The sequence below is a fragment of the Narcine bancroftii genome, chromosome 3 (assembly GCF_036971445.1).
Source record: "Narcine bancroftii isolate sNarBan1 chromosome 3, sNarBan1.hap1, whole genome shotgun sequence".
Lineage (NCBI taxonomy): Eukaryota > Metazoa > Chordata > Chondrichthyes > Torpediniformes > Narcinidae > Narcine > Narcine bancroftii.
Window position 1 is genome coordinate 243,406,772 of NC_091471.1, and position 72,089 is coordinate 243,478,860.

Genomic DNA, 72,089 nt, shown 5'->3' on the forward strand with positions numbered 1-72,089 from the left:
GGTTGTAGGTGCTGCCTGGTGTTCATGCTTGCTCGTGATGGGAGTGCATAGATTCACAGCGGCTTCCGTGGCTGGCTGAGTGGCGTGCATGGGCTGTCTTGGTTGGTCTTGTTCATTAGATTGTTTTTGGTTGGGCCTTGTCTCGTGTTTATGGGCCCTGTTTCGGAGAAATGCTCTTTCGTTTTTATGCTTTCAGTAAAATGATTCTGATTCTGACATTGTCCTTGAATATAACAATCAAGCACTTTCAAATTAATTTGACATTTCCATATATTGACAGTTATATTGAGTAAGGAATAAAAAGTTAACGCATAACACCAAAAAATACATCTAACTGATGATGGTAAAGCTTAGTAGCCTTCTCAATAATGATGGCAAGGTTACTGAAATGGAAAGATTGCAATCCGCCTACTTTACTTCGATGGCTTTCCTCCATTATGTCAGGCTTGGATTTAGAAAAAATTAGAAGTCGGACATTTGATACTACCAATTTCGAAAAAAACTTGGCGACCATTGATTCAATATTTTTGTGTGACTCAAACTAATAAACAACATTGAAGCACCTCCAGTTTGAGGGTTTTTTTTTCCTCCAAGTGCGTTGTATTTACTCAGGAAGAATCCCTTTCCTGCTTACTTTGAAATTACTCTCGGGATGGATTGACCAGCTTTCATTTTTTGGGGTTTGTTAAAAAAAATGTCATCCAGCCGCATTGTATTCTCTTTCGACTTATGATTTCTCCACTTACAATGGGTTTATCAGAACGTAACCCCATTGTGTATTGAGGAGCAGCTGTATAGCATGTTTACAAAGTTGTCCTTTTAACTTCAAATTATTGCTTATAATTTCCTTTAGAGCAAGATTTTTTCTTGCAGAATGGTTTATATTAATTCCTGGTATCGACCTAATTCCATATCTCTTGAATAATCCTGAACAATTATACCTTTGTGAAGGGCTCTATGATATTCAATGACATTAAAGTGTCTATGTAAATGAAAACTATTGCTTATTGCTCTCATAATTTTTTGGTTGCTAGGCAACAAATCAGAGCTTAGAATTAAAACTTAAAATCTTCTGCATTTCTGTGAAAAAAATTTGCATTTCAATGCCATGGTTTATTATGAAATTGAATACATTAGAACATCGGGCATTCGATTAAACAACATTGATTTCAAGGAGTATTTGGCTCCTGTCACTTTTCAAAGAAAAACAAGTTCATTTGATTATTGCTGGTCATTCTTTTCAATAAACCTGTCCCATTATAGCACAGGCTATAATGCCTCGAAGTTTGGTTAAATCAGACAAACACAGAATGATGTAAATCACAAGGGAACCTGTTGCTCATCATCCAAGTGCCAACCCTTTGATTGAGTAACCAATTAGTGCCAGTCCTCATGCTTCATCCATCCTCATGGTCTAACACACCTCCAAGTCTTGTATTTGTGGTAATATTGGTACAAGATCATACCATGCCTCCTAAGGCACATCATATTTTCCATGATTGATCAGTGGACTTGTAACGTGGATTGTGGAGAGTCATGTGGCCTCTCCATTTGGAACGTGGTGGGAAGTGGATTATGGAGGGTCACGTGACCTCTCCGTTTGGAACCTAGTTGGAAGTCACATCGCCTGCCCCTCATTGGTGCACACCTGACCATTGGCCTCTTTAATCACCCAGTGATTACCTGGACCAGACCCTCCAGCTTACTGTACTATAAAGTCCACTACGTGGAGTAGCTTTTTCTATTTTGCGCTTGGCCCTGAGATGAACCTTACTGTGGCCAACCCTGGAGGAATCATTGTTAAGGTGTACACCATATAGGGATTGGGGCTGTTGTAGATAGCACTTGTTAGACAAGGAATGGCGGGTAGCGTATTGTAGTCCTTGTTTACAATAAGTCTATGTAAATAGTTGCTAGTATCAGTAGTATTAAGTCCAATGTGACTTGTGTTTGTGAGAATATAAGCAGTTACTGGTATCAGTAATGTTAAATCCGATGTGGCTAGGCTGTACTGTGTTGTGTGATTGAGAACACTTGCGTGTTATCCCTGTTGCGATCCCCTTACATGTGTTTCAATAAAGATTATTTCTGCATTCAGCTTGTGCCCAGACCTGTTATTCTTTGAACCCACCAATCTTTTCCCTTCCAACACAAAAGATCCAAATCCAACCATTGCAAATTTATTCATTGAACCCTTGGTGCTGTCAGCAGTGAGCAAGTTCAGACAGTCTGCCAAGTATTCATGAGTAACTTTTCCACTCCTGGTGATCCAGACCCACCTCTGTCCATGGTAATCTCTCACTCACCGTATCATGAAGACTGAAGAGATACTCTAGTCATTTATTTGATTCCTGTTTCTTTCCACTCTAACAGTTTCCGCTTTCCATTGCTTGCCCATAGGACACACACCCAGAACATGTCAATGACCGCCATGGCTTTGGTGCTCCTTTGATAGTTAACTCAATATGAAACTAAGACTGTGGTGAGATTATTCACCAATGAATTTGTCTATGATCTTCCTTGCCCCTTGAACATCGAGTGGCAGTGGATAATATTACTTTGGCTTCTTGATTCATCCCTGTTAATTTCAACCGAGGCGAATAGCAATGGCACTTTGTACTATTAGTAAGTTGACATGCACCCACATGGACGTGGATGTTTAAACCTTTTCCTTGTGAATGTCGTCACCAGTGTGAATCATTCACATGGTGACTTCCCTTTAAACACACTTTGCCGAAATCTTCTTTTTTCAACTCAAGTCTATTGTCATCTAAATTGTCATCAAGTACAACCTGACGAAACCGCGTTCTCCGGTCTTCCATGCAGAACATGCAGACATACAACCAGACATAACACACACACACAATATATATGCAGGACAAATAAATAAGTAAATATTGTTTCATAAATATGAGAGACTCGGAGAGTCAGTATGAGCAGTTCCTTTGGTCGATCAGTGTTCTCACGGCCTGTGGCAAGAAGCTGATTTCAGCCTGGTGATACTGGCTCTGATCCTCCTGTATCACTTTCCTGACGGGAGCGGCTGAAAGATACTGTGTGCGGGGTGGAAGGGGGGCCTCCATGATTTTGCACGCTCTCTTCAGACAATGATTCCATCGATGGGGGAGGAGGGATCCTCTCTGCCATTCATGGTCCTGCGAAAACATTTTGTGAAAACAGCGTGCAATTAAACAAAATAAATGAGTTCATGCAAAGTTAATGAATATGCTAAAATAATAACTACTTTACAACTGTTTTTGAAAGAAATCTTGCTTGTGAAATACTTAAGATCGAAAATGACAAGCACACCCAAGGGAGTTCTCCTGTGACTATCAATACCAGGTTGGAACTGCTTATCAAAACAAACCAAGAATGCACCCAATGCTCTTTATCTATGACACAGCAAGTGATGATATAAGTTTGTTTTAAGAAAAATAACAACTTTACACAACTCTACTTTAATATAGCTCCACTTGGTTCTATATTGAAGGGCATTGGGAAATTTTTGTGTCTTGTCGAGCCATCCTACTTGCCTTTGAGAAACTTTTTAACTAATAACCATATAACAATTACAACATTGAAACAGATCAACTTGGCCCTTTTACTCCATGATTCCTAATATAACTGTTCATAAGCTGTTATTTTTTTCCAGGTCATATGATACACACCTCTGATGAGAAGAAATCGCAGCAAATAGATTCCGATTCCTTTATCATCATGTAATAGTACAGAACATGTAATAGTACACGTAATTACAAGATGAACAGAGGGACCTTGGGGTGCAAATCTATACATCCCTCAAGGTCACCACACATGTTGATAGGATAGTTAAGAAGGCCTATGGAATCTTGGGCTTCATTAATGGGGGATTGAGTTCCGGTGTAGAGAGGTCATGTCGCAACTCTACAAATCTCTGGTAAGACCACACTGTGTTCAGTTCTGGTCACATCATTATAGGAAGGATGTGGAAGCTATGGAGAGGGTACAGAGATCTACCAGGATGTTGCCTGGATAGGGAAACAAGTCTTATGAGGCAAGGTTAGCAGAGCTGGGACTTTTGTCTTTGGAACAAAGAAGGATGAGAGGAGACTTGAAAGAGGTTTACAAGAGGAGGACAGGCAACACCTGTTTCCTAGGGCAGGATCAGCAAATGCCAGAGGACATATGCACAAAGTTAAGGGAGGGAAGTTTAGGGGAGACATCAGGGGTAAGTTTTTTACACAGAGAGTTGTGGGTGCCTGAAATGCCTTGCTGGGGATGGTGGTGGAAGCTGAAACATTGAGGGCAATTAAGAAACTCTTAGACAGACACATGGAATAATATTTTTTCGGAAGGAATATGTGCGTCGGCACAACATCAAGGACCAAAAGGCCTGTACTGTGCTGTATTGTTCTATGTTTTATGATGTTGCGTTTTGCCAGCCTAAGGCAAAGAGTCGCTATTAAAGGGTGGCACGGTTGGCATAGTGGTTAGTGCAATGCCTTTACTGTGTCAGCGATCGGGACAGGGGTTTGAATCCCATGCTGTCTGTAAGGAGTTTGTATGTTCTCCCTGTATCTGCCTGGGTTTTCCCCATGGGGCTCTGGTTTCCTCCCACCGTTCACAAGGTACCAGGGATTGCAGATTAATTTAGTATAACTGGGCGACATGGGCTCATGGGCCAAAACGGATTATTACCAAGCTATTTGTCTAAATTAAATTAAAAATTAAATTAGTGTTGGCTGGCGTTCCTTACAATATTGGAGAAAGAGAAGCAATAGAGAGTTCTTTCAGAGTTAACGAGAGTCCGTGGATTTGCCCCCAGTTCCCCCGCAGCCTCTGCAGCTGCACCGACTCCTGTTTGATTCGTCGGCTGCCCGAGCTCCAGATCCAAACCTCCAATTCAATCAGAAAGCCTTCGGGAACCCTTCTTGCACTCAGCATCCTCTCGAATCCCGGCTCCGATACCTGGTTCCCACGAGCCAGTCTCCAGCAGCCCGCAGCCTGCGCAGGTATCCCCGACTGCATGTTGCCCACAACCTGAGTGGGTCGTTCAGCTGCTAAGCCCCTCCCTGGTCTGCCACCATGGTCACCAACCTGTAGAGTTCTTTAGCCACTGATCCCTTGCAGTGGTCACCGTCCATCTTTTGGAATGGAGCTCAGTCCTATTTGTGTGGAGGTAAATAAGAAATCTGCAGATGCACGAGCATTAGTTGCGTCCTGGCTTTGTGGCTGCATGAACCTGCAAGGCGGGTCCTTACGGAATGAGCCATCAGTCCTGGAGTGGATTCAACCAACAATTTTAGAGACCGTTTCTTTGATTGTTTGTAAAAATTCCTGACATTCCTTACCTGCCAATTGGACTTTTTACTTGTTAGAATAGACAGCATTGACAAATTACCTGTCAAAATACCTAGAATGAGGAGTTCTTATCTGAGCAGATTTTGAGGTAAAACTAGTAGAACTAGAGTTGGTTCATCTAAACACCTTGAGTGAAAACACATTAACACCTCTGCTCTCGAAGAAGTCTGAAGAGATTTGTCATGTTGTCGAACACGCTTCAAAACTTCAGCAGGTGCACTGAGTAAAGTAAACTAACTGGTCACCTCTGATACCTTGAAGAAGGGCGCAGGCCCGAAATGCCAGTTACGTATCTTTACCTCCTATGGATGCCGCGAGAGTTTCCCCTAGCATTTTTACCACAAATCACAGTGTTGGCAGACTTTCGTGTTTCACATCATTCAAGTGTGCAGAAACACAGAAGGTAGCAAAGCACCGGCATGTTCATCCTACTTCCTATCCAATGAAGACATCTACGTGGGGTTCTACCTCCAGAAAGTAGCCAACAACATAAAGGACCCCCCTCACCCTGGTCACAACCTCTTCTTGCTTCTACCTTTCAGAGGTTGTTACAGAGGCCTTCAGACCAATGCCTCAAGATTCAGATGAGATTAATTTAAATTTAAATTTTGACATACATACATTTAAATTAAGGCATACAGCATAGTAAACAGGCCCTTTAGGCCCATGAATCTTGTCTTGCCCAATTAACCTGCAACCCCGGTTTGTTTTTGAGTGGTGGCAGGAATTAGAGCACCCAGATGAAACCCACACAGACACTGGGGAGCACATAGAAATTTCTTATAGAGAGTGCCGGATTCGAACCCGCATCACTGGTGCTGTAACAGCATTGCGCTAACTGTTACATTACCATATCAGATTTATTGTTATGTCATAAGACTGAAATGTAATATTACATGAAATTGCCGTTAGTCTGCCATAAGGCACACAAAGACTCACCATTAATGTAATCATTGCCGAGCACCCTTTACAGTCAGAAAAAGAGAAGCGAAAGAGAGCTCCCCCAGAGTCACCGAGTGTCCCTGGGTTCACCTCCAGTGCTCCTGCAGCCTCTGCAGCCACACAAGACTCCACTTCAAACCATTGGCAGCCCAGATCCAAACCTCCAACACAATGGGCAAGCCTTCAGTGCCCAAGATCATTCAGGAGCCCTCCTTGCCCTCAGCATCCTCTCGAATACCGGTTCCAATACCTGGTCTTCATCAGCCAGTCTCCGGCATCCACAGCCTTGAGAACAGTTTCTTTCCAACAACTATCGGGCATTTTGACACACTAATCATAAACCACCTGGCACCTAAATGCATTTGGGTATTGTTTTGCACTATGTTAGCAGAATATTATTTATCTCTTTTAAATGTAATTTAATCTACACTATTGTTATTTTGTTTACAAAACACCTGTTTGGCTACAGCAAAATAATTTTGGTGCATTGCACAATGTTTGTGACAAAAGCATTAATATTAATATTTTACTTTTTTATGATGTCTTTAACAAACCAAACATTCCGCAAGTAACAGACCTGGTTACGGTCACTGATTGAATAAAAGGAATGACCATACAGCCAGAACGAATAAGCAAAAACACAGAGATGCTGGAGGAACTTAGCAGGTCTCACAGTGACGCAGCTGCCAAGAGACTTTGCTCAATCAAGGCTCGGCTTCATTTCCTTGTTTTTTCCAATGAGCCGTATGATCATGGCCGTAGGAGATGTAACTCTCGGCCAACTGTGAGCGTATCTCTACACAACACACACCTGCTGCTGCTGTGAAAGATTACTTTTCTCCTTGATTAGAAGCAAGTGCATTGCCCCTATGAATGGTGTGGCAAGTGTTCGTTGGTTCAGCACTTTAAAAAAAAATAGACCGTGTTTTCTGGATGACCAAACAACATTTTGCTTTTTGTTGTAAATGAAAGTCATCAAACCAATGAATCCACACTGCTAGATGTAATTAAAACAGCAAATGCAGGGCACACCCAGCAGGTTAGTTAATGATCCTTCAACAAAAATGCAGGAAATTGAACACAAAATATAGTCGTCACTGTGCATTGATGTACCAGTAGGGTGGAGTATCTCTACAGCCATAGCCAATAGCAAGGAACTCCATAAATGAGAAGCAGCCAATATAATACCCCTCCATTACATCATCACATTGACCTCCCACAAAAATTGACCAATTTTAATAAAATATTATACTGACCAAAGCAAAAGCTGGAAAAAAAATTTGAGAGGGTGTCAGAAGGGCTAGCAGACTGCAGATCAGGTGAAGCCAGCTCTCTAAGGGAAGCGGTCAGTATCCTCTCCCCCATCAGGAAAAGCAACATGAGCGTACTGCGGGTTTGCACGAAGCAGTTGAACACGCTCCACAAGCGGGTCAGATTTGCTGACTGCAACTTGTTTTCTTAATAAGACTTCTCCGGGCTCAGATAGCCAAGTCGGCAAGGTCGATCTAATCTTCGATCTTCATGAGAAGCAGTCAGTATAAACTTACGCATATAAACTTACGCAGTATCACACATATAAACTTAAATACAAAATTTAAAGAAGAACACATAGCAAATTATTTTGTACATGTGTAAGCACAAAAAAGAAAGAAAAGATTTTCTTAATCAGCATAAGAAACAAATAAATTAAATTAAACTATAATATCCATGTTGAACCCATATTTGGTAAGTTTACCAAAAGATGAAAAAATAACAAAAAATTACATCTAATCTACCCCTACTGTTATCTTAATGTCCTGTTACATTTATTTAATAAAATATCCCAGCATTTTTCATATTTTTGATGATTTTTGAACAAGATGGCAGTGATGGACCCAGAATGAAATGAAACTGGTGGTGCAGACCTATCTGAAGTGACTACTGACCATGGTTGCAGCAAGAAATTAGACGTTGGGAACCATGATCAACTTTTAATCAGAAGAAAGGGGACATTGGACTGCAGAGTGTCGTGCTGCCAGTGGAACGTGCCAAATGGGAGCGGATCCAAGCAGATGCTGAAGAGTTGGGATCTCACCCGATGGAGGTATGGAGCTTCAGACATGGACGAGAGGAGGAAGGCAAGCCACTGCATTGTTGGAGGTCGGTGGTTCTTTGGCTACTTGAAAGCGTTGTTGGAGGTGTCTTCAGTTGGACTGAGTGGAAGGGACGAGCGGCGGAGTCGGAGGCGGCGTCCGATGCGACGAGTGTTGCCGGGCTCGGAGGTCAGGAGAGACATGCCTAGGCCTCGTGGACTTGAGGCTGCACTGTCTGGGCCTCACAGGAAGGATGGCATCGGAGGGCTCGGGCCCCGTGAACTTCTGACTGGGCGGTAGTCGGGTTCCCTACCGCTGGTGAACTTAACATCTGTGGAGGGGTCGGTAACCCGACCTGTTGAAGGCTGCGCGAACAGATCTCACAACCCTGAGGCTCGGGGAACGTTCTTCATCTGAAACTGGCAAACATTTTATAACATCTAGCTGTAACCCGTCTCCTGGTACCATTGTCTGGTTTCTGAAAATTGACTGTATGTTGCATTGTTCTTACATTGGTCAAGGGAACATTATCTCGGTTTTAGTGCTGTCTGGTGCTAAATGCGTCAAAATAAATGATACCTGATACCTAATTTTCTGGTCCTATGCAATGGAAATTTGATTGCTTCTTTTCCATCAGCCTTCATTCCATCAAGAAAATCTACATGAGGCGGTGTCTTGATAAAGCAGCCTCCATTCTCAAAGACCTGCACCACCCAGGCCCTCTTCACTTTCGGGAAAAGAGGTCCAGGAGCCTGAAGACGAGCACAAGGACAGCTTCTTCCCCTCCGCCATCAGATTCTTGAATAATCAATGAACCAAGTCACTGCCTCACTTTTCATGTACTATTTTTGTCTTTTTAAAATTTTTAGTTGTATGTGATTTATAGGAACGATTGCGCTGGGACGCTGCCACAAAAAAACTGAATTTCATGATGATGAATTCTGATTCTGATCAAAGGGGGGGATTAAAATCACTGCTTCCACAACCTCCATACTCCAGTGGGGTGCCACAGTGTTCAGTACTTGAGCCTTGGTGGCTCTACCAGGTACACAGCTGTTCAGTGCAGAAACATGTGAAGTCATTCACTTTAATGAAGATGAGGCAAGCAGGAACAGTGCAGATACTCTGACACCCTTGGGAATTTAGTGGTGCAGATGAGATGTTTCTGGATGTTCTGTTGATTAGCAAAAAAACTTGCATTTAGATTTCAGATTTATTGCCAGAGTACATGACATCACCTACAACTCGGAGATTTTTTTTCCAGCAGGCAAGACAGAATGATCACTTATTGGTGGTGGGGAAAAAAACCATACTCAATGTACACATGTAAACAAACTGTGCAATAAAGAGAGAGAGAAAAATCAATAAACCGCGAACTTAATGAGTCCCTGATTGAGTTTGTGGTTGAGGTGTGTGATAAGTGTTCCTGAACCTGGTGGTGCGAGTCTTGTGGTATCTTTTTCCTGATGGTAGCAGTGAAACAGAACGTGTGGATCATTGACGATTGCGCCATTTCACATTTTTTCAACGTTTTATACAGTGATGTAATTTTTTTTCCAGTTTAAAGGGCCTGGTTAATTTCAGTCTCTTAAGCTGCAACCACCCAAACCTCTCCTGTTCCCAACCCTAGGCAACCTGCTGAGTCTCTCCAGTGCTTTTGTGTATTGCTTTTGTGTATTGCATGTTCCCAACCCATTGTGTTCACAAACTGACCCCAGCTCCAGCTGACTCACAATCCAAACACAAGACCCAACCATACAACCTACTCACACTTCTAACATAGCAGTGAGGCATGTGCTAAATCTTACAGATTCCACATGTTCAAAAGAACATATTGGGGATTGTAGGTCAGTTGGGTGTAATTGGCTGGCACGGGCTCAAGGGGCTGCTACCGTGCTGTCTGTTTACATTTAAAAAAAGATCAGTTTTATTGTATTCATTATGCGATGAGAAATTGGATAGCATTGAGGTGTGAAAGCAGAGAAAGAGTGTCTATACAATCATAAAGAAGATTTGCCAGTGGCTATACTTTGTGAAGAATTTGAGGAGATTGGTATGTGGGGAGCATTCTGACTGGTTGCATCTCTCATATTTTCTTGACACAGACGCTGCCATTTTCCCAGAACACACATCCTGTGTAAGAAGGTTGGAATGGGAATGAAGGTGCCATTCCTATTGTGATATTTTACCTCCTAGACCCCCTAATTCTCGGAACACCTAAAGTGAGCTGCAGGCGATCTGTGAACAACGGGCTAATGAACAGCATGCATCTTTAATCACTGCACCCCCGGTACGCTGTCTCAACTTGCATAAGGAAACAGAAATTTCGAGTTTTGGATGTTCATGTGTGTACAGCCAATACCTGGACATTGGACATTCTTCAGACGGGTTAAATCGTGCAAATTCTATCAATCTGCCTATCTATGGAGGTGCAAATGTACAGGACCAAAAGAAATATGGAGAGTGGTGAAATCAGCCAGCGCTATCACAGGCATCGACCTCCATTCCGTTGAGGACATCTACAAGAGGCAGTGTCTTGAGAAAGCAGCCTCTAACCTCCAAGACCCTCACCATTCAAGCCTTCTTCTGATACTGGGCGCAGACTGAGAGATTGCTTCACTGAGTGCCTTCGCATCAGTGACCAGTAGCCGACCAATTAAAGTCCATGCCCCACTCCCCTACTCACATATCTGTCCATGTCCTCATGTTCTATCCCACCAAGACCACCTGTAAATTGGAGGAGCAACATAATTTTCTGTCTGGGCTCTCTCTAATTGGATGGCATTAACATCGACTCCTCCAATTTCTGCTAGCCTACTTTCTGTTCTCCCTCCCTTCCCTTTCCCCTTGTCTTCTTTCCCTCAGCTCTCCACCCCAGTCCCTCTCCATTTCCAGAGCCATCCTCCCTCCCCATACTTGCTGGTGTGCCCTCCCTCCCTTATCCACCTATTACTTCCTGCTTTTGGGACTGTGCTCCTCCCCCCACCATTTTGTTTGGGCCTACATTTTGCTCTTACCCTGATGAAGGGCTCAAACCCTAAATGTTGGTTATGTATTCTCCAGTGTTGTGTTTTTACTAGCATCCAGGCCATCCCTCACTTCTACCATCATTAAGGAGGTACTGAAGATGAGCACCCAACATTACATAAAGAGCTTCATCCCCTCGGCATCAGATTTCTGAATGGAAAATGAACCCCAGACACGGGGAGAATGTACAAACTCCTTACAGACAGCGTGGGATTTGAACCCAGGTCCGGTCCCAATCGCTGGACTGTAAAGGCATTACACTAACCACTACGCCAACCGTGCCACCCTAATTGTAATATTTGTAAATCTTAATTGCACTCTTTTAATCTTAGAGGAAGGAAAATGGAAGATCAGAATATTATTTAAACGGCAAGCAATTGCAGCATGTAATAGTCCAGAAGGACTATGGAATGCTTGTGCATTAATTGCAAAAGGCTAGTTTGCACGTGGTTTCAAGAAGGCAAATGGAATATTGTCCCTCATTGCTAGAGGGATGCAATTTCGGAGCAGGGAAGTTATGCTGAAACTGTACAAGGTACTGGTGAGGCTGCATCTGGAGTACTGCATGCAGTTCTGGTCTCCTTGCTTGAGGAAGGATTTGGAGGTGGCCCAGAGGAAGTTCATCAGGTTGATTGCAGAGAGATATGGAAGAGGGTGGGGGGTTAGCCTATGAAGAGGGATTGAGTCATCTGGGACTGTACTCACTGGAATTTAGAAGAATGAGAGGGGCTCTTATATTAATGTATAAAATTATAAAAGTCATAGATAAGATGGAAGTAGATAAGTTTTTTCCATGGGTGGGGGAGACTAGAATGAGGGGATGTATCCTCAAGATCCAGGGGGGTAGATTTAGGATGGAGATGAGGAGGAATAGCTTTTCCCAGAGGGTGGTGATTCTGTGGAATTTGCTGCCCACTGAAGCAGTGAATATATTTAAGGCAAGGTTGGATAGATTTCTACATAGTAGGGGAATTAAGGGATATGGGAGGAAGACAGATAGGTGGAGATGGGCCCATCATCAGATCATTGACTGGCAGAGTAGGTTCGACGGGCTGGATGGCCGACTCCAGCTCACATTTCTTATGCTCTTATGGCCTAGGATAGATGCAGCTTGACTTGCCCAGTTTCTCCAGCCAGTTGTTGAGGATGTGGAGGACACAGTTCCAGAGCTGCTTAAATCTGAGTCGGGATTAAAATCCTCACTGTGGGTAACACTGACCTTTGGCATTCTGTACCCAAGTGGGCCACTGAGACTCAGTCCTCAAGTACATTCTTTGCTGAGATTTTCTGGACATTAGGGAAATCAAGGGACATGATGATTTGCAAACGAGGAATGAAGTGATTCATTTCTGATCTTGGTGACTGGCAGTGCAAGCTGACTTGTTTCTTATGTGCTGGACTGTCACGCCCACTTCACCATCTTATCCTCATTCCCTGCCTTTTGCTCATTGCCAACCTTGGCAACTCCTCAGTCCATTCTCTCACTGCCCCCCTCCCCCCTTCCTCCTCTCACTGCCTGCCCCCCTCCTCCTCTCACTGCCTGCCCCCCTCCTCCCTTCCTCCTCTCACTGCCTGCCCCATCCTCCCTTCCTCCTCTCACTGCCTGCCCCCCTCCTCCCTTCCTCCTCTCACTGCCTGCCCCCCTCCTCCCTTCCTCCTCTCACTGCCTGCCCCCCTCCTCCCTTCCTCCTCTCACTGCCTGCCCCCTCCTCCCTTCCTCCTCTCACTGCCTGCCCCCTCCTCCCTTCCTCCTCTCACTGTCTGCCCCCCTCCTCCCTTCCTCCTCTCACTGCCTGCCCCCAATCCTCCCTTCCTCCTCTCACTGCCTGTCCCCCCTCCCTTCCTCCTCTCACTGCCTGCCCCCATCCTCCCTTCCTCCTCTCACTGCCTGCCCCCATCCTCGCTTCCTCTTCTCACTGCCTGCCCCCATCCTCCCTTCCTCCTCTCACTGCCTGCCTGCTCTCCCCTCACTGCCTGCCTGCTCTCCCCTCACTGCCTGCCTGCTCTCCCCTCACTGCCTGCCTGCTCTCCCCTCACTGCCTGCCTGCTCTCCCCTCACTGCCTGCCTGCTCTCCCCTCACTGCCTGCCTGCCTGCTCTCCCCTCTCCCCTCTCCCCTCTCCCCTCTCCCCTCTCCCCTCTCCCCTCTCCCCTCTCCCCTCTCCCCTCTCCCCTCTCCCCTCTCCCCTCTCCCCACCCTTCCTCTCTCGCTCGCTTGCCCTCGTTCCACTTTTGGTGAAACTCGAAAGTCATGTTGAAGCCGCCTGCTCCTTTAAGAGCGGGACCCTTTGTTTTTAGCTGAGTCATTGCCCGAGCAGGAGGGCTGGATCTCGCGAGCTTTGCTCAGGTTATATATAGGAGGAACGGCCGCGATAGCGGGGCATTGATCGCTGGATCATCGTGTCGAGGGCGTGTGGCAGAGGCAGCAGGGTTTGTATTGTGCGATTGTTTTCCTCCTAGAGATTTGCATCTGCTTAATCTTTGCATTGGGAATGCGTTTGATGATAAAATTGCCCTTGTCTATAGTGTCGAGGATGCACTGTATCCAAATGTATGAGGGACAAAGAGCATCACGTGTCGTAAATCCGCCACTAATCACCAATAAATCTTAGCCGAGTTCGTTTTATTTATTCCTGACACAAGTAGGTAGGGTGATTGCATCCTGTTAGTCGAAACATGCCGCCCCTTGGTTTGCAACCACTTTAAGTGCATGTATCAAATTGTATCTATTCGATTCCGGTTTCGACACCCATCTACTTTAGCAACATTTAACGCGCTGTTGCAAACTTGTATCAGCTGGCGGGGAGTTGAAAAGTTATTTTTGGACTTCAAACGGGGGCCCAAGGGCTTCCTTTTGCCCGAAGCCTGTTTAATAAACCTCGCGAGCCGAAGTGCAGTTTGTATCATGTTGAACTTCGCTCAAGGAAGCATTAGACTTTTCCTGTTTAATTTGTGTAGCGCCGATGGTGTCTTAAAAGCATTTGCCCTTTTGTCAGTGAATGTAATACTTCCCGTTTATTCAGAGTGGCTGAAATTGTTCGATGTTGCAAATGGAGTTGATTGCAATTGCAACTCTGAAGATCTGAGTAAAGCACGGAAGATTGCAGATCGTAGTTTTTTTTATTATTTTTTCTCTTTGGCTTGGCTTCGCGGACGAAGATTTATGGAGGGGGTAAATGTCCACGTCTGCTGCAGGCTCGTTTGTGGCTGACAAGTCCGATGCGGGACAGGCAGACACGGTTGCAGCGGTTGCAAGGGAAAATTGGTTGGTTGGGGTTGGGTGTTGGGTTTTTCCTCCTTTGTCTTTTGTCAGTGAGGTGGGCTCTGCGTCTTCTTCAAAGGAGGTTGCTGCCCGCCGAACTGTGAGGCGCCAAGATGCACGGTTTGAGGCGATATCAGCCCACTGGCGGGGGTCAATGGGGCAGGCACCAAAGATTTCTTTAAGCAGTCCTTGTACCTCTTCTTTGGTGCACCTCTGTCTCGGTGGCCAGTGGAGAGCTCGCCATAGAACACGATCTTGGGAAGGCGATGGTCCTCCATTCTGGAGACGTGACCCACCCAGCGCAGTTGGGTCTTCAGCAGCGTGGATTCGTTGCTGTCGGCCTCTGCCATCTCGAGTACTTCGATGTTGGAGATGAAGTCGCTAGGAGCGTAGGTGATGCCGGTAGAGGACCCATGATTCGTGTTATAGATAGAGAATTTAGGTTAAAAAGGGCTTAAGTTAAAATGTGATAATTAATCATAAAAGGGGAAGCCAGAATAGACAGGGAGCTTACCATAAAAGTTTAGCTGGACAATGTTATAACAAACAGCGATCTTTCATGGTCACAGAGAGACATGTAGGAGCCAAAGATTGATAAAAGAGTGAAAAACAGAATTTAGTGTGTGCAGAGTTCGTAGTGTACGTAACTAACATGATAATTACAAATGCAAGTGTACTTAGAATGATTTTGCAAAAACTAACCAATTAAAACAGTGTTAAAGAGGAGGGGAAGGACAAGCAAAAAAGGTATAAAAATCAATGCAGGGCTTGACTTGGCGAGAAGCCAGTTGAGTCCAACTCTGCAGACTTGTAAATAAAGCTTGTCGTGTCACCGACTTTAAAGAGACTCATGTGTGAGAATTTGTACTTCTGACAATTCGGAGCCGAAGAGGAGTGTGGGTATGACAATGGCTCTGAATACGCTAATCTTTGTGAGGTTTTTCAGTTGGTTGTTTTTCCAGACTCTTTTGTGTAGTCTTCCAAAGGCGCTATTTTCCTTGGCAAGTCTGTTGTCTATCTCGTTGTCGATCCTTGCATCCGATGAAATGATGCAGCTGAGATAGGAAAACTGGTTGACCGTTTTGAGTTTTGTGTGCCCGATGGAGATGTGGGGGGGCTGGTAGTCATGGTGGGGAGCTGGCTGATGGAGGACCTCCGTTTTCTTCAGGCTGACTTCCAGGCCAAACATTTTGGCAGTTTCCGCAAAACAGGATGTCAAGCGCTGAAGAGCTGGCTCTGAATGAGCAACTAAAGTGGCATCGTCTGCAAAGAGTAGTTCACGGACAAGTTGTAATGTATTGCTGACGTTTCGGGCCTGAGCCCTCCTTTAAGGAATGATCTGAATAAGCAAAAAAAGAAGAAATTGCTAAATAGAGATAGTGCTGGCTGAGGGAAGTGTTCATTGGATATGATGAGGGACGAGGTGTTTTTTTTTTGGATGTAAGGAGACATAGGGGAAGATGGGGAAGAATTGAAGGGGGTGGTTGAGTGAAAGCCAGAGACGTTGAAGTTAATGCCATCTAGTTGGAGGGTGCCCAGATGGAAGATGAGATGTTGTTCTTTCAATTTGCTGGTGGTCTCAGTCTGGCAGTGCATGAGGACTGTGGACACACATGTCAGCAAGGGAATGGGGTGGGGAATTGAAATGGGTGGCCACTGGGAAATCCTCGCTGAAGTGGCGGACAGAGTCGAGGAATATCTGAATGTCAGAAATTCAGAATGTGAATTTAATATTGTATCTAGGGATGTCTGTGCCTACCTTGCAGAACTTGCCTGGTTAACAAAGGCACATTGTTCTTGTCAGCATTCTAGGGATTTTTGTTGTTGACTTTTGCCGACAAGGAAATTGAGCTTTTTTTGATGGTTCCTTTGCTGCAGGGGTAACTCTCCCTTTTCGGGTCATGTTACATGACAATTGCTCAATTGAAGTCAGGTTGATGTGTCAGTGACACTTCGTGTTCTTGTGTCTGTCCAGCAATTGTTTTTATTGACTTTGGTAGCTAGCATACATTTCAAACTTGTAGTAATACTAATTGGTTAATAATTGAACTTGAATCAAACTCTACAGGATTTAAATGTTGGCCAACTCTCTCCAGTATCTCATCGTAAATGTGTTTTTAAATTGAATGTGGACATGTTTAAATATTCGGTAACTGCCTTTCCCCATTTTTCAGTCTCCAGATTTATCATGGTACTAAACAAATTCTGCATTATTATTGTTGGGTAGAAGAATATTAAAATTTATAAACAATTGAATTTTATATATTAACATCTACTGCCTTTAACAAGTTTGTAAATGAGAATTGACCTCCATGTATGCTGTTCCAGTTCTGTACATTTGGATTAACAGGTATGTCATGTTCTATCATCCTTTGTGTGGACAAAGGTACATGCTAAATATTAAAAACACATGCTCAGCAGGTCTTGCAGTGTCTACAGGAGGTAAAGATGCATAACTGGGGTGGCCTTTCAGAGTAGCAGCAATTGGGACCAGGGTTCAAATCCTGCACTGTCTGTGAGGAGTTTGTTCTCCCAGTGTCTGCATGGGTTTTCCCTGGGGCTCTGGTTTCCTCCCACTGTTCAAAACCTCATAGGCTGAAATGATCTGTTTACTGTGCTATATATCTAAGTTTAAATTTAAAATTTAACTGATATTTCAGGCCTGAGCCCTCCAAGGTGTTCTTTTTAAAAAAAGCCTGAATTAAATATTGGGGAGAAGAAAGGGCAGGGGAGGAGCACAGACCAACAACCAAAAGGTGTTGATTGGATAGGGATAGGAGGAAAGGTGAGAATTGATTGGGGGGGGGGGGAAGAGGGAGAGGAGGGAGACGGTATGGCTCGATGTTGAGCTGGGGGAAAGGAGATGGGGAAGAAAGAAAAGGACAGATGGGGCATGCTAAGAGAAATGGGAGAAGCTGCTGTTAATGACATTTGGTTGTCATGTAACATGCCCAGATGGAATGATGTGCTGTGATCTCAGTCTGGCAGTGCACGAGACCATGGACTGGCATGTTTGCAAGGGAATGGGATGGGGATTGAAATGGCTGCCCACTGGGAGATCCACACCACTGTGGCCAGCCTCTTCGATGTAGAGGAGACCACAGCAAGAGCAGACCTTTGTTTTGTTACATATTGGCTTGATGCATGTTCTCCGGTTACAATCACTGCAGATGCTGGTGATATTTTGCCTTCTGTCTCCTGTCCTTCAGCTCCCCACCCCCTTCCTCTCCATTCAGACAGCTACCCCCTCCCCTATCTTGTCCCAACATTTTTCTCGTCTGCCCTCCCACCCATGACCTCTTGCCTGTTGGTCTGTGCTCCTCCCCTGCCCTTTCTTTCCTTTTCCTCAGCTTTTTATTGCTGATGCCTGCCTGCTTTTATGTAGATAATGTCTTTACCTCCAATGGATGATGTAAGACTGAGTTCCTCCAGCATTTACTGTGTTTTCACTGCACTCACAGCTTTTGTGTTTCACTACATGCTAAATATTGCCTTGATGAATTTTCTCTGGTTAAAATCGCTGCAAATGCAACTTGAAAAATGCTGCTGATATTTTGCCTTTGTGATAAATAGTCGCCCAATTTTAGATTGGAGTGTGCGAAATTATTTCTGGTTGGAATGGGCTTTGGAATATTATTCCATTTACTGTACACACTAGTGTATGTCAGAAAATGTCCAAAAGCTGATTAAACCAGACAGTGATGGTTTTAATTTACTTCTTGAGCAGAAACTGGTCAAGATGGCAGCCGGAAATGCTAAAATTGGACACCCTGCTCCTGACTTCACAGCCAAGGCAGTAATGCCCAATGGAGAATTCAAAGATTTGACTCTGTCCCATTACAAAGGTAAGGAGGTTTAAGAATTTCCCTGCTTTTTACAGTCTCCTTGCCAAATCTGGCGCTGTCCCCTGAGGAGTTTGCACATTCTTCCCATTCCTGCATGGGTTTACTCCAGGTGCTCTGGTTCCCTTCCACTCATCTAAACATACTGGGGTTGTCGGTTAATTGGGTAGCATGGGCCAGAAAGTGCCTGTTACCATGCGAGATGTCTAATTTTTTTTTAAAAAGTGGTTCCACATCTCAGTCAAAAGGTTGAGTTTATACTCCTGAAATTGGGGTCAAACAATGATCGCATGTTACACTCCAAGCTATGAGTATTGAGCAAGATGACACTTAAAATGGGGCCCTTCAGTTCATAAAATGCTTTTCCCATTTTTAATTGACCTTTTCAGTTGGAGATATTAAAAAAAAACCCCATTTAATCCAGAAATCTGACTCAGACTGCTTATATAGAATAAATCCTGGCTATAGGACTGAATTATCAAGGTTTGTTGGCCCAAAAACCTCTGCTAGGGATTGAACAGTTTGGTGATTTGCTGTTTATTCTCAATTGTTGTATACAAGAGGAGACCATAAACCTGTAATTCATAGGGGGAATACAAAGAAAGGAAGGATAGTTCTGAATTGCACTAATGGCTGAAAGGGAGGGGGTGTAGAGACACAATTTCCTTGGGGAAATCTACAAAGTTACCATGCAAGTAGCTCTTGCCTGAAGTTTTGGGCCTTCCCTTCTGGCCAAAAACAACCATCTTGTTGGGATCTGGTGTAATTCTGATGATATGGTTTTAATTTAGACATGCTGCATGGTAACAGGCTTTCTGTCCCACAACCCAGTGTTGCCCAATTAACCTACAAACCTGTACGTTTTAAGGGTGGGAGGAAATTGGAGCACCTGGAGGAAGCCCACGTGGACACAGGGAGAACTACCAACTCATTACAGACTGTGCCAGTTTCAAACCCGGGTTTGCTGATGTTGTAATAGTGTCCCATTCACTCCTACACTAAATGTTGTACTTATTGACAAACGTGCTTGAGTGATCTCCTACCTCCTTCTCCTTTGTTTACCGCCTATTGCTGACTTGATGTTCCCTCTCCACCAGCTGAGTTTCTCCAGCACTTGTGGGTTTCATCTCTCCTCTCCTCTACCTGGCTCCTGTCTGTTGTTCACCCCTCAGCCAATCCATTGGCCCCTCGTGATCCTCCCTTCTCTTTACACTGGCCACCTTCCTTTGCTGCATTCAGTTGACCCGAAGCTTCATGTTCCTGCCGAGCGATCCACTTGGGTTCCTCCAGCAGTTTTTGAAGAAGAAACTGGACCGCCTGGAGGAAACCAACGCACACAGGCAAATGTACAAACACCTTGCAGACAGAACTGGATTCAAACCAGAGTCTGACACTTGAAATGGCATTGCTGCCCAATCTCTGCAGCATTTTCTGTTGTTATTCGATTAAGCAAATCCACTTTAGTTTATAGTTTTCTGCTTAATAGGAGGACATTTCCCTCAGTGATTCCTATTTCAAAGGAGGTGAGTATTCAAACCCAATCTAAAAAGCATTAGGCAAGTCCAAAAAACACAGATTAATTGCCAGACAGCATTTAAAGTAAAGGCATTTTTTCTGTTAAACACTGAAATCTGATTTATCTCCACCATTTATATAAAAAAAAAACCCTGAGTATCCACATAACACTGTAGACCACTGAATTATTTTAGCTAAGTTTCAGATTTATTGTTAGAGTATATGCATGATATCACATACAACCCTAAGATTCTTTTTTGCGGACTAGGCAGAATTGCCACTTATTGGTAGTGCAAAACTAAAACTCTGCAATGTTCACATGTAGACAAATAAGGAAATTTAAACATACTGCAAATTTAAAAAAAAAGATCAATAAGAAGTCCTTAAATGAGTCCTTGTTTGAGTTTGTGGTTGAGGAGTCCAATGGTGGAGGGGGAGCAGCATCATCTTGAGCCCAGGTGCGAGTCTTGTGGTGGTACCTGAACCTCTTTCCTGATGGCAGCAGCGAGAACAGTGTGTGAGCCGGGTGACGTGAATCCTTGATGATTCCTGCTGCCCTCCGAGGGCAGCGTTCTCTGTAGATGTTCTCGATGGTGGGGAGAGTTTTGCCTATAATGTTCTGAGCTGCATCCACTACCTTTTGGAGGGCTTTACGCTCAGGGGTATTGGTGTCCCCATACCAGACCGTGATGCAGCCTGTCAGCAAACTTCCCACCACAGAAATTTGCCAGGGCTTCTGACGCAATACCAAACCTCTGTAAATTCTTGAGGCTTTCTTCACAAGGCCATTAATAACAAAGGACGATGAAAGCTCTGCTTTTACTTTGTACTGTACACACAGATGCGCATAGAGTTGGCTATCTATTATAAGGACATGATATTTTGGGTATGCAAAGGGAAATGGGGATCAGTAGGTAAGGGGTGATCATGCTAAGATGGCTCCAGTCTGATTGCTGATGCGATGACTGGACTGTTCATACCACAGCTGCCACCACTTTGGAGTTAAAACACAATAATTGGAGACATTTGGAAGATGCATCATCTCGAGCCCAGGTAGAACTCCATAAAGATCAACAATGAAGATGCAGGGTGCTGGAGGTTAAAATTGGGTATCAAATACAAGACACCCTGTTCAAATTTAAATTCAAGCTTCTAATTTGTCAATGCTGAATGACTAGTGATGATGGACAGAGTTGAAGCCCATTACAACTTCTGTAGCTATTATTTTATTATCTTCAGAAATTTGTTTCTTTTGTAGTCGAGAAAAGCCTACATCTCTTGTGCTTCATTGTATATGCAGCTTTATATCTGACTTCCTGTTTTCTATATTGAAGGAGCAAATCTCCACAAAGAGCTTCAAAACAGCTTGTTTAATGAATGGCCATCATGAAATTTACACTTTCATTTTGGCATGTTCAGGTTAAATTACAAAAAACAATTAAAATATTTTGCTAGCTTACCAAGATTTGGATAACGTCAAGCCTGGTTATTTCACTAATAACTGCAAGCGCCTAACGTGGTGATGGCCAATGGCTGCCGCCAATGAATGAACTCGTGATACGATTCAATGAACTCGTCACGTGCATTTGTTGGGTGTGCTTTTTCAAGCTAATTACTTGTAATAGTGGAGTTTTTTTTAAAATGTAATTGTCACTAAGTAAAATTCTAGTACAAATAAAATTATTGAAAATACCAAATTGTACTAAAACTGCTGAAATTTGCAATTAAATAAAAATTCTTAATACAGGACACTTGAGGCATCCTGAATGTCCATACAGGGCAGGATGAAATAATTAAATACAGAATATGCCCTGTATATATGGGAAGTCTGGGGGCAAACTTTGGCATTTCTTCTCCCAACTCAAACTTGTACTGGATTTACTTGTTGCACTCCAATTTTAAAATGGTGTCTGAAACGGAGTAGCGGGATTGTGTTTAAACAATAACTGCCTCTTCTTGACTCTAGGAAAGTATGTTGTGGTGTTCTTCTATCCCCTGGATTTCACCTTTGTCTGTCCAACTGAGATCATTGCATTCAGTGACCGAGCAGAAGAGTTTCGTAAGATCAATTGTGAAATTATTGGTGCCTCCACAGATTCCCATTTCAGTCACTTAGCCTGGTAAGAATTCTTCCCTTTTCTAGATTCCTTTATTGTCATGTAATTTACACAAAATCATCATTAGGCTATCTTGCAGTAGGAGAGAAAAAGAAACCAGGGTCCCTTCAGAAACTCCGTCCGTGGATTTGCCTCCAGTGCTCCCGCACCCTCTGCAGCTCCTGGACAATCCATCGGCCACCCAAGCTCCAGGTCAACACAATCTCGGAGCCTGATGTTTTGCGTTTCAAGCTGGAGCCTGACTGTTTGTAATGTTGATCGATATAAACATAGTGGGCTGTATGAAAAGCTGGAAGTTGATTAGTGGACCAGTGATGCACCATCAATAACTTCCAAGACCTGAAGTTGGAGAGAAACTTTTATTCATAACCGAATGGAGGCACGTTCATGCTTTGTGACTATCCTGGACTGAGGAGGGGGCTGTGGCACAGTTGCTTTTATTCAGGGGTCAGTGGGGGAAGCCTCAGGCACAGTCAGCAAGGGGCATGTCTACATCCATGTTTACCACAAGCAGTTCCATCTCCTCCCCAAGAATTTCCAGTTACACTCTTGTATAGCGATGCTCCCTATGCTTGGAAGATGAATGTTTTTTTGTTTTGCTGTTTCCCAAAACCACACCAAGAGCATGTTTCTGTTCTGCGTCAAACTGGATGCTCAGTAATATGACGTGGGGAGTGCAGGTGGCTCCTTCCTCCCTGTCCTGGTGATCCTGGTTCAATCCTGACCTGGCAGTGGAGTTTGTGAAATTCCTGGGAATGCATGGGATTCTTCCAGCTGCTCCAGTATCCTTCCACAGCTCCAAAGATGTGCAGGTTGGCAGTACAAGGCGAGATGGAACCTCAGAAATGTCACCCCAATACTGGGGTCGTCTTGTACACCAGGTATAAAATCTGAGCTTTGACAGTGAAATCTCAGCACTCCCCAGCAGCAAGTATACAATGCAAACCTTGACAGCGAAGTCTAGGTCCACTGCCTAGTCTGACTGCCATTAGTTCTTTACAGGCTTTAAATGGCTTGTTACAGGAGCTGACGGTGATTTTTTTATTCCCAAAATATGCTAATACTTAAACCTTTACTGGGTAATTTATTTTTAAAATAGTGTGGCAGCATCACTGCACTGGTCAGTGGCAAGTGCCAGACTTGGGGTAGTCTTATACAATGAATATAACTTAAAACCTACATTGTAAGTGCAAATTCTGTACGCTGACATATACGCAATTGATCTGTAAATTGCCCCTAATTTGCAAATCTGCTGGGGAATTGATGACAATGTTGGGAGAATAAAATTGGCAACATTGGTGCTGTGCTGGGTGACTGAAGGTCAGCATGCACCCCAGGTGGAAGGGATCAGTTTCTGTATCTGATGAGTTTGCTTTTAAATTGAGGCGATTAACCGATGCAAAATGCAATCTATTGGAGGGACTCAGCTGGACCCAGCAGCATTAGTGGGTGAAAAAACATGGTCACTATTTTGAATTCGCCATCCTGTTCCCTTGCTGACATGCCCATCCATGCTCTCGTGCACTGCCGGATTGAGACCACCTGCAAATTGCAGGAACAACACCTCATCTTCTGACTGGACACCCCCCAACTGGATGGTATTAATATTGACTCTTTGTCCCGTTCTCTCCCCCCCCCCCATCCCACTTTGCTGTTAGCCCCATCTTTCCCAAGATTTATTTCATCAAACTGTTTTTCTTTCCCTTTTTCCGGTCTCCTTCCCTTTGATGTGCTTCCACAGAGCCCCAAACAATCCCCGCCCCCCCCCAGTGAATTCTCACTTTTTTTTTTCTCGTGTCCCATCTGCATCCAGCCTTTTATCTGTTGGTCTGTTCTCCTTCCCTTGCCCATTCTTCCATCCCCAGGCATTTGCCTGCTTTTTACTTGTACCTTGAAGGGCTCAGGCCTGAAATGTTAGTTGTACATCTTTACCTTCCATGGATGCTGCGAGACCTGCTGAGTTCCTACAGCATTTCAGTGGTCAGAACCCTTGATTTTGGTGTAGTGGTTAGCGCAATGCCTTTACAGTGCCAGTGATTGGGACTGGGGTTTGAATCCTGTGCTGTCTCTAAGGAGTTTGTACTTTCTCTGCGTGTCTGAATGGATTTTCCTCGGGGGCTCTGGTTTCCTCCCACACTTCTAAAGGATCCGGGGTGTAGTTAATTGGGCAGCATGGATTGTGGGCCGAAATGGCCTGTTACCGTGCTTTACGTCTGTTACGTCTGCCAGTCTGTTGCTCCCGATTTGGAATCTGCAATCCCTTGCGTGTAACTGCAAGTGAAAGTGCACCTAATGAATGACTCTGCAGGTTTAACTAGTTCCATCAAACTTTATGAAGGTCATGGCTTTCTCATTCCAGGAAGGTTGCTTGGGGGGTGGGGTTGGGTTGGTTAAATGACATCCCCCGTTTCCCAGACGTTCAAATATCATTGTCATCGAAGCTGTGCTTTTCAATTTTAGGATTAACACTCCTCGAAAGCAAGGTGGTCTTGGTCACATGAAAGTTCCACTGGTTGCTGACCTAACTCATTCCATCTCCAAAGACTATGGAATTCTCAAGGAAGATGAAGGCATTTCTTACAGGTCCGTGCAAATGAAGCTTTGTACCTTAACTGCACCCTTTCTGTATGAATTGATTTAGCAACGTGAAAGTTTCCGACTGAACCTAAATATTTGGCCACCTTTGCACGCGACTTCTCTGTTCGATTTCCTATTTCCCTACCACACGGTGTCATTTGGCCCATGTTTATGCCATCTTCTTTAACCTACGTTACCCTCAAGTTTATTTATCTAATTGTAGCAATACCATCTGATGAAAGTGTTCTTGCTCCATGGACCACAGAACAATGCAAGGACATAATATAGTATAGATACAATAGAAATACATGTCTTGTATACATATAATAAAAATAAATATTAGTAAATAATAGAGTCGAGCAGAGATGTTTTAGGAGCTCAGCACTCGTTCAACATTCTCACTGCTCGTGGGAAGAAGCTGTTTCTCAGCCTGGCGGTTCTTGCACTAATGCTTGGACAGGTTTAGCTAGAAGATGCTGTTTGTGAGGTGGTAAGGGGTTCTAACTGATTTTATGAGCTCTTTAAACAAGGATCCTGGTAAATTGCAAGGGGGGGTGGTGAGGGTGAAAGAGACCCCAGTGATTTCCCCTCTGCCAGTTTTATGGTCCTGTGGATTGACTGCAGATCTGGTGTTCGACAGCAACCGTACCACACTGCGTTACAGCTAGCTAGGGGGTTTGAAAGAATAATGGCCAGCAGCCTTGCTTGGCTGCATGTTGGGGAAAACCAGGTTGACACCAATCATGCATCCATGTGCCTTAATGCCATTTATACTTGCCATATAAACTGTCCAGATTCCACCACTTGCTGACAATTGGACACAGGTTGGTGGCCAACTCAACCTAGAAGTCCACCTCTGTGACACAGGGCAATGGGAATGCTGAGGAAATTTGTGGTCAGAGACTATGCAAACGGCACAAGTCTGGATTACACCCAGAAGGCTGGTGCTGTGCGGCAGTAGCTCTGCTACCTGTACCACTGCTCTATCAGTGTGGAATTGGGTTTGTGTTCAGCCAGGTATCAGCTTGTTTGCTTCTTGTTCAGCTAACTTGCATTTTAATCCACTGATGCTTGATCATTTTGTACTTCAGAGGCCTCTTTATCATTGATGACAAGGGAATCCTGCGTCAAATCACGGTCAATGACCTGCCAGTTGGCCGATCGGTGGATGAGACTCTCAGGCTGGTTCAAGCCTTCCAATTTACTGACCAACATGGGGAAGGTAATATGATGCTGCTGGTAGTCATTGATGACTAGATACAACATTTCGGTTTATTGTCAGAATGTGTGACATCGGGTACAACCCTGAGATTCATTTTCATGCAGGCGAGGCAGAATTGCCATTTGTGTAACCTTGATTAGTCAACGAAATGAGAGAATTATTGCGACTATGTAAAGTGATATTATAGGGATTAGCAATGATTAATCCTTCTGACTTGCCAGACAACACTCCAAAAAATGGGCCCTTCTGCCCATCTAGTCTGTGCTGAACTATTCCCCCCAGCTCCATTGATCTGAACCATATCCCTCCCATGTATCTACCCAAATGTTTCTCAAATGTCAAAATTTAGCCCACAATTGCCACTTCATCTGGCAGCTCATTCCATGCTCTCACCACTCATGTTCCCTTTAAACATTGCACCTTAACCCAATGGTTCTCAACCTTTTCCCCTCTCATACCACCTGAAGTCATCCCTCACTAACCACAGAGCATCTATGGTATAGGATGCCATTGGGTGCCCTGTGGTTGGTATGTGAGTTTTTTCAAAAAATGAGAACCACTGCCTTAACTCGTGTACTTTAGTTCCTCTCTCATAACCTCTGAGAAAGTCTATTTGCATTTATCAATCTTATCACTCTCATAATTGGGTATTCCTCCATAAAATATCCTTTCATCCTTCTAAGCTTCAGGAAATAAAGTCCTAACCTGTTTAACTTTTCCATGTAACTTGCTTCTTCAGGTCCTGGAAACATTTGTCAAACTTCCCTGCATTCTTTCAGTCTTAATGATCCATTAAATTCAGGAGTTGGGATTTTATGGTGAGGTTGTGCAAGACATTGATGAGGCCAAACTTGGTGTATTGTGTGCAGTTCTGGATGCCGAATTGCAGGAAGGATATCTGTTAGATTGAAAGAGTGCTGAGAAGATTTAATAGGACTTCAGGACTTTATTTCCTGGAGTGGAGAAGAATGAGGAGAGATTTGATAGGTTTACAAAATTGAGGGGAATAGACAGTAAATATGAGTAGGCTCTTTCCACTTAGATTAGGAGAGGAACATACAAAAGGACTGCTTTAGGATGAAAGGGGAAAAGTTTAGGGAATTTCTTCACTCAGAGAGGTGGGAGTGTGGAACAAGCTGCCATCTGACGTGGTAAATGCGGGGTCACTAAGTTTTAAGAATAAATTGGATAGAGACATGGATGGGAGAGGTTGGAGTACTAGCTGAATGATGTTTCAGCACAGACTAGAAGGGCCAAATGGCCTGTTTTCTGTGCTGTAATGTTCTGCGGTTCTACCTTTCCTGTACCCAGGTAACCAGAACTGCACACAATACTCCAAATTTGGCCTCTGGTGTCTTGTTCAACTTTACCGTGACATCACAACTCCTGCACTCAATACTTTGATTTTGAAGGCCAAAAAAAATCACTTTATAACCCGATCTACTTTTGACACTACTTTCAGGGAATTGTGTATCTGTATTCCCAGATCCATCTTCTCTTCTACATTTGAGTGTAAAAGAATGAGGGGAGATTAGATAGAGGTATTTAAACATTTTTGAGGGGGATAAACAGAATAAATATAGATAGGCTTTTTCCGTTGAGGTTGGGTGAGATTCAAACGAGAGGACATGGTTTAAGGGGGAAAGATGAAGGGAAACTCAGTACAGTGGTGGGAGTGTGGAATGAACTTGAAGTGTTAGATGCAGGCCCGATTGTAACATTTTGGGGAAATCTGGACAGGAACATGGATGGGAGAGGTATGGAGACTATGGACTGAGTGCAGGTTAGTGGAACTAAACAAGATAAAGTGGTTTGGCACAGACTAGAGGGACAGAAGTGCCCTGTTTCTCTGCTGTAATTGTTCTATGGTTTTACTACACTCCTCAGTGCCTTGCTATATAAACTAGCCATTCTCAACTTGCTCAAAGTTTATTGACCCCCTTTCCCTGTGAAGTTTTGGTTGGTTTCTTCTGTTCTCTCCTATGGACTGCATAAAAACATTTAGGATTTCAGTTTGTGGCCCCTCCCTAAATGTGTTTGTGGTCCCTGTTGAGAATGGCTGGCGCACACAGTTCTTGGACAACCCTTGCATGTCCAGATACAACCTGCATTTTGTCATTTCTTTGTCGGTCATAGTTTGCTCATCAACGTCATCTCTTGGCCATCCTTTGCTACCCAAGCATTGACCTTGAACCTACTTCAACTAGGTGCTTGTGCTTGTAACTGTTCAGAATTCCCTTTTTTATTTAGTGTGTAATAGAGATCCACAGGGCTTTAAAGCAGCCATTCTCAACCTCTTCAGCCGTGAAACCCCTGCCCCCCCCACCCCCCCCCCCCAAGACTAAGGTTAATGAGCCCCTTCATGAAGCAGTAAAGTTTGGTTTCTTCTGTACTTCTACCCACTTTATTTAAAAAATATATTTGTTGCACAGTAGGACCTCCCATTGAGAATGGCTGCTCCAAAGTCCCAGGAGCTCCTGGAAATGCAAGCCCGGATGTCAGCTGGCCCACAGTTTATTTAAAAAAAATTGCCGTGAGACCTTGTCTAAGACTAACATCCACACTCTCTCTCTTAGTTTGCCCAGCAGGCTGGAAACCTGGCAGTGACACCATCAAACCTGATGTGCAAAACAGCAAAAAGTTCTTCGAGAAACAGGCCTTGGCCTAGAACAGAGCATTGAATGTTCTATTTTTAATGTAAAGATTTTTGTCGGACTGGTTTGGTACAGTAAAATCCTTATCTGGAATTCAAGCAACTGGCCAAAAAACATTCATGGAAGTAAGTTTTTAAAAAAACACAGCATTTTAAAATGATGCCACCTAGTGGTTAGTATGTTAATCCATGCACTCAAGCATCTGGCCAATTTGCTTATCTGGCATTACCCAACATTAAAGATGCCAGATATCGGGTTTTTTTTTTACTGTATTTGTTCACATCTGTGCTGCAAGTAGCAAGTCCCAGTCCAACTTTTATTTTTTTTTTACTGTACAAGAATAAAATGGCATGGAAAGAATTGACTTGTTTTGCTTTGAAAGCTAAATTTAGCTGGAATTTGCTGCCTGAAAGATATTTAGTAAAATTATTTGAGTGTCTGCTTTGGTCATTCATCAAACAGATTAATGGTGTTGCCTTGGATAGCTGTAATTGTAAGCATTAGTACATTGACATTTTTAACTTTGCTTTAGATTTGTGATTTTTTTTTTAAACTTGTGCCAACAATAATTGACTTGCACTTTTCTGAGACTGATCAATGTCAACTTTTCAATGATTAGATGATATTGAGTAGACACTTCAGCAGTCTGTCTATTCCTTGCTCTGCAACTTTGGTACAAATGTTTGCTGGTTCCCCTGTTAGTGCTGGATATAACACACTGCCCATTGCAAGATAAAGGAATGGAAGCAGGCCATTTGACCCATTGATTCTGCTCCACCATGAGTTAAAACTATTCTTGCATCTAGTTCTTATTTCTGGTCTTTTTCCCATATCTCTTGATACCCTGAGTAATTAGATACTTATCAGCCATCTCCTTAAACTCTCCCAATGACCAGGCCTCCACAGCTGTGTGTGGCAATGAATTCCACAAATCCTTCACCCTTTGGCTAAATAAATTTTTCCTCATCTGTTTCAAATGTGTACTCTCTAATTCTAAGACTGTTCCCTCTTGTCCTGGACTCAACTACCAAGGAAAACATTCACATCTACTCTGTCCAAATCCTTTGTTTGAGATTCTTCTACACTCCAATGAATACAGTCTAAGAGCTGATAAACTCTCCTCGTATGTTAGCCCTTGCATTTCAGGAATCCGCCTCACAAATCTTAGAAGGAATGTATTGATGTTGGAGACAATTCAAAGATAAGGGGCCCAAAACTGAACACTCCTCCAAATGAGGCCTTACCCATAAAGCCCCATCAACCCCTCCTTACTCTTGTATGACATTCCTCTCGAAATGAATACCAACATAGCCGATCCAACCTGGAGGTTAACCTTTAGGGCACACATGTCAAACTCTAGCCCGCGGTATAATTATATTTGGCCCGCAAGATAATTTCAAAAATGTATTAGAGGTGGCCTGCCCTGCAGCGAGAGCCGATGCTGTTTTTTGGTAATGTCACCCCAACCATCCTCCCCCTTCATTGCACATCCTTCCCTATTGTAACACGAGAAATTGTAACATGAGAAGTCTGTCGATGTCATCAGCCGGCAAGCCAGTTGGAAGGCTCCCCGCACAACCAGTCACTTCTCCCACCTGTCGAATGGTGCGGCGGATTGGCGAGCGCCTGTGATTTCCTGTCGGTGTGACGGGCATGGCAGGCTGCGCACGGCCCCCGGGCAGTGCGAGCCCCGCGCGACTGGCACCGGACAGCCCTTCCACAGCACGAGCGCACTTCTCCCGGTCGCCACGGCCTTCAGCGCTTGCATCCGCGCAGACCCCAGGGACGGCTGGTTCGGCCCTGCACGTGAAGAGAGAGATGGTGGCTGTCCGCAAAGGCTGATCGGCAGCGCGCTGGGCCTGATTGGGTGGGTAAGCAGGGGTGGGCAGAGGGTGTAGGTGAGGATTAATGTGCAGGGGAAGTTATGGTGGTGCGAGGGGCAGTTAGAGGGAGGGATGAGTAGAAGGAGGGGTGGATAGGGAAGAGGTAAAAGGGGAGGGGCAGGGCGAGTAGGGGAGGGGTGATTAGAGGGTGAGAGACGGGTAGAGGGAGGAACAGGTTGAGGGGAGAGGCAGTAGAGGGGCATGTATAGGATGGGGTGGGTAGAGGCAGAGCGAGTGGAGTGAGGGGTGAGTAGAGGGGTAAAGGACTGGTCAGGTAGAGGGATGGTGGGTCGAGGGTGAATAGAGACCTAGAGCCTGAGGAGTGAGCAGGAAATGCTGAGTCCTGATGCAGGCCAAAATGGACACAGCCTGTGAATGCTGACTACATCTCCACAGGGACCAAATATGTTTCCCTCAGGTCAGGCAAAGGGTGAACTTGAGCTACCTACTCCTGACCTGTAACATTATCCTCCTAAAGTTATATCCTAAAGTTTAACATTACATATGTTGAAAGAAGAGAAAACATGCAGATGTTGTTGAAAATTTTCAATAAATATTTAGTTTGGCCCTCGACTTAGTCCAAGTTTTTAATTTTGGCCCTCCGTGAATTTGAGTTTGACACCTCTGCTTTAGGGTATCCTGCACGAGGACCCCCCAAGACCCTTTGCACTTTTGAATTTTCTCCGTATCTGAATAATTGCCTGTTTATTTCTTCTGCCCATATGCTGCAGCCCTGTTTTGTGTAAAACATACAAGTCTACAGATGCCGTGATTGCTGTCAAAGCACACAAGCAGGAGGAACTCAGTGGGCCTGCAGTGTCGATAGGTAAAAATGTATAAGCAATGTTATCAAGGTCTACATTGGAGAGACTGGGCACAGAGTCTGAGATTGCTTTGGGTACCTCAGCTCTATCTCCTGCCTTAGCATGGATCTCCCAGTGGCTATCCACTTCAATTCCCCATCCCATTGTCTTGCTGACATGTCTGCCCGTTGCCAGACTAAGACCATCTGAAAATCAAAGGAACAATACCTCCTCTGCCTGGGCATCCTCCAACTGGGTGGCATTAACATGAACTTCTCTGGCTTTTGTTTAAGCTTCTTTCCCCACCTTTGAGTCTCTCCTTTTCTCTTTCTCCTCACTCAAAGACAAAATCAGTTCTCACCATCTTGTCCAATTAAACATCTTTTGTTAGTCTGGACTCCCAACCTTTGTATTTTTTCTTATTCTTTGCTTAATTCCTCAGGCTTGAAACCTGGGTAATTTTTCTTTACCTCCTTTGGATACTGAGTTCCTCCTACCTCTCTGTGGGTAACTGTTCTAGTATTTCCCTTGCAAAGGTAGTACTTTCTGAAATGATGATCCTGAGCTTGGTCTCATTTGATACAGACAGCAGCATTTCTTCCCTGAAGGTGAGCTAGCAGTTTGCAGTCTCACTTTTGATAAGTTTCAGATGCTCATAGACCACCTGCCCTCCCTCAAAGTCAACAAACCTGAAATCCAACCACTGCTCACCCAGTTTATCAAGTGGTTGGATTTCAGGTTTGTGCAACAGTCGGGGCATCATCTAAAGTGAGATGTTGCTGGTTTGTCATCACTGGACCATCAGCGAGGGGTCTACAAAATTTGATGGGCATGAATAGGATGGATAGTCAGCATTTTTTTTTCTAGGGCAAGAATGGCATACACCAGAGGACATCTGTACAAGGTGAGAATTTTTTTGGAGTAGTGGGAGCCTGGAATGCATTGCCAGGGGTGGTGGAGACTGGTGCAAAAGGGACATTTAAGACCGGCACGTGAAAGTCAGTCTGCACTGTAATAAAACAAACAGCAGAACCATTTAGGCCTTGATACACTAGCAGGAGTGAGGGGCACAAAGAAAGTTCAGTAACTCGTTCTCGACACTGAGCTCCAGTCAAAGCATAGTGTTCACCTCACTTTTATACATCTTTGGGCAGGGGTTTGTGTGAGACCCTACAAGTTTCACACACTAGTTTTTACACATTCCCTTGTGGTGTCTGCAGGTGGCTGGGAAATGTCAGGGTGTCCTTGCTCTTAGTGTATTTACATTATTTGTAGTGTTTGTTGCTAGCTCATTACAGCATGGAAAGTCCTGTTAGAAGGCAATTATGTTCCAACCATGTAACAAGGCAACTACTGCATTTTCTCACCTAACTCATTAACCCTTTGTTAAGCATATTTGTTAAACTTACTCTTTCACACGTGGATTAAAAATAGAGGGTTATGGGTAGTGAAGTAGGAAAAGTTTTTTTTGATTAGGTCCGAATAGGTTAGCTCAACAAGGGCCAAAGGTTCTATGCTGTGTGGTGATGGTCTGTCAGTGGTTCTCAAACTTTTCACTCGCATACCATTTAAGTAATCCCTAGACCATCGGTGCTCTGTGATTAATAAGGGATTGCTTAAGGTGGTATGTGAATGAGAAGTTTGAGAACCACTGCTCTAGACCCAATTGTGATTGAAATATTTTGCATGAAAAAAATTGTCATTGGCCCATTTCCTTTGGAGTTATGAGACCGTGCACATAACGAGTCCATTAGGGACGATTAAAACAGTAGTTTTCAAACTTTTTCTTTCCACTCACATACCATGGTAAGCAATCCCTTACTAATCACAGAGCATCGATGGCATAGGGAAAGTATGTGAGTGGAAAGGAAAAAGTTTGAGAACCACTGGCCTATGTAACATCAAGGTCTTTCTAAAGGAATGCAGTGATTCAAGGTGACAGCTTGCTATTATCTCAAAAGAAATCAGAAATACATTGGCCTTGTTGGCAATTCACATCCCATCCCTAAAAATTGAAATCAACTTTTATTTTTCCTCCCTCTGCCCTGGGGGTTCACCCAGTTGATTGCAGAGATCAGGCAGTTAGCCAATGCTGGTTCTAAGCAGAGGCTCCATGGCATCTGGTGCTATATGTCCTCTGATTAGCAGGAGATTGAGGTGGTATGTGAAGGAGGTTGGAGAAAAATTGGGAATCACTGGCCTACAAGAAAAGATTGTCATCTGGGACTGGCCGGAATTTAGAAGAATGAGAGAGGATCTTGTGGAAACAACAAAATTATGAAAGGCAATGATAAGATTGAGGTGGGGTGACCAGAGTGAGGGGACATATCTTCAAGATTCAGGAAAGTAGATTTAAGACAGAGATGATGAGGAACGGCTCTTCCCAGAAGGTGGTAAATCTGGAATCTTGAAGCAGTGAAGGCAATCACAATAAGTAAGGTTGGATAGACTTTTCACAAAGTAGTGGGATATTGGGGAAAAAGGCATGTTGGTGGAGATGAGCTCATCATCAGATCACCTGTGATCTCATTGAATGGTGGGGTGGGCTTGACAGGTGGGGTGGCCAACTCTTCTACTTGTGTGCCCTCCCTGAAATGTCTGCATAATTTTCCAAGAGCCAAGTCACACTAAATGATCACTGATTTGTCAAGAGTTTCCTGCAAGAGTTGGCGGCTGTTTTGCTGCATTAAGCGTTTTAGATGTGTTGCCATGGCTATAGTCCTTGCGCAATAGTTTCCCATACGGGGGAAAAAAAGTTTTCAAACTGCCACTTTTTAAAAAAAAGTAGATAAAACTCTTTGCCCACAAGTGAAAACATTGCAATGTTGAGGATCTTGCTCCTCTCCTTCCTAACACCCAAATTGACTTGATGCTGGAGCCTAAAGATGAGGACTCAGCGGAGCAAGGGCAGCTGCTTCTCTGCTGCCATCAGATTCCTGCAATTGTTATTACTTTAGTTTTTATAGTAATGTTGTAAGATGGTTACAAAATGTACATTTACACTATGACAATGAATTCTGGTTTTACTCTTGATTGGTTAACCTTCCCATCCCTGGAATTAGCTTGGTGAATTGAATCTAATACCATATCTCTGGCTAAAACTGGGTGCAGCTTTCCAGATGTAACATTCCAAACATCCCATACAGCTAACAAAACCTCCCTACTCTTAAGCTTTTGTAATAAAGGCCGACGCCCTGTTAACTATTTGTAAGACCTGCCTGTGCGTTGTACATTGGAAGTCTGAAATCTCAGAATTTCACTCATTTGCAGTCTCCACTTAGAATAATGGCCTTGTTAATTCCAAGCTGCATGATTTTCCACTTCCCCATATTACACCAGATTTCAGGGTTTTACTCCATCCTGTTGCAAAAATTGCAATGTCCTAATCACATTACCTTCCACTTAGTTCTGAGTCATCTGTAAATTTGGAAACCTTGCATTCCGTTCCCTCCTCTGAGGCTATTAGTCTAGATAGTAAACAACTGAGGACGACGACTCGATCGCCGAGGTATTCCATCCCTCCTGCCTGATGAGGGCCTATTTATTTCAACTGTTTTCACTGTCATGGCTAGTTTCAAATCACATGAATTCACTTCCTCCATTTTCTTGTGCTCTCAATTTAGGCACCAATTTGTTTATGTAGCACCTTATCAAATGCTGAGTGTACAAATATAACTTGTCGAAACAGTGTTCAAAAACACATCCAGACATAATACATGTACAGACAAATGAATATACTGTGCATATTAAAAAAAATAAGTATTGTTTAATACATTGGTTCTCAACCTTTTCCTTTCCACTCACATCTTTCTTTCTTTGGCTTGGCTTCGCGGACGAAGATTTATGGAGGGGGTAAAAAGTCCACGTCAGCTGCAGGCTCGTTTGTGGCTGACAAGTCCGATGCGGGACAGGCAGACGCGGTTGCAGGGGAAAATTGGTTGGTTGGGGTTGGGTGTTGGGTTTTTCCTCCTTTGTCTTTTGTCAGTGAGGTGGGCTCTGCGGTCTTCTTCAAAGGAGGTTGCTGCCTGCCAAACTGTGATGCGCCAAGATGCACGGTTTGAGGCGTTATCAGCCCACTGGCGGTGGTCAATGTGGCAGGCACCAAGAGATTTCTTTAGGCAGTCCTTGTACCTTTTCTTTGGTGCACCTCTGTCACGGTGGCCAGTGGAGAGCTCGCCATATAACACGATCTTGGGAAGGCGATGGTCCTCCATTCTGGAGACGTGACCCATCCAGCGTAGCTGGATCTTCAGCAGCGTGGACTCGATGCTGTCGACCTCTGCCATCTCGAGTACTTCGACGTTAGGGGTGTAAGCGCTCCAATGGATGTTGAGGATGGAGCGGAGACAATGCTGGTGGAAGCGTTCTAGGAGCCGTAGGTGGTGCCGGTAGAGGACCCATGATTCGGAGCCGAACAGGAGTGTGGGTATGACAACGGCTCTGTATACGCTTATCTTTGTGAGGTTTTTCAGTTGGTTGTTTTTCCAGACTCTTTTGTGCAGTCTTCCAAAGGCGCTATTTGCCTTGGCGAGTCTGTTGTCTATCTCATTGTCGATCCTTGCATCCACTCACATACCACTTTAAGTAATCCCTAAGCCATAGGTGCTCTGTGATTAGTAAGCGATTGTTTAAGTTGGGATGTGGGTGGAAAGAAAAGGTTTGAAAACCACTAATCGTCCCTCATGTGCACGTTTTCAGAACTCCAAAGGAAATGGGCCAATGACAACTTTTCTCAAGCAAAATATTTCAATCACAATTGGGTGATTCTCAAACTTCCCACTCACCTACCACCTTAATCCCTTACACAGAGCACCGATGGCATAGGGATTACTTAAAGTGGTAGGTGAGTGGAAAAAAAAAAGTTGAGAACCACTGGTTTAATAAATAGAGTTTTGGAGCATTTGTATGAGTAGTTCATCAGTCATTCAGCATCACTTGTGGGAAGAAGGTGTTCTTCAGCCTGGTGGTTCTGGCTCTGACACTCCTGTATCTCTTTCCTGACGGGAGTAATTGAAAGATGCTGTGTGTGAGGTGGCAGGGATCCTCAATAATTTTGCTAGCTCTCTTTAAGCAATGATCCTGGTAGATCACATTGATGGGGAGAGGGTTGTGGTGAGAGGAAAAAACCCCAGTGATCCTCTCTGTCGCTCTTATGGTCCTATGGATTGATCTCTGATCCAATGCTCTACAGCAACCGTACCACACTGACACAGCTGGCCAGGACGTTGTTGATAAAAAGTTGACAGGATAGTGGCCGGTAGCCTTACCCTTCTCAGATTTCTCTGGAAGTGCAGTCACTTTTGCGCCTTCCTGATAAGTCAGGAGATGTGTGTCCAGGATAGGTAGACTTGCGAGGACCTCGATGCTCGCTCCTCTCTCTAGCTATTAATGTGTAGTAGGAGGTGGTCATCCTTGGTCCTCCTGAAGTCCACAATCTGCTCCTTTGTCTTGCCCACGTTGAGACTCCAGTTGTAAAACAATAGAAATAAAAATTTGAATTGGGTCTCCTCTGTCACATCCTTAAAGATTTCCTGCAAATTTATTAAACACTAAAACCATGTTGATGAGGTTTGATGATATTCAAATTTCCTAAATAGTTTTGACTCTAGCATTGTGTCCACAATGGGTGTTAACCGATGTAAAGTTCCCCACCTTGTGCCTTCCTTATTAAACAAGGGAATTTTCCAATCTCTGGGAACTTTAAAACTCCAACCAATGGATCCTCTATATCTGGAGTTACTTCCTTTAAAACCCTTGGGTGCAGATGGCGACAAATCCTGATGATGATTCCAGGAAATATGTTCGTTTCTTACTTTGTCCCTTGTGATTGGGATTTTTACAAGAGCGCAGTATGAAAGAAAAAGTTCTTATTTGAAATTTTGACCATCTATCACATTAAGAATATTTACAATGTCCTCCATGACGAAGACATGGAAATAATTGATTAATTGTATCTGTCATTTAGAAACATAAGGACAGTGCAGAAACAGGCCCTTCTAGTCTGTGCCTTGTCCCACTGACCTGCGCTTGGAACCTATCCCTCCGTACCGCTCCCATCCTTTTACCTGTCCAAATTTTTTTTCTTAAATCACAAAATTGAGTCTGCATTCACCAATTCAGCTGGCAGCTCATTCCACACTCGTCTCTCTGCGTGAAGGAGTATCCCCAAAATTTCCCTTAAACTTTTCCCCTTTCTCCCTTAACCCATGTTGTCATCTAACCTCAGGGTGCTTTCATTCCTGTTAGTGAAGCGGGAGCCCCATGCGTATAACAGAATCACACGCAGCCGCAGCATTTTAGCAAGCACGTTACCAGAGCGGATAGCATCCAACGATGTCCCAGTCCTCCAGCTACAAGCCAGACACCAGCAATTAGGAAAAGCGCACGAATAAGAGCCTGCGCTTTTTATGGCATCCGACACCCGAGGATGGAAAGTGACGTTACTACCACCTCCCAGAAGGCTCAGCGTGAAACACGCAGAGGGAACTATAAAAGCTGTGGTTAAGAACAATAAAGGCACTGATTCCTGACTCTACTGTCTCCAGTGTAATTTATTGCCACTTGCCTAAGGTAGTGCCATCAGATAGGCCGCTACATTATTAATCCATCAGCCTTGTTCTCTCGTGATGCCAGATCTACCTTAGTTTTTGCTTTCATTTTTATATATCCATGGACACTAGCTGTTTTGATACTATGCACACATTTTCTCTCAAAATCATTGTCTTTCCTCCCGAGGTTTTCAGTCTTTTTCCGCTAGATCCTGAAAGCGTCCTGCGGCCTACACCACCATCAGCCTCACCACTTTGTATGGCTCAACATTATCCTTGAGCTTTGTTATCACAGGTTATGCCTCTTACTGATGGAATCCTCCTTTCAAACTGGGATAAGTGCCTGCTGTCCATATGAACCAAGGTTTGAATATCTGCTATACTTTATCTGCTGACCTGTCTTGAAGTTTAATATCCCAGTCCACCATAGATAATACTGGACAATTTCCTTTTAAAAGTTTAGCTTCCTGGGGGAAAAAAATGAGGTTATGATAGGCAACTTCCAGCTGATTGCATAAAGATAATTTCAGATTTTCTGCATCAAGTGGAAAGTTGGCGAAATGTTAACTTTGATTGAATTTAGCAGGTTTAATCGCATTATGATGCTGACACATTGCGTTAGTTCAACTGACCTAAAAATGGTTTCCCACTGATTTTCATTTGTACTCGGCATCTGATGCCTCTCGTGCCAGCATCCAACAATGATGCCCTGATCCTGCTTTTCCGTGGTCGCAATGTCCTGGTGAGACCTTTCACCGTGTTCGTCACTGACTGCGCCAAGATCAGCAGGGAAGACGTCCAAGTGCGAATGCAGAAAATGATATGTTGCACTTTGTGGTTTTGTACGCTTGGAAGTGGATTTAAAATACAACAGGAAATCACAAAAATAGGCTATATCCAAAAAGTGAAATCTGATAGGAAAGTTTTAAAACCACAAATTTCATGACCTGTTCATGACAATAAATTTTGATTCTAATTCCATCATTAAGCCTATAATCTAGGGGCTTGGATGTACTATCCAGTGACAGATTCTCAGATTTGTCACTGTCCTACATATTTTATTAATTAAATGTAGCAGCAGGGACTCTGTCCAAACAATTGTTTGGTTCACTAATAAACATTGGGAAAGAAAAGGAAATGTCCGTTATGCTCCAATTTACTCTTTACCCTTTCTTTCCCATGGATGCTGGGTTTCTCCAGTGCGTTTTTGTATTGCACCCTTTTACTTCATGAGGCTCCAATCCCTCCAGGAGACTGCAGATGCTGGAATTTGAAGGTAGATGCAACCTGCTGGAAGAACTCAGCATCAGTGGGCTGACGTTCCGAGCCAAAGGCTCTGGGGAGATGAGGTCGCCAGTGTTGAGCAATTCTACCAGGGGCTACAATTGCATTGATATTACATTTATAGTCGTACTGCCTCTTACCACCAGAGGGCGACAAGGCAGCGTTAATCATCTGACAATGGTACTGCAACACAACTCCATTCATCCAGAATAGAAATATTTGGAAATCCCGATGATCCAGCCACTGTCTCATCAAGAATGATTCCAGTGCTCTCTTTCCACTCACTAGGTCGGCTAAATCCCCACAGAACAGAAACAGGCCCTTTGGCCCTTCTTCTCTGTGCCAAACCATTATTCTACCTTAATGAAGGGCTCGAGCCCGAAACATTGGTTATGATTCTTTATTTTTGCTATATAAAGTACACCGTTTGAACTGGTGAGTTTCTCCCGCATTACGCTTTTATATTATACTACCTTGACCCACTGACCTGGACCATATCCCTCCATACCCCTCCCTTCCATGTACTTGTCCAAATTTTTCTTAAATGTCAAAATTGAGCCTGCATTAACCAATTCAGCTGGTGGCTTGTTCCACACTCCCACCACTTTCTAGATGAAAAGGTGCCCCCTTGTTTTCCCTTCAAACTTTTCCCCTTTCACTCCTAAACCATGCCCTCTAGTTTTTATCTCTCTGAACTCAGTGGAAAAGGCCTGCTTGTATTTACTTTGTCTACACCCATTATCCTTAATTCCTTCACTGTAAAATTCATTAAAACACAGCTTAATATCTAAGCATTAATTGAGGTCACATCCAATAGTTCAGAAAATTCACCTCCAGCAAAGTCCCCAGAATTTTACTATGCAAAACATTTAGCACATCTCCTTTAAATTTTCCCCTTCGACTTAAACACATGTCCTCTTGTCTAGTCTGCTCCTTGATCCGGGCAGCCAATGGGATTGAACTGAGTCTCTGCAGCTACGGAGGCTCCGTGAATGCTGGAGGTGAATCCATGGGCACGCAGTGTCTCGGAAGGGAAGCTTTTTGCTTCTCTTTCTCTCTTATAGTAATGGGCAACACTAATGGCGCCTCTTCGTTTATCTGACGACAGGCAGAAGGCAATTTCGTGTAATATCACATGCAAGAGGAATGGTGGTCGACCCCAAGCTTTGCTACAAGGACCTCTGCAAGCGCGACAGGAAAGCCTTAAAAATCAACATCGAGTTCTGGACGGGGGAGTGGGTGGGGGGTTACAGCAGACGAGCACAATGAATGGCGAGGTACTCTTCATCAACGCCTAGAGTGATCTTGAGTCGATTTGAGGAGTGGAGAGCTAAGCAAAGAGCACAGCGGGCAACAATTCAACGATGCCCTATATTTGCAGCAACTGTGGCAGAGCCCGCCATTCTGGGTCGGCCTCCAGAGCCACAGTCGATACTGCTAAACAAACCAGCGACTACCAGAGGCGCAGTAACCTGTGGTCAATCACGACAGATAGAGGCTAAGAGAGAGAGAGAGAGCCATTACATGACAATAAAAGGAATCTTACTTCTTATCAAGGTAGGCATTGAAATGTTATGAAAGGCCAGGGCCATCATCAATCAAAAACCAGATAGATGATCTTTGGGCAAGAGATTTTAACACACCCTCTGAAGAAGGAGAAAAAGCTTGAGGAGGGTGAAATTGCAGAGCTTTGGTGTGTGAAAAGGCCAATTTACCATTCAGACAATTTGTACAGCACTCTCAGTGTTAATGTAGTCTTGCGGCTGATGAGCCTTTTATTCGTGTAATCAACCTTTGGAATATTAAAGAGTTAATGAAAATGATGAAATGATATATTAGATGCAGCCAGTTAATATCACTACAGAAATGAAACTAGTTTTAACTCAGCCCAGTCTTGTTCACACTACTGACCCACGACTGCAACACCTGATCCAGTTCCAACAGACTCATCAGGCCACAATGATGAATCGCTCTACAGAGAAGAGATGGAAAGTCTCGTGATTTGTGGTGAGAGTCTCAATGTGGACAAGTCGAAGGAGATGATGGTGGACTTTAGGAGGACCGGGAACGACCACCCTCCACTACTCATAACTCGGTAGTGGAGCGCACTTAAGTTCCTTGGAGTCCACTTAAGTGACCTATCCTGGACACACCACATCTCCTCACTTGTCAGGAGGGCACAACAGCGACTGCACTTCCTGAGAAGACTGAAACAGGCAAGGCTACTGGCCACCATTACGCCAACCTTCTACAGGAGCTCTCTCTTGAGAGCATTCTGGCCAGCTGCATCGCACTGCGGTACGGCTGCTGCGGAGAAATGGATTGGAGATCAATCCACAGAGTGGCAGAGAGGATCACTGGGGTCTCTCACTCCCACCATCGATGTGATCAACCAGGATCATTGTCTGAAGTTGGGGGGGAGTGTGTGAAATCGTTGAGGACCCCTTCCCCCCACACACAGCATCTTTCAGCTGCTCCCATTGGGAAGGAGATACAAGAGTATCTCTTGTACCATCACCAGGTGAGAAACAGCTTCTTCCCACAGGCAGTGAGAATGCTGAATGAACTGCTCATACAAACCTGAAATTCTACTATTTATTAAAGAATATTTATCTGTTTTGTATATGTATATTTGTCCTGCATATGTATCACCTGTCTGGCGGTGTGCTTGCTGTGTGCTCCCACCTAGGACCGGAGAACGCTGTTTCATTGGGTTGTACGAGCAATCGGATGATATATGAATTTGAACTGTATTGGTCCCATTTTTAAAAAGAAAATCCAACTTTCTTTTAACTCCCCCCAGTTCTACCACTTGCCAATTAACTGACCAACCTGCATGTCTTTGGGAAGTGGGAGAAAACCAGAGCAGCTGGGGGAAGTGGTGATGTGTTTACTCTACGCAGAAAGCACCATGAGTCAGGACTGAAGCTCAGTCCTTGGGATCTGCATCCAATGACCTGCATCCAATGACCTTTCTGGTGATGTGCGCCAAACCACAAATGCTCCCTGTCAAAAATATCTGCTGTTTTCCGGCGTTGCTCTATTTCTAATGGGCTTCTCTTTATTTCTTCAATCATAGCCCTCAAGGAACTGAGCACCACTTCAAAGATGGCTTCCATTTCCCCCCACTCCCCGCTTGACGGAAGTTAATTGCTGCCTCTCCCCCCTCCCCCCCCCCCCCACCCAAACCAAGTGGAGCTGCTCTCTCTGGCCTCAGCCAAATGTGGGCAAGGTTTGAGCAGCCGTGCTCAACTTTTACTTTGGGCTCAGACTCCACCCAAAGTTGATGGGTCCCCTTCCCTGTGAAGCAGTCATTTAGTTGGTTTTCTTCTGTAGTTCTACCGACTAGATAAAACATTAATAAAAATTATAATATCCGTCCCCTTTAAATGTGCCCCCATTGAGAAGGGCTGAGGTAGAGAACTGAGAGTTCTTAAGATTGGATCGGGTAGAAACTGGCTGTGGTGTGAATGTGTTTCAATTTCCTCTTTGAACTGATCACTGCTCTATGAAAATGAACTCTTTCATCCTTAATAAGCCACCAACATTTGTGCTGATGAACAGCACAGGATCCTGAGATTGGACAGCTCCCTATAACTTACTGAATGATGCTTTGCCAGAGCTTGTGCTGAGGATGGAGTACGCAGCAGCTCTGGCCTTGTGGGAGGAATGACACTGAGTCACGAGACTCTGATTTTACTGCGCAGGTTATTATTTTTTATTTTTTTATTTTTAGAAAGAAGCGTGACGAGCCCAGACGACCCCAAAACCCAGCAGCAATAGCATTGCTTATGACCAAGACAAAGGGTCACTTAAACAAAAGTTGCTTTTAATTATCTTTAAACATGAAAACAGAATCACACTTTAACTTATCATTAATAACTTAACCCCCTTCTAATCCTAAGCACACAAGTGTGTAAGTTCAGAAAGGTTCTTTGATTCACAGTCCAATCTCACTTCTCCGCTCCTCCATGTTCACTGGTTGTAGGCATTTCTTAGACTGTGCACAGAATTTAACAGTTATGAAGTTCACCAGGTTTTGGTGCTTGAAACGTAAATGGTTACCGCTCAGGAAAGTTCTTGTCAGTTTTCAGAGAGAGAGATTTGATGTTCTCTGGACACCCACAACTGATTCCTTGTAACCAGCCACTTCAGTGTCTTGCCAAAGAAACTTGCCCCTCAGGGTCCTCCAGATGATAACCTCTTTCTTTCAGGTCACCACAGAGTTCCTTTTTATTTCTCTTATTTCAAATGAAACATTAGGCAGCCAGTCCTCTCCTCTTGCATGGACCACAAAGGCTTTGACCAGGCTGAACTAAGCACTCACATCCTGTCTTCCAAATGGGGTTTTCCACAAGCTTGTCCTGTTCCAGTCCCAGTTGCTGCTGCTGAACTGTAAAACTGTAGAACTGATCTCTGTCTCTGTCTCTCTCTCTCTCTCTCTCAGAGAGAAAAAGCCTGTTTTTCTCTCTCTGCTTGCAAAATCACATGACCCTCTTAGAACAGCAAGTTCCACTCCAGACAGTCTGTGGCTCTGATGAGTTCTTTCATCTGTTGCCTTTTTTGTAAACAACAATCTATTAGTGAAGTCTCTTTGGCATTCTCCAAAGCCTTTGCAAAGTCTCTTGGCACCAGACTGTCTAGCATGAGCAGAGCTCCATTATTTTAAATTAGATCTGCTTTAAAGTGTTTGTATGTGACCTACACTAAAAAACCTGCCCCAATTGATCTCCCAAAAACATATCTGTAATCTGTAACAGAAGATAAAATTTAGTTTTGAGTTCAACTTTCCTTTTATATAAATCAGGATCCTTGACTTGAGCATATTGTAAATCACTATGTGTAATCTGATTAATTAATTCTAATCTTTCTTTATTAGTTCTTCTTTATATTAACTGTGTAAGAAATAATTTGCCCTCTCAGATATTCTTTCATAGTATCCCATACAATCAAATTTGAAGTAGTTGGCGAAGAATTTGTAGCGAAAAATATTGTATTTGTTCTTCCATAAAGTTCAAAAAGTCATCGTCTGAGAGTAAAGTAGAATTAAAACTCCAATGCCTTTTGGTAAATTCAAAGATAACTGGAGCACAATCAGATATCACTATTCTGTGGTGACCCACTTACTAGCGAGAGACCAAAATGGAGGACGTGCTGTGGAAAACTGCAGGAAATTGACCTGCATCCAACACTGGTTTTTAATCCGGGTGGATGACATCACCGATGACATTACTTCCTGTCCATGTGAGAGAAGCAGTGATGTATATAAACCCAGCATGCAAGCCTGGAGGTATCAGTCCTGCATTGCGTTTACATCAGCTTCCCCGCGTATACATCAACTCAACAATGTGCACACTGCCGTCTATAGTAGCTTAGTATAGAATACTTCATTACAATTCCTTGATATTCACATGATTTGGTAAACAGAATCAATTGATTATCTATTAAAAATAATCAATCCTAGAGTAGGAAGGACGCACATTTGAAAAAAAAGGAATATTTTCTATTATTAGGGTATTAAAAATGCCATACATCTGAAATACCAAAATTTGTTTTAAAAAAACAGCTGCTGATGTACTTAGAACAGCAGGTCTAGAGGAAGAATGATCAAGAATAGTATTTAGTAAAAAGCTCCCTCCCAAAATCAGTGAGTATATCAGGTGGGGGTGAAAATATTTCTTCAAAACTTCTCAGCTCAACAGTGTCAACATTAGCCAACATTTTATTATATAATTTACCTGTAAGAATAATCTAACAACCTTCTTATTTGAAAAAAAAAGTGTTATGATGTACAAATGGAATATTTTGATTGATTACAATAGAAATTAATATAGATTTTAACATCAGAAGAGGAATGAAAGCATTGTCCTCTCCATTTGGATTAATTTTAATTTAGACATACATATAGCATGGTGACAGGCCATTCTGGCCCACAACCCAAGCTGCCCAATTAATCTACAACCCGCTACGTATTGAAGGTTGGGAGGAAACTGCAGGCATTGGGAGAATGTACAAACTCCTTACAGACAGCGTGGGATTCGAACCCCAACCACTGGCGTTGTAATAGCGTTGTGGGATGTTGTGAACTGTCTTGGTCAGATATGTCCTGGCTACACCTCAGCACTTGATGACCATAAATGGTCACATTGGTCTTGAGGCCAAATGAGCTGAAGGAGATTGCTGATCCGGCAGGAAGAAGTGGATTGCCCCAAATCTTACGTATGAGTTTGGGAAAAAATTAGATTGTTGTGGGCTACATTTCCAAAGGTAAGCTCGAGATTGTGGGCAGAAGCACCTGTACTGTGCTCTACAGTGGCACAGTTGGTATAAAGGTTAGCGCATCGTCTTTGCAGCGGCAGCGATCGGGACCTGGGGTTCGGATCCTGCACTGTCTGTAAAGAGTTTGTATGCTCTCCCCATGTCTATGTGGATTTTCCCTGGGGGCTCCGGTTTGCCCGCCCCCCCCACTCTTCAAAATGTACCGGGGGTGTAGGCTAGTTGGGTCTAAATTAATTTGAATTTATTTTTGAAAATTTAATTTAGAGATACAACACGGTGACAGGTCCTTCTGGCCCATGCCGCTCAATTAGTCCCATGTGACTAATTACCCTACTAACCCCGTGTGTCTTGGGAACGGGGAAGGAAACCAGTGCTCCTAAAGGGAACCAGCACAAACACGGGAAAAACATGCAAAATCCTTATGGACAGAGGCAGATTCAACCCCGTAACAGCTTGGAGATGTTCTATGCCGGGAGATACTTCCACTTTTGACTTGGCTCCAATTGAGCCCATGTGTGTGGAGAGCTTTTCTGAATGTCCACCTCTGGGTCGTGTTGCAGCCTGTGACAGGAGACTGTGGTGTAATCGAACCAGTTACTCCAAGTTATTCTAAGAGCCACCTCTAAAGAAGTGAATATCACTGCTGACCACCAAGATTTGGCACACCAGCAAAGAGCAGCAGAAGAGAGATGGAGGCGTCTGGGGCTGTACTTGTTGGTAATTAGAAGAATGAGGGGGGAGGGATTTAATAGAAACATAGAGAATTATGAGTGGCATAGATAATATGAGTAATTCCTATTGGTGAGGTAGACCAGAACAAGGGGACATCACCTCAAGATTCAGGGTACGGTACATTTCCCCATATCCAAAACACTTGGGACTGGACGTTTTTCTGGTTAACGGAACAATGGCTTTAAGCAGCTCAATGCAATACTTGTACCAGTGGTTAAACAACAACAAACAATAACAGCAGGCTATTCGAGCATTAAATAATGTTTAATACATACCAAAAAACAACTTGATCTCTGCTTACAAAAGAAGATAAATGCAGCAACAAATGCTAGAAATTCTCCTCAATGGCTTATTCAAATATTACCTCATTAACAATGGTTTTTGTCTTAGATTTTATAAACTGACATGATTTCTTCTTCTGTTATGAATGCACGCTGCTCTAGTGAATCAATAAGCCCATCAACATGTTGTCTGGTGGCACTGTTTCAGCATTGTCAACTAATTAATCTTCATGCAGAGCAATTTCAGCTATTTCACCATTAGTCAGTGAATGAACAACTGGAGCCTCACTATCGATGTTAAAAATTTCACCATCCTCTTCTTCCAGTTTACTGGCGGACTCTGAGCGCGTATCTTTTGCGTATGTAAGGAGGTCACATGACATTTTTTTCCCAAGTTGGGTCCTAATGTTTTTTCAACTTGTGGCGTCATGTCAGCACCACAAAAAAAAAGTTTGGTTTTTGGATCTTTTCTGTACTCAGAACTTCAGATACCAGGAAAAGTACTGCAGTAGATTTAGGATGGAGATGAGGAGGAACTGCTTTTCCCAGAGGGTGGTGAATCTGTGGAATTTGCTGCTCATGGAGACGACCTCAGTCAATATATTTAAGACAAGGCTGGATAGATTTTTACAAAGTAGGAGAATTAAGGGATATGGGGAAAGGCAGGAGATGAGTCAATCATCAGATCAGCCCTGATCTGAATGGCAACGCAGGCTCAACGGGCCGGATGGCCGACTCCTGCTCCTATTTCTTATGTTCTAAGCAACTCCAGTCCACTGTTGTTCTGGGCAGTGCTGGGTCAAACCTCATCCTCCAGTAACTTCCTTTTAAGAACTCATAGATGATCCTCTGCCAATTCTGTCACCTCTTACATAATCCCACCACCAGACACATCTTCCCTTCTCCCCTCCTTGCCTTCCACTGGGTCTTCTCCCCCTGAAACTTCCTTGTCCACTCCTCCCTTCCCACCAATGACTTCCTTGGCCCCTGTGACCGTGCTCCACTTGTGCACGCACCTCCTCCCTCACCACCATTCAGGACCCCAAGTGAAGCCAGGGGGTCATCGACTGCTTCCGGTTCTCCCCATTGTGACCTTCTCTATATAGGAGAGACCAAATGCAGATCACTTTGTTGATCCCCCCCCCCCCAACTCTGTCCACCACAAATAGCGTGGATCTCCCAGCGGTCGCCAATTTCAATTCCCTGCCCAATGCCCTTGGTGGGACGTCTGTCCAGGATCTCACGGACGGGCAGACTGAGACCACCTGCCAAATCAGAGGAACAAGAGCTCATCTTCTATCTGGGCACCCACCAACCGGATGGCATTCCCATCGATCTCAATGAGCCCATCTTTCCCTCCTCCCCATCAATTCTCACCTGTCCTATCCACAGCCAAAGGCCCTGTACTCCTTCCCCTGCCAATTTTCTCATTCTCTCCCCCCCTCAAGTCTTTCAGGCACCTGCTGACTTTTAACATACCTTGGAGAAAAGGGCTCCAGCTCGAAACGTTTTATATATATATATATATATATATATATATATACCTCCTATGGGCACTGCAAGACCTGTTGAGTTCCTGCAGCATTTCTAGAACTCCCAAGCATGAACTAGTGGACGAGATATACAGGAACCAATAACCCTGGTGGGAGAATGTCCAACCTCCGTGAAATAGTGTTACAGGGAGGATAGTGTTAACACGAGGCACAATTCTGCCCGGTTTAGATGAACGGGGCGTCTACACCCTTGCTGTCACCGCTCCTCCTCGCATTGTCGTGTCGGGGGGAGGGGGGTGGGTTGGGCAGGAAGGAGGAGGGGGTGTGGAAACGGAATCGATTAACTCATTGAAACGCCTCCCCCACAATCACTTTTGACGCACACAAGGACACATGGAGGCTGCAACCTTCAGATCAGACGCGCTGGCAACAAGGCTCTCGCGTCAATGCACACGCCAACCTGGGTAAAGGCGCAGTGGGAGGGGAGGTGGTGTAAAGGCTGCGGCAGGAGGAGGGGAGGGGAGGGGGGAATCACGGTTCCACTCCAACCTGCGCTAAGGGGTGACTCATGACTGTTCATAGCGTTCGGGCTCAGGAGGGAGGGGATGGACAACACTGCATTTGATCAGTACACCATTCCTGGAATCCCCTGGCGTAATTTTAATCCCCTCAAATGCCAGAGTTAAATTATTTAATGTTAATGGTCTTAGATATTGCAGCCCAGTGTTGTTTTAACATGTGTTTTTTTTTATGTGGCCAAATTATTAAAAAGTGGAGGCTCTTTGTTCACAGGGACCATCAGCCCAAGAGTTCAGTTCCCTGGGACAAATGGACCTTCGTGGTAGACTGTCACCTCTCTCAATGCAACTAGGAGACATTCCCTCTGCATCCGCCAGGTATGCCCTCTCTCCGTGTCTCTCAGGGGGCCACCAAGGTTAAGTAGAGCTTGGCACCCAAAGGTGTTAAATTTTAAATTTAGACGTGCAGCGCGGTAACAGGTCCATTTTGGACCGTGCCATCCAATTTACACCCCATTATCCTACTCCCCCGGTACGTTTGGAAGGGTGGTAGGAAACCAGAGGCTTCTCCCTGGAGAAAGCCCATGCAGACACTGTCCTTACAGACAGTGCCGGATCTGAACTCCTGTCTGTCACGATTACTGGTGCAGGATTCGAACCCCTGTCTGTCCCAATTGCTGGTGCGGGATTCAAACTCATGTCTGTCCTGATTGCTGGAGCAGGATTTGAAACCCTGTCTGTCCCACTACGCCAACAGTGGGGATACTAATGGAGGATGTATGTAACAATGTTCATTGATGGAAATGTATGGATATGACACTAAGGATATGAAAGGAATTTGAATGGTTTTCCTTTTGGTAAATAATTTATTGTGAATATACTTTATTTCTGGAAAAAATAATTATAATAACTTTTAATAAGTATTTAATCGTGAGCTGATCCATTTCCCCACAGCCCCACTGCCTTTTCTCTGTTATCTTTGATGCCTTGGCTAATCAAGAACCTCCCAATCTTTGCCTTAAATACACCCAATGACCTGACCTCCACAACTGCCTGTGGCAACAAATTCCTCAGATTTACCTCCCTCTGGCTAGAGAAATTCCTCCACATCTCTGTTCTTTCTCCCCATAACCTTTGATTCCCTGGCTCATTGGATGATCGGTTGATCAGTCTCTGCCTTAAATGCACCCAATGTCCTGGCCTCCGCAACTGCCTGTGGCAAGAAATTCCACAGATTTACCTCCCACGGGCTTAAAAAAATTCCCTCCGTATTTTCTTTTCTACGCAGGCGCCTCTATGGCTTGACTTGCCTGGATAGCAGGCAGGACAAATTCAACTCAATTCCACCTGATGAATTTTAAATGTTAAGACAAGCCTTGACTTGTAATGCACACAGCTCAAATGGCATCTGCTCAGCATTTACTTTTGGTGTCTAAGCCCCATGTGATACTAATGTTGGGATGCCACATCTTTGAACTGTGAATCATAATATATTTCATTTTCATTGTCTCTGTACTGACACAAATGTATAAATCAGTTTGATAAAATGGTGCCTTTGGCGCAACCGATCATCCAATGAGCCATGGAATCAAAGGTTATGGGGAGAAAGAACAGAGATGTGGAGGAAGAACAGAGATGTGGAGGAATTTCTCTAGCCAGAGGGAGGTAAATCTGAGGAATTTGTTGCCACAGGCAGTTGTGGAGGCCAGGTCATTGGGTGTATTTAAGGCAAAGATTGGGAGGTTCTTGATTAGCCAAAGCATCAAAGATAACAGGGAAAAGGCAGTGGGGCTGAGTGGGGAAATGGATCAGCTCACGATTAAATAGTTATTAATCCTCACCACCAAGGGCTTTCAGGAGGAGGGTGTAAGACGCTGCAGTGCCCAGCTCATTCCAAGATTTCCGTGTTGGGGATTTTGTCCTGCCACCTGATGTGGAGGAGTCTGTGGAGACAGCTCAGGTGAAAGTGGTTGAGCTGTTTGGCATATCTGCTGTAGACAGTCCATGTCTCACTGGCATAAAGGAGGGTGGTAAGGATCACTGCAGAGTAGACCTTCAGCTTGGTGGTAAGGCAGACTCGATGGGCTGAACAGCCTATTTCTGCTCCTATTGCATAACAGGTAAAGCTCAGATATATTGTTACAGAAAACATTCAGTTAAGGCAATGTTTTTGCATAGTTTCATGTGGTTAAAGTGAACAAAGTAAAAAAAATAGAATTCACAATTAAAATGTTTAAGAACAACATCAAAATAATGTTGTAGTGTTCGTGCTATGGAGTGAATAACAGGACCGGCAGTTGACAGGTTCGTTCCAAAACTCACTGCTTTATTGTTTGCTCACTGAGCGTATTAAAGGTGCTCCCTGTTCCCGCTGCTGGGAACCGGAAGTTGCATCGCAACTGGCAGCTCTTTATACTTCGCAAGTGCGGGCCCTTTCCTTGCGGGGAAGATGCCCAGCACCATCTTGGTGCAGGCTGCTCCGACCGTGCGCACGTTACAATCGGAGCCAGGTCGTCTTAACACCAAAAGTGTTGGTCGCCACAATATTAACGTTAAACTTTATCGTTACGAGTTACCTGTAATATTTCTTAGATTATATGAATACTGACAACAAAATAGTTTTGTAAAAGCTTTCTACATTGAGAATTACAACATTATTAGTAACAAGAGGATGCTTTTGATTTTTTTTTTGCCTTCTTTTCCTTTAATTACTACTTCATTCTCAAAAAAGTTATTGATGTCGGTTCATGAATACTAATGACCATAAGATTGCAGTTAAAACACCAGAAAATTTGACGAAAGCGTCAACTATAAAAACACCAGCAGCAACGAAAACAACAGCGCATGCTGGCGGCGTGAACAGACAAAGTCACGTGATTCGAAGTGTCGTTGTCATTGGGGAATAACGACACCTCTGACCAGAGCCCATTGGAAAACTCAAAAAGTAAATAAGCATCAACTTTTAGCCGCGTAGGTCTATAGATACATTGAAAGCTGGGCTTACAAGAAATGTTTTTGTTGTTATAACTAACTGCAAGGATATTTTTATTAAAAAAAATGCATTTCTGCTGAAACACTGCACAAAATAGATGGTCATTTTGGTGTCACCTTTTCTGATGGTGTCACCCGGTGCGGTCCACGCCCACCCCAGTGACACCAGTCCTCAAACGAAAGGGTTAGGCTATATGGACATTATGGACTGGGGGCATGCTCAAACAAAAGAAAGTATAAATTCTGGATGGTTGACATTTATTGCAGCCTTTGGTTTAAAAAAAAATTTTCCAAGTAGATCTTCAGGGTTTTTTTTCAGTGGTTAATACAGAAAATTCCAAACCCTCGCTACACAAACCAGGTGATGAGGACAGATTTTTATGCTCACAATATATTCTGGTGACTTGGAATCAAACTATTTGTTTTGTGCCGCAGTTTAATTGGCATGGGCAGAAGCTGCTTGAGTACTATTTTTCATTTGCAGGATGACAGCTCTAAATTCCTCAGGAAGGTTAAAAACAGAATGAAATGAGTGGCTTTTTTTTTAAACCAAAGATTTCTTTCTGTTTGCTGCATGGGTGACGTGGTTACCATGACGATTGATGTGGGAGGTCTGACGTGCGCCACGTGAAGTTTTATCTGTAAATGATGGATCCTTTGAAATGGAGTTTTGTTTCTGTTTCTTGCCATAAATTTGTGTTTCATTGAAAAGTTATTGCAGACAAACTAGTGTCTAGGTTTGAAATTAGCTCAATCAAATATGGGCAAGCACTTGAGTCTCAACAGAGAGATTCAGATTTATTGTTAGACATCAAATACAACACCAAGATTCCTTTCTCCTGTGGGTGCAGCAGAATTACCACTTATTGATTGTGTAAAAGATAAACTGTGCACAGTGTAATCCGTGTAAACTGTAAGCAGATAATGAATGTAAACAAACTGACTGTGTAGTACAGAGAGAACAAAGAAGATCAATAAAGTGCACAAGTAAGGGTCCTTAAATTAGTCCCCGATTGAGTTTGTTGTTGAGGAGTCTGGTGATGGAGGGGGAACAGCTGTTCCTGAACCTGGTGGTGTGAGACTTGTGCCATTTACACCTCTTTCCTAATGGAAGCAGCGAGAACAGAATGTGAGCTGGGTGGGGTGAATCCTCGATAATTGCAGCTGCTCTCTGAGGGCAGTGCTCTCTGTGGATGTTCTCCATATTGGGGAGGGGACACCAATACCCCTGAGCATAAAGCCCTCCAAAAGGTAGTGGACACAGCCCAGGACATCACAGGCAAAACCCTCCCTGCTATTGAGTTGTTGTTGTTCATCCTTCGTTGTCGAAGATGACCATGACTTCAAAATCAAACGGGAGATTTATGGCTGTGGGTCCGGAAGTGACTGGTGAGTCCAGTTCGGGTCCTGAAGGCTCGCCCACATGTGGGACACAAGTGGGTGAGTGCTGTCATGGCAGTGGATGCTGCTCGGGCCTTGCGCACAGCACGCTTTCGTTGTGCCTTGGTGATGAGCCTGACTTCAGCTGCACAGGCTCCTGTGGTGACCTTGCTCCGATGAGCTGGATGGTCAAGGGTGAGTGTCTCCCACGTGTTGATGTTGACACCCAGGCCTTTGAAGGACGCTTTGAGGCAGTCTTTGTAACGTTTCTTCTGCCCCCCCCACCGACTGAACGCTTGTCCTGACACAATTCTCAGTACAGCATCTGCTTAGACAATCGGCTGTCTGGCATTCTGACCATATGTCCAGCCCACCTGGTTTGGGCTTTCAGGAGGAGGGTGTAAGACGCTGCAGAGCCCAGCTCATTCCAAGATTTCCGTGTTGGGGACTTTGTCCTGCCACCTGATGTGGAGGAGTCTGCGGAGACAGCTCAGGTGAAAGAGGTTGAGCTGTTTGGCATATCTGCTGTAGACAGTCCATGTCTTACTGGCATAAAGGAGGGTGATAAGGATCACTGCAGAGTAGACCTTCAGCTTGGTGGTAAGGCTGAGTCCTCTCCGCTCCCAGACGTTCTCGCGGAGTCTCCCAAAGGTGGCACTGTCTTTGGCTATCCTGTTGTTGACCTCAGCATCTAAGTTCACTGCGCAAGAACATATGCTGCCCGGGTAGGTGAAGTTGTCGACTCCGTGGAGATTCTGGCCCTATTGAGTACACTGCAGGGAACACTGCCATTGTAGAGCAGTAGCAATCATCGAAGACCCTCTGTTCTCGCTTCCGCCATCAGGAAAGAGGTCTAGGTGGCACAAGACTTGCACCATCAGGTTCCCTCCACCATCAGACTCCTCAACGACAAACTTAATCAGGGACTCATTTAAGGAATTACTTTTGTACTTCGTTGTTTTTCTTTGTTTTTTTCTCTCTGGATTGCACAGTTGTTTACATTCGATATCCATTTACAGTTCTTTGTTTGTTTACATGCTTTACACTGTGTACACTTTTTTTGCACTACCAATTTGTTATAATTCTTGTGTGCCCATTGGAAGAAGGAATCTCAGGGTTGTATGTGATGTCATGTACGTACTCTGACAATAATCTGAAATTGAAACCCCGTGCAGGTCCCAAGGAGAACATACAAACTCCTTACACACAGGATTTGAACCCAGGTTGCTGGCACTGTAGCAACATTGTGCTAACCTCTTCACTGACTGTGCTGCCCATTGTGAATATGGACCGAGAAATGAATTTGCCTGGAATAGAATTCAATATTGGGTCTAAAGCAGTGGTTCTCAACCTTTATCGTTCCACTCACATACCACTTTAAGTAATCCCTGTGCCATAGGTGTTCTGTGATTAGTAAGGGATTGCTTCAGGTGGGATGTGGATGGAAAGAAAATGTTTGAAAACCACTGTTTTAATTGTACCCGATTGACTTGTTATGTGCACGGTCTCAGAACTCCAGAAGGCAATGGGCCAGTGACAATTTTTTTCAAGCCAAATATTTCAGTCACAATTGGGTCTGGAGCAGTGGTTCTCAACCTTCCCTTCCCACTCACACACCACCTTAAGCAATCCCTTACTAATCACAGAGCACCAGTAGCATAGTGGTATGTGATTGGAAAGATAAAGGCTGAGAACCACTTGTCTAAAGGGTGCAATATTCGTGGACAGATAATTAAGTGTTAGATCTCCCACCTTTCTTACACCATTACTGTGTCAGGTATAGGTCATAGATCTCCCACCTTTCTTACACCATTACTGTGTCAGGTACAGGTCATAGATCTCCCACCTTTCTTACACCATTACTGTGTCAGGTACAGGTCATAGATCTCCCACCTTTCTTACACCATTACTGTGTCAGGTACAGGTCATAGATCTCCCACCTTTCTTACACCATTACTGTGTCAGGTACAGGTCATAGATCTCCCACCTTTCTTACACCATTACTGTGTCAGGTACAGGTCATAGATCTCCCACCTTTCTTACACCATTACTGTGTCAGGTACAGGTCATAGATCTCCCACCTTTCTTACACCATTACTGTGTCAGGTACAGGTCATAGATCTCCCACCTTTCTTACACCATTACTGTGTCAGGTACAGGTCATAGATCTCCCACCTTTCTTACACCATTACTGTGTCAGGTACAGGTCATAGATCTCCCACCTTTCTTACACCATTACTGTGTCAGGTACAGGTCATAGATCTCCCACCTTTCTTACACCATTACTGTGTCAGGTACAGGTCATAGATCTCCCACCTTTCTTACACCATTACTGTGTCAGGTACAGGTCATAGATCTCCCACCTTTCTTACACCATTACTGTGTCAGGTACAGGTCATAGATCTCCCACCTTTCTTACACCATTACTGTGTCAGGTACAGGTCATAGATCTCCCACCTTTCTTACACCTCTTTCCATTGTGACTGTAAGCAGTGGAATATCTGGCCATTCACTGCTTCTTTTCCCACCATTCAGGGATACAAACAGGGGCTCACTATTGAGTGTAGTGCATTCTATGTTCACAATGTAGTCCCTCTTACAATGGAGAAAACCAATACAGATTGAGTGGTCAATTTGAAGAGCACCTGGAGTCAGTCTGCAGGGGCAACTGGAGTCAGTCTGCAGGGACGATGCTGAACTTCCCACTCCTGCCTATTAGTCAGTGCCTCCTCTATGGTCTCTAATAATGAGCGTCTTGCTGAGTGTTCTCTGCATTTTCTGGTTCTAGTGGAAGGTGTGCTGTCCGACTGCGCCATGGTCTGGTATGGAGTCACCAATACCCCTGAGCTTCCTTAAAGCCCTGCAAAATGTAATGGACACAGCCCAGGACATCACAGATAATACCCTCCCCATCATTGAGAACATCTACGAGGAACGCTGCCGTCCTTGCCATCAGCAAGGTGCCCCACCACCCCCGGCACCCGCTCTGTTCTCGTTGGCTGCCATCAGGAAAGAGGTGTAGGGGCCCCACCAGGTTCAGGAACAGCTGCTCCCCCTCCACCGTCAGACCCCTCAACCACAAACTCAACCAGGGGCTCATTGAAGGACTCGTACTTGTGCACTTTAGCGATTTTAAAAAAAAATCACTCTGTATTGCACATTTTGTTAATGTTTATTTGTTTAAATACTTTTTTTTTGCACTGCCACTAAGTGGCCCACAGGAAAAAAGATGTCATGGATGTACTCTGACAATAATCTGAAATCTTCTCCTTCCATAGAACTTCACTGGCCTCATGGCCCCCTGTGTTATTTGACTGGCATAGTCTTAAACTTTGAAATCTCCAATCTATCTCTTCCTGCTTACTATCTCTTTAAGATACTCCTTAAAATGTGCCACCTTGAGATTTTGGGTTCTATTACCTAGTTTGGGCTCCATGCATTTGTTAGGATGCACACCTGGTGAAGGTGCTAAATAAAGGAGTTCCTTGGAGACCACTTCACTGGTGAACTATTTTGGATATACAACCTGTCTTCCCTTTTAGGAAGGCACAATGGCAATTGCACTGCCTGAGAAGACTGAAACGGGCAAGGCTCTGGACATCATCTCATCAACCTCCTCCAGGAGTTCTCTCAAGAGTATCCTGGCTGGCTGCATCACAGTGTGGTACAGCTGCAGCATAAAAATGGACCAGATGTCAATCCACGGGACCCCAAGCGTGGCAGAGAGGATCACTGGGGTCTCCCACACCCCTCCCCCCCATCCCATGGACGTGATCTACTGGGATCACTGTCTGGAGAAGGCCCACAAAATCATTGAGGACCTCTTCTACCCTCCACACATCTCTCAGCTGCCCCCACCAGGAAAGAGATACATGAGAATCAAAGCCAGCAGCATCAGGCTGAGGAACAGCTTCTTCCCACAGGCAGTGAGAACGCTGAATGAACTGCTCGTACAAACCCTCTGAGACTATACTATTAAAGAATTTTTATTTTTATGCATGTATATTTGTCCTGCATTTGTATCGCTTGTCAGTATGTGTGTTTTGTCTGATTGTGTCTGCGTGTTTTGCATTGAGGACCGGAGAGCTCTATTTCGTTGGGTTGTACTTGTGCAATCAGATGATAATAAACTTGACTTGATATAAATACAAACAAAACAGCCAAAACCTGGCATCGTGTAAGAGCTGAAGTAACCAGATCTTCTTGTTAAATTCCCAGCTTGAATTTTTGCAATTAATTTGTGCATGATTATGCAACAGATAATCCCTTACATTTAATTTATTTTTCAGTTATAATTTTTTCTAAAAAATTCTTTTAATTTAATTTTAATTTAAGCAAACAGCACGGTTACAGGCCTGTCCTGCCCATGAGACTGCGCTGCCAAAATAGAATGAATCTATTGAACCCACATATCTTTGGAACAAGGGAGGTGTTACGAGCCCAGAAGACCCCAAACCCCAGCAGCAATAGATATTCACTAAGACAAATGGTTATTTTTCAAAAGTTGCTTTAAAGTATCTTTAAACATGGAAGCAGGATCAAACTCTAACTTATCATTAACTTAACTAACCTAACTCAGCCCCCTTCTAATTCTAAGGACACATGTGTTGTGTGTGTAAGTTCAGAAAATTCTTTGATTCACAGTCCAATCTCACTTCTCTTTCCTCTAAGTTCACTGGTTGCAGGCACTTCTTATACTGTGGACAGAATTTAACATTTTTGAAGTTCACCAGGGTTTGGTGCTTGAAAGGTAAATGGCTATCACTCAGGAGGGTTCTTGTTGATTTTCAGAGAGAGATTCATTGTACGCTGACACCCACAACTGATTCCTTTTTTAATCAGCCACTTCAGTGTCTTGCCAAAAAGCTTTCCCCCTCAGGGTTCTCAAGATGATAACCTCTTTCAGGTCATCAAAGAGTGCCTTTTTGTTTCTCTTATTCCAAGTGAAACATTAGGCAGCCAATCCTCTCTTGCATGAACCACAAAGGCTTTGACCAGGCTGAACTAAGCACTCACAACCCGTCTTCCAAAATGGGGTTTTCCACAAGCTTGCCAGCTTGTCCTGTTCCAGTCCCAGTTGCTGCTGCTGACTGTAGAACAGATCTCTGTCTGTCTGTCTGTCTGTCTCTCTCTCTCAGAGAAAAAGCCCGTTTGACTCTCTCTGCTTATAAAACCACATGACCCTCTTAGAACAGCAAGTTCCCCTCCAGACAATCTGCGGAGACAAGCTCTTTCATGTGTTGCCTTTTTGTAAACAACAATCCATTAGTGAAATCCCTTAGGCACTCTCCAAAGCTCTTGCAAAGACTGTTGGCCCCGACAGAGCTCCAGTATTTTAAATAAGATCTGTTTTAAAGTGTTTGTATGTGATCTACACTAAAAGATCTTTCCCAATTTATCTCCCAAAAACATATCTATATGTCATAGAGGAAACCAGAGCACCTGGGTGAAATCCATGCAGACTCCTTATAGACATTTGGACTCTGGACATTGGCGGCATAATAGGGTTGTGCTAACCACCATACTAACTTGTGCCATTCATTGAAAATTTATTTAGATAATAACAGGCCTTTTGGTCCATGAGCCCGTGACACCCAATTAACCTACAACCCCCAGTATGCATTGAAGGGTGGGAGGAAACTAGAGCATCTGGAGGCAACCCACGCAGACTCGAGGGAACATATAAACCCTTGACAGTCAGCGCGGGATTTGAATCTCGATCCTGATCGCTGCCACTCTAACAGTGTTGCACTAAGTGCTACACCATCCATGCCGCTCGCTGGCAAGTGTTTTTTTAAGTTAGTCCATGTAGTTTAGTTGTTAGATGTAGAATGAAGTTGCTGACAAAGGGAGTGTTGACTAGTTTGCAAAGCAAGCAAATAATAATGTGAAGCATTTAAGCAATGCAAAAAAACATACTCTCACCAGATAAAAGTACAGGGAATTTTTATGACCACACTTTTATTTTTGCAGTCAAAATACATAGTAAATGTTTACTTGCAAACAAAAATTGCCAGGAAGCTGAAACCATCAGACATTAACGTTTTTGCAGCCAGCTTCCTCCAGCACTTCCTGATACCTTTACAGACATGATTAGATCAGCTCCTGATACCCAGTGGACTTTTACTGTAAAGCCACCCATCTTCAGCAAGTTCTCAGTATCATTCAGAAAGATCGAGTATCTGATATATGTGTGTTGAATGATCGTGAAAGTTATTATTGTTCTCAAACTTTTAATTCAAGATCAAGGGAGTAAATAGTTGTTAGGATTACTCAGACTGAAAGTATATTTTTATCTATTGCAAAAGTATGGTTAATGTCAAGCAGACATTGAAATGACCTTTACTGAGATTTTAATGTACTATAGAATCTGGGGGATCCTTACTGACCCTTTGGATCATGGTTGCATCGCAGTGACCCCCTATGGGATCTGGTAGGTCCTTGATGATCTTCGAATCTTGATGGCATTACGTTGACACAATGGTTTGGTATGACACCAGAAACCCTAGTGGAAAGTGGGCTGACCGGCTGCATCATGGTCTGTTATGGGGACACCAATACCCCTGAGCGGAAAGCCTTGCAAAAGGGAGTGGACATCACAGGCAAAACTCTCCCCACCATCAAGAACATCTCAGGGAACGCTGCCGTTGGAGGGCAGCAGCAATCACCAAGGATCCACATCACCCAGCACGTGCTCTTTTCTCGCTGCTGCCATTAGGAAAGAGGTCTAGGGGCCACAAGACATGTGCCACCAGGTTCAGGAACAGCTGCTACCCCTCCACCACAAACTCAACCAGGGACTCATTTAAAGATTCTTACTTGTGCACTTTGTTGATTTTTTTAAACTTTCTCTGTATTGTTTACATTTCTTCATTTGTTTACACATATACACACCTCCTTGATTAGAGATTTTTGCACAGCCAGTAAGTAGTAATTCTGCCTGTCAAGCAGGAAAAAGAATCTTAGGGCTGTATAAGATGTCTGACAATAAATCTGAACTTTGAACACTATGGCACCACATGAAATCTCAGACCATCTGAGCCCAATGAACCAGTGGAACCTTGTAGGGTACCAGTGACCCTATGAACCAAGGTGGTTTCTCATGGTCACCTGCATCAATGACCCATTGGAACTTGGTAAAAGCTCAGTAATACTAATTGTCTTGGTAGGATCTCCATATGGTTGTATATTCCCTAAAACCTAGTAGGCTTTGGTGGGATCTCAAAACCCACAGGTGCTATCTCTATAATAATATAGATCCTTATAGATATTCAGTGACCCTTTGGCTATTGAAGTTAACTAACTGATTCTATAAGGTGACTTCTCTGATTCATGGATGCCAGTTACAACATGGGTCTCTGAGATGTGTTAAAGACCCCATGTCTTCTGCTGGGATGTGCACGATTCCATTGATTTGTGCGGAGTTGTGTCCTCCTGTGCTATTGTGACCATTGTGGTAGTAGGGGAACTGGAATCTATCAAAGCCGGCCGACTATAGTTGGACACTGATGCAAGAGGCATCAGATGCTGAGTACAAACAAAAAACAGCGTCAAAACATTTTTAGATCAGTTGAACTAATGCAACGTCAGCATCATTACGCGATTAAACATGCTAAATTCAATTAAAACCAATTTAATGTTTCTCCAGCGTCCTATGTGATACGGCAAATCTGAAATTATCTTTTGTGTTCAGCTTGAGGTTATCTATCACAATCCCCAACTTTTTTTCAGGAAGCAAACTTTTTTTTAAAAAAATGGTTGCCCAGTGTAATTTATAACGTTTTCTCATCACTTTAATGGTGTTGGTATTGTGTTTGTATTCCATGTATTGGGTGTGTTTCTGTACTGAAAACTAATCTGCAGGAAGCAACATATAACTTTCAAGCATCCCGAAAGTCTCAATAGCATCTGCAGTGCTTCTGAAGGGCAGTTGTATGTAGCAAATGAAGGAATGAGGACATTGGTGAGGCCCAATTTGGAGTATTGTGTGCAGTTTTGGTCACCAAATGACAGGAAAGAGATTAATAAGATAGTTGTGGGGCCTGTTCATAGAATATTATCATGATCGGCAGATTTAAGTAATTTGGATCCTCTGGCATCCATTCTGAAGGTCGCTGTTCCATCCATATCTTTTTCTTTGCTGTAAAGTAACCTTGATTGGGGGAGGAGTGGATACATTAGAATTAGTTTTAGTTTTCTCTTTTTTTTCTTCTATTTTATTTATAGATGCCATACAATCAATCACATTACATACTCTTCATTCACAGTTTGTCATACAAATTGGAAAAGAAAAAGAGAAGAAAAAAAGCCCCCCCTCCCCCAACCCACCCAATCCCCCCAAAGATGCTAAGGGGAAAAAAAAGGACCTAAACCCCTTCCCTAAAAAAACCTTGAAAAGAAAGAAGGGAATGGATATTTTAAAAATTATAAAGATTACATAAACCAACATGTTATAATATATCTACATACGTAAATCTGATGTTTTAAATCAGTTCTATGAATGGAATTATTATATTGATTGTATTGGATGCTTTATCTTACTTTAGAGAATTGATTTAACAAAGAATTTAAATTGGATGATGAAAGAGATATGAGATTCTTAATTGCTATATGATTAATTAGGATTAATATTAGATATGTTGAAATGTAATATTTAGAATTGATTTAAAACAAAATTTACATATTTCGATATGCTTTAGCTTTTTCTTTTTGTTCCTTTTTTTTAGTTTAATTTATATATTTGGGTTTATTATGCTTGACCCAGATTATAATATTAATTAGATATATATTGTTCTGTGTGTTGATCAATGTAAGTCAAAGGGTTTCTAGCAAGGATTTTTTTTTTAAGAAACTATGGCATATTAATGATTTTGGATGTTTGTTTGTTTCTTGTGTGAATTATATCCATATTAATTGTGACATACACTTGATAGGATATTGTAGTGGCTGCTAATGGCAGAGCGCTACTGAAATGAAGCCCTTCCACACAACATGAGAGTGGACCAGTAACTGACTTCATCTGAATCTCTCGCGCTGCTTTTTAGGGGATGCCCCACTTGCTGCCTGGGGCGCGCTGGGGAGTGACATCAGTGCGTTGCGGAGTCACTGCCTGCCCAGCGACATGCGACCAGGAAGTGGCGACATCTCCCAGGCGGTGAGTGTCACCAAACGCGGGCTTCTCCTGAGAAGGGAAAGGGGGCCCACGCCATCTTGTACCAACCGACTGGGGCGGCGATTCGGCCCACCTAATGTGCAGTCGCTCGGCCCGCTACAATATGCCTTTTTTTTAATATTAATAGACTCTGTATGTAGGATTTATATATTAAACTAAATAAAATATTGTAAAAGATCAAAAGATAGAAAGAGCACAGAGAAGGTTTACTAGGATGTTGCCCGGACGTCAGGAAATGAGTTACAGGGAAAAGTTAAACAGATTAGGACTTTATTCCCTGCTGCGTAGAAGAATGAGGGGAGATCTGATAGAGGTATTTAAAATTAAGACAGGGATAGACAGAGTAAATGTGGATCGGCCTTTCCCACTGAGGGCAGGTGAGGTACAAACCAGAGGACATGGGTTAAAAGTGAAATGGGAACATGAGGGGGAAACTTCTTCCCAAACAGAGAGCGGTGGGGAGTGTGGAACGAGCTGCCAGCCGAGGTGGCTCAATTTTAACATTGAAGAGGAATTTGGATGGGAGAGGTAGGGAGTGGGACTAGGCAAAATAAAATGGTTCAGCACGGACTAGAAGGGCTGAAGGGATCGCTTCTGCGGTTCTTATCAAATTGTACATAGCTGGCTCTCAGTTCCAACACTGCAGGACGTTATTTTAGATTTTAAAAAACCAAAAAAAAAGGTGATTCCTTGTTGTGGCACAGGTATACCATTCAATTCATGATACCAGCGACTGTTTTGTCAACCTTTGCAAAAGGAAATTTCAGATTTTTTTTTCATGTGTTTGCAAAATCAGATCATATCTCATGACCGTGTCATTTATCTCTGGCGTAATCGCAGCAGTAATTCACTTCTCTTTTTGCAACCAAAACACAGGAAAAAGGCTGGTGAAATCGTCAAATCTGGAAACCTTCTCCAGTCTCCTGTCACGGATTTTTTTTAACCTCCAATCGTGGGGGGAGAATGATGCCTTTCAGGTTATACAGTGACTTTTTCCTCTTGTACCTGAACACATCAAAATCTACCGGCGCTGGGTTTCCACTTCAACGTGGCCGCTGTACTCGTGAAGTTCGATACTTTATTAAACGTGGGCTTTCGTCACAAGCTCTTAGAACTGGAGGAATGATGGAGCAAAGGGAGCTGCAACGACGCATTTATTGGCGTTGTCCTGCTGGGAAGTGAGATGTTTTGCAGTCAGACCTTTCAAGAGAAAGTTATTTTCAGCCCCTATTTCGTATTTTCTTTAACGCGTCGCTTTATAAAAATAGATCAGATTTGCAAATTGGAGATTTTCTCTCTCTCTCTCTCTCTCCCCCTTCGCTACGTGTTTTGAATGCCAGCCTGGAAACTCCAGCTGCTTCGCATCAACACGTAGGCGGGGGTTCCCGGAAAAACCAGCCGCTCTGACGTCAGGCCATTCCGCTATGCCCATATATGGACTAGGCTTCCGCCCGACGACGCGGAAAGCCCCGGTCACTGGCTTTGGCGTCAGCGCCGACACTCCCTGCAACAACAGATGTAACTTTTTTTTTAAACACAGTTTAAAGGTAGGGCCGGAAGCGAGTGTCAGTCAGTCTTTTTTGTACCGTCATCATATTTGGGCACGTCTAACTCGAAACATGCATGTCAGCATTAATTTCCAATTGTGAGGAAATATAGTCAAACATTTGAGACGCGTGGGAATATAATTCAAGCTAAAATGTTGAACAGAACGATATTTGCTCTCTTCGTTTCTCCAAAGCCCAGTTAATAACGACTCGTTTAAGCCCTCTTTTGTACTGTTGAGCAGTTTGTTTCGATTCAGATTTCAGATTTATTGTCAGAGTCCATACATGACATCACATACAACCCTGACCCTTTTTCCTGTGGGCCAGGCAGAATTGCCACTTGTTGGTCGTGTAAAAATAATTATACGCAGTGTATAGATGTAAACAAATAAAGAAGGAAGCAGAAAATGACTAAACAAACTGTGCAATACAGAGAGAAGACAAATCCATAAAGTGCACGAGTCCTTAAATGAGCACCTGATCGAATTTGTGGTCGAGGAGTCTGATGGTGGAGGGGGAGCAGCTGTTCCTGAACCTGGTGGGTGCGAGTCTTGTGGCGCCTCGACCTCTTTCCTGATGGCAGCAGCGAGAACAGAGCGCGTGCTGGGCGGTGGGGGTCCTTGATGATCGCTGCTGCCCTCCGGCGGCAGTGTCCCCTGTAGAAGTTCTCGACGGTGGGGAGGGTTTTGCCTGTGATGTCTTGGGCAGTGTCCACAACCTTTTGGAGGGCTTTACACTGAGGGATATTGGTGTCCCCGAACCAGCCGTGATGAAGCTGGTCAACACACAAATAAAGAATTTCTCCTCAGATGCCACCATCTGCATCTCCTTAGACCACACATGTCAAACTCAGGCCCGCGGGCCAAATTTGGCCCATGATATAATTATATTTGGCCCGCAAGATCATATCAAATATGTATTAGAGCTGGCCCACTGGCCGCCGCGCCAATATAGCGCATGCACTGCGAATACTACAAATCCCAGAATGCTTTGCAAATGCATTGGCGCCGGCCCGTCAGCCCGCTAATCACCCCCACCTCCTCTCTTTACTTTCATTACCATCTGCGACCTGTCGCCTAACTCACATGTAATAAACCCCTTGTGAAAAATGGCCAAACGAAAGACAGAAAACTGGACCTTTCAAGACAGGTGGGAGGCATACTCTGACCCCAGAGTTTGATGAACTTGCATCTAAGAAGAGATGCCAAGTATTTGGTTTAGACCCAGGTGCATCAGAGTAAATCACAGTGTAGCAAGCTAAGCTTGGATTAATATTTTCTTTGGTTAACTTTGGACTGTACATAGTTGAAAGATTGGATTTTCATCGAAGCAAGTTGTTATTTTTTTTGACTTGTTGGCTTGTGAAAAAAAAATACATTTAAAAGGAGCTTAAAGGCTATAGAGAAATATTTATTGAATATTTTATTTCTCATTTGTTAATGCTTCTTCTGGAAAGAGTTTAACCAAAACTATTATTAAACATTTATTTTAATAAGAAAAAGTTTAACATTACATATGTTGAAAGAAGAGAAAACATGCAGATGTTGTTGAAAATTTTCAATAAATATTTAGTTTGGCCCACGACTTAGTTCAAGTTTTCAATTTTGGCCCTCTGTGAATTTGAGTTTGACACCCCTGCCTTAGACTCTCTGCTTGCCTCACAGCAGACAAAAGTTAAAATATCTCATGTATGTTACATTTTTAATATATTATGTGATAATACAACAAACCTTGAACTTTAGTCTTTGCACATCATCTCCCAGCCCCTGTCGCTATCTCCACCTTTCCCTCCCCAACTTAATTTTATCTGTTTTATTAACCCCCACCTCACTTGCATCCATTCAGCACTTGCCCAGCCCCTGCCTCTACCCCCCCCCCCACCTCTTTGTACTAACAATCTCCACACCCTCAGTGCTAACTTTTTTAGGTGCAGGAGCTCACTTGAAGCAGTGATGAGGAGGTGCCAGAGCTGCCCAATGAGGCACTGGAGCCGACCCCCTGAATTGCAGGGGTGGTTCTGTGGTGAGCTCAGGCAGCACTGAACACCATACCAGACCATGATGCAGCCGGTCAGCACTGAATCCCGGTCCCCATACCAGACCATGATGCAGCCGGTCAGCGCTGAATCCCGGTCCCCGTACCAGACCATGATGCAGCAGGTCAGCACTGAATCCCAGTCCCCGTACCAGACCATGATGCAGCTGGTCAGCACTGAATCCCGGTCCCCATACCAGACCATGATGCAGCAGGTCAGCACTGAATCCTGGACCCCATTCCAGACCATGATGCAGCCGGTCAGCGCTGAATCCCGGTCCCCATACCAGACCATGATGCAGCAGGTCAGCACTGAATCCCAGTCCCCGTACCAGACCATGATGCAGCCGGTCAGCATTGAATCCCGGTCCCCATACCAGACCATGATGCAGCAGGTCAGCACTGAATCCCGGTCCCCATACCAGACCATGATGCAGCAGGTCAGCACTGAATCCCAGTCCCCGTACCAGACCATGATGCAGCCGGTCAGCATTGAATCCCAGTCCCCGTACCAGACCATGATGCAGCCGGTCAGCATTGAATCCCGGTCCCCATACCAGACCATGATGCAGCAGGTCAGCACTGAATCCCAGTCCCCATACCAAACCATGATGCAGCAGGTCAGCACTGAATCCCAGTCCCCATACCAGACCATGATGCAGCTGGTCAGCACTGAATCCCGGTCCCCATACCAGACCATGATGCAGCTGGTCAGCACTGAATCCCGGTCCCCATACCAGACCATGATGCAGCCGGTCAGCATTGAATCCCGGTCCCCATACCAGACCATGATGCAGCAGGTCAGCACTGAATCCCAGTCCCCATACCAAACCATGATGCAGCAGGTCAGCACTGAATCCCAGTCCCCATACCAAACCATGATGCAGCAGGTCAGCACTGAATCCCAGTCCCCATACCAGACCATGATGCAGCTGGTCAGCACTGAATCCCGGTCCCCATACCAGACCATGATGCAGCCGGTCAGCGCTGAATCCCGGTCCCCATACCAGACCATGATGCAGCAGGTCAGCACTGAATCCCAGTCCCCGTACCAGACCATGATGCAGCTGGTCAGCACTGAATCCCGGTCCCCATACCAGACCATGATGCAGCAGGTCAGCACTGAATCCTGGTCCCCATACCAGACCATGATGCAGCCGGTCAGCGCTGAATCCCGGTCCCCATACCAGACCATGATGCAGCAGGTCAGCACTGAATCCCAGTCCCCGTACCAGACCATGATGCAGCCAGTCAGCATTGAATCCCGGTCCCCATACCAGACCATGATGCAGCAGGTCAGCACTGAATCCCGGTCCCCATACCAGACCATGATGCAGCAGGTCAGCACTGAATCCTGGTCCCCATACCAGACCATGATGCAGCCGGTCAGCGCTGAATCCCGGTCCCCATACCAGACCATGATGCAGCAGGTCAGCACTGAATCCTGGTCCCCATACCAGACCATGATGCAGCAGGTCAGCACTGAATCCCGGTCCCCATACCAGACCATGATGCAGCAGGTCAGCACTGAATCCCAGTCCCCGTACCAGACCATGATGCAGCCGGTCAGCACTGAATCCCAGTCCCCATACCAGACCATGATGCAGCAGGTCAGCACTGAATCCCAGTCCCCATACCAAACCATGATGCAGCAGGTCAGCACTGAATCCCAGTCCCCATACCAGACCATGATGCAGCTGGTCAGCACTGAATCCCGGTCCCCATACCAGACCATGATGCAGCCGGTCAGCATTGAATCCCGGTCCCCATACCAGACCATGATGCAGCAGGTCAGCACTGAATCCCAGTCCCCATACCAGACCATGATGCAGCTGGTCAGCACTGAATCCCAGTCCCCATACCAGACCATGATGCAGCTGGTCAGCACTGAATCCCGGTCCCCATACCAGACCATGATGCAGCAGGTCAGCACTGAATCCCAGTCCCCATACCAGACCATGATGCAGCAGGTCAGCACTGAATCCCAGTCCCCATACCAGACCATGATGCAGCTGGTCAGCACTGAATCCCGGTCCCCATACCAGACCATGATGCAGCAGGTCAGCGCTGAATCCCGGTCCCCATACCAGACCATGATGCAGCAGGTCAGCACTGAATCCCAGTCCCCGTACCAGACCATGATGCAGCCGGTCAGCATTGAATCCCGGTCCCCATACCAGACCATGATGCAGCAGGTCAGCGCTGAATCCCGGTCCCCATACCAGACCATGATGCAGCAGGTCAGCACTGAATCCCAGTCCCCGTACCAGACCATGATGCAGCCGGTCAGCATTGAATCCCGGTCCCCATACCAGACCATGATGCAGCAGGTCAGCACTGAATCCCAGTCCCCATACCAAACCATGATGCAGCAGGTCAGCACTGAATCCCAGTCCCCATACCAAACCATGATGCAGCAGGTCAGCACTGAATCCCAGTCCCCATACCAGACCATGATGCAGCTGGTCAGCACTGAATCCCGGTCCCCATACCAGACCATGATGCAGCCGGTCAGCGCTGATTCCCGGTCCCCATACCAGACCATGATGCAGCAGGTCAGCACTGAATCCCAGTCCCCGTACCAGACCATGATGCAGCTGGTCAGCACTGAATCCCAGTCCCCATACCAGACCATGATGCAGCTGGTCAGCACTGAATCCCAGTCCCCATACCAGACCATGATGCAGCTGGTCAGCACTGAATCCCAGTCCCCATACCAGACCATGATGCAGCCGGTCAGCACTGAATCCCAGTCCCCATACCAGACCATGATGCAGCCGGTCAGCACTGAATCCCAGTCCCCGTACCAGACCATGATGCAGCCGGTCAGCGCTGATTCCCGGTCCCCATACCAGACCATGATGCAGCAGGTCAGCACTGAATCCCAGTCCCCGTACCAGACCATGATGCAGCCGGTCAGCATTGAATCCTGGTCCCCATACCAGACCATGATGCAGCCGGTCAGCGCTGATTCCCGGTCCCCATACCAGACCATGATGCAGCAGGTCAGCACTGAATCCCAGTCCCCGTACCAGACCATGATGCAGCCGGTCAGCATTGAATCCCGGTCCCCATACCAGACCATGATGCAGCAGGTCAGCACTGAATCCCAGTCCCCGTACCAGACCATGATGCAGCCGGTCAGCACTGAATCCCGGTCCCCATACCAGACCATGATGCAGCCGGTCAGCGCTGATTCCCGGTCCCCATACCAGACCATGATGCAGCAGGTCAGCACTGAATCCTGGTCCCCATACCAGACCATGATGCAGCCGGTCAGCGCTGAATCCCGGTCCCCATACCAGACCATGATGCAGCAGGTCAGCACTGAATCCCAGTCCCCGTACCAGACCATGATGCAGCCGGTCAGCATTGAATCCCGGTCCCCATACCAGACCATGATGCAGCAGGTCAGCACTGAATCCCAGTCCCCATACCAGACCATGATGCAGCAGGTCAGCACTGAATCCCAGTCCCCATACCAGACCATGATGCAGCCGGTCAGCGCTGAATCCCGGTCCCCATACCAGACCATGATGCAGCAGGTCAGCACTGAATCCCAGTCCCCGTACCAGACAATGATGCAGCCGGTCAGCGCTGATTCCCGGTCCCCATACCAGACCATGATGCAGCAGGTCAGCACTGAATCCCAGTCTCCATACCAGACCATGATGCAGCCGGTCAGCACTGAATCCCGGTCCCAGTACCAGACCATGATGCAGCCGGTCAGCACTGAATCCCGGTCCCCATACCAGACCATGATGCAGCAGGTCAGCACTGAATCCCAGTCCCCATACCAGACCATGATGCAGCTGGTCAGCACTGAATCCCGGTCCCCATACCATACCATGATGCAGCAGGTCAGCACTGAATCCCGGTCCCCGTACCAGACCATGATGCAGCAGGTCAGCACTGAATCCTGGTCCCCATACCAGACCATGATGCAGCCAGTCAGCACTGAATCCCGGACCCCGTACCAGACCATGATGCAGCTGGTCCGCACTGAATCCCGGTCCCCGTACCAGACCACGATGCAGCAGGTCAGCACACTTTCAACCACATGTCTGCACATGTGTATGAAGTTTATTTTTTGCACCGAGTAATTAAAAGTATTTCTGCTTCACCCACAGTTAAAAGAAGCTGTGGTATCATGTTTGTACTCTGACAAGAAAGCTGAATCTGAAATTGTTCCTCTTTCATCATGGAATGTCGAGCTTGTTAAAAAAAACTGCCCAGAAGAACGAGAGAGGATCTTATAGAAACATATATATTTTTTCCTTTTATAATTTTATTTAAGAGAGAGATGGGAAATTTGTAAGACGAGAAGGAGGGGACGTAGCCTCATGATTTGGGGAGTGGATTTGGATTCATGAGGAAGAACCACTTCTCCCAGAGAGTGGTGCATTTGTGGAATTTGGTGGATGCCTGCCTCCTTAAATATAGTTGAGACAACAGTTTGATTTTTGGAGGGGAATTAAGGGTAACAGGGAGGGGGGGGGGGAGTCAGGCAGGTGGAGTTGTGCCCATTGAAACACACAAAAATGTTGGAAGAACTCAGCTGGCCTCGCAGCGTCCACGAGAGGTAAAGGTTGTACTACTGACATTTCAGGCCTGAGCCTTTCTTCAAGAGTCTAGAATCTATTGGAAGAACTGTTCTTGATCAAGGAGGTGCCGGGCGTTACCTTCCACCCAAAGGTAGCAGCGAGAAGAGGCTGTGACAAAGTGATGTGGGGCCATTTATGATTCATTATTACGTGTCTGCTTGTCCCGCATCGGACTTGTCAGCCACAAACGAGCCTGCAGCTGACGTGGACATTTAACCCCTCCATAAATCTTCGTCCGTGAAGCCAAGCCAAAGATTACCAATGATATGATCTATTACCAACGATACGATATATTACTGACGTTTCACGCCTGACCCCTTCTTCAAGATAAGTGGAAATAGCAGGCAGGCTTCTGAGTTGAAAGGCTGGGGGAGGAGCAGCACAGACGAACAAATAAAATGTGTTAATTGGATGGAATCACAGGAGAGAGGAAAGATGAGAATTGATTTGGGGAAGGGTGGGTGCAGGGCTGGGGGAAAGGTGACAGGGGTGAAGGGGAAGAGAGAGACAGACAAACTAGAAGAGACATTGGGATAGAATGGTGCTAACAAACTGGAGGAGTTGATCCGGTTGGAGGGTGCCCAGAAGGAATATGGGGTGTTGTTCCTCCAATGTGTGGGTGGTCTCAGTCTGGTAGAGACCAGGTTTGATCAGTTATGACAGGTGGACCAGGCTCAACTGTCCAGATGACTGACTCATGGGTCTATTTCTTATGTTCCCATGTTCTTATCTCGATCAGAGTCAGTAGGCACTATCCGGTATTAAGAATTCCGTCAGAAGATTAAAAATCCTTGGATGTGTTACTTGTAGGTTTCACAAGAATAACAAAATGACTGGGAGATCGCCTCGTTGAGCAACAGCGTGGATCTCCCAGTAGCCACCCATTTCAATTCCCCGCTCCATTCCCTTGCTGACATGTCTGTCCATGGTCTCATCTGCAGCCAGGCTGAGACCACCAATTGGAAGAACAACAATTAATCTTCCATCAGTCCACCCTCCAACTGGGATGACATTATCAACAACTTCTCTAGTTTCTGTTGAAACCCCCCCCCACCCTCCCCCCATTTCCCTCCTAGTTCTCTCTCTCTCTCTCTTCCCTCTGTCTCCTCTCATGGAGCCAACATCAATTCTCACCTCTCCTCTTATCATATCCAATCAACGCCTTTTATCTGTCTGTCTTCCTCCCCTTCCCACCCTTCGCCCTTTCTTTCTCCAGACACTTGTCTATTCTCACTAACACCTTGAAGGGCTCAGGCCTGAAACATCAGATATATATCTTCCTCCTTCTGTGGCCCATCTCGGACTTTTTTTCAATGTAGCAAACAGATGGATTTCAATATTTTTACTGTTGAATTCTTGAATTAAGAGTGAGGCGATGGGTTGTAAATAAATGTGGTCCAGATTCCTCAGTCTCTTAGAAATTAGCCTTAAAAACACCCTGTAAATGCATCTTCTAAAGTGTCGTGATCAAAAGGGTTGTAATTGTTTATAAAAATAGCAGCACGGTCTGCCACTTGACACTTGACTTCCTGTCCGACAGACCACAAGCAGTGAGGATTGTAGATAGTGTTTCCTCTATGATCACCTTCAACAATGGTGTCCTGACAGGATGCCTATCCAGCCACTCACTGTACTTCCTGTACACTCATGACTGCGGAGCCAAAGGCTGCTCTCAGTCCACCTGAACACTGCTCCATCCATCTAAACATTGCTTCAACTCCATCTACACATTTGCAGATAACATTGTAGGCTGATCCCAAATGATAACAAAGACAAACACATAAAAGAGAGGTGCTATTGCCTTGTTAATAGGATAACAACTTCTCCCTCAATGCCAGCAAGACTCACTGATTTCAGGAACGGGAGTAGGTTACTACTCATTCCCATCCTGCGCTGAGGTGAAAGTTGGAGACAGCTTTAAGTTCTTGGGCTAAATATCTCCCAACGGCCAGCCCTGGATCTACCACATCG

At 44.6% G+C, this 72,089-nt stretch overlaps 1 protein-coding gene across 1 annotated transcript; it reads left to right on the forward strand.

Moving 5' to 3' along the window:
- Nucleotides 1–13,644: 13,644 nt before the first annotated feature.
- On the forward strand, nt 13,645–28,929 carry LOC138758434 (peroxiredoxin-1-like). The gene is made up of 6 exons (XM_069927343.1): nt 13,645–13,810; nt 18,370–18,487; nt 21,966–22,119; nt 24,577–24,699; nt 25,785–25,915; nt 28,492–28,929. Exons 2-6 carry the CDS (start codon nt 18,382–18,384, stop codon nt 28,581–28,583), a joined length of 606 nt encoding a protein of 201 aa, XP_069783444.1. The 5' UTR covers nt 13,645–13,810; nt 18,370–18,381; the 3' UTR covers nt 28,584–28,929.
- The last annotated feature ends 43,160 nt before the right edge of the window (nt 28,930–72,089 follow it).

Coding starts and splice junctions, on each gene's coding strand:
- LOC138758434 (XM_069927343.1), top strand. CDS start 18,382: ATGGCAGCCGGAAATGCTAAAATTGGACACCCTGCTCCTGACTTCACA. Junction 18,488..21,965: donor GACTCTGTCCCATTACAAAG/GTAAGGAGGTTT, acceptor TCTTGACTCTAG/GAAAGTATGTTGTGGTGTTC. Junction 25,916..28,491: donor TACTGACCAACATGGGGAAG/GTAATATGATGC, acceptor TCTCTCTCTTAG/TTTGCCCAGCAGGCTGGAAA.